At 37.1% G+C, this 72,089-nt stretch overlaps 3 long non-coding RNA genes across 4 annotated transcripts in view; 2 read left to right on the top strand and 1 right to left on the bottom strand.

Moving 5' to 3' along the window:
* Nucleotides 1-31,554, top strand: part of LOC149918950 (uncharacterized) — a 35,249-nt gene extending 3,695 nt beyond the window's left edge. Inside the window, exons 2-4 of the long non-coding RNA XR_016464674.1 lie at nt 29,655-29,741; nt 29,961-30,074; nt 31,208-31,554. This is a non-coding gene — a long non-coding RNA (uncharacterized LOC149918950). The remainder of the gene's footprint in view (nt 1-29,654; nt 29,742-29,960; nt 30,075-31,207) is intronic.
* Nucleotides 31,555-54,523: 22,969 nt separating this feature from the next.
* Nucleotides 54,524-57,961, top strand: LOC149918949 (uncharacterized). 2 transcript variants are annotated; one of them, XR_016464671.1, is made up of 3 exons: nt 54,524-54,599; nt 56,263-56,333; nt 56,897-57,961. It is a non-coding gene; the product is annotated as an uncharacterized LOC149918949 (long non-coding RNA). The 2 variants fall into 2 exon arrangements; XR_016464672.1 differs by lacking the exon at nt 56,897-57,961 and adding an exon at nt 56,399-56,727 and having other exon boundaries at nt 56,263-56,315.
* Nucleotides 57,962-62,194: 4,233 nt separating this feature from the next.
* On the bottom strand, nt 62,195-68,711 carry LOC149918948 (uncharacterized). The gene is made up of 4 exons (XR_016464673.1): nt 68,159-68,711; nt 67,468-67,569; nt 63,017-63,212; nt 62,195-62,252 (listed from the first exon to the last, which is right to left on the bottom strand). It is a non-coding gene; the product is annotated as an uncharacterized LOC149918948 (long non-coding RNA).
* Between the last annotated feature and the right edge of the window lie 3,378 nt (nt 68,712-72,089).

Genomic DNA, 72,089 nt, shown 5'->3' with positions numbered 1-72,089 from the left:
CAATAATTTGCAAGCTAGAAACTGTTGGGAAAGCTGTAAGATATATTGCTTGGTATGTGAAAGTGGTCAAGAGGGAAGAAGATGGGCAGAAAGAGTGGATCATAATTGCTGGGGACTGTGTTCACAGAGAAACAAACCTGTGCCAGATTGTCTTGCCAGTCTGAGATGTGAGGTAGAATTAATTTTATTACAGTTCGTTGTGAATAGAGATCCAGGTGAAAGCCAAACAAGGAGACATAGGGTTGGTGAGAGACTGTCATATATTTGAAAGTTAATGAACCTGCAGGAATGCACTTAGGGCTAGTTACTGTTGCTGGGGGGCAGCCAAGGAAGAGGACTGAGGAAGCTGGGCTAACCCAGTCTTGTGGTAAGAATGTGGCCATTCTGGCCACCCACTCAGCTCTCCATACTTCCTGTGTGCTGTCTGGTGCACAGATCAGCATATGGAAAGGGTATTGTCAAAGCTATGTCTTGTGACAGCTCCTGCAGGCATGTTCTCTGATGGGAGAGAAAATGAGCAAAGAATTAAGGATGTTTGTGCTTTCTTGTTATTTAGTGAGACAGTGTGGTTGGTATTGATTGAGTGTGCCAAGAACTGTCATCATAACCTTCACAGTACTCACTATTTCCATGTACCCCCTTTCGCCCTGTGAGCTGCATTTCTGTACATTTAAATCCGTAGTGTTAAGTTCAGGGGGCTCAGTAGCATCTCCTCTGTTCCTCTTTTCAGGATATGTAGAGACAATGACTGAGGTTTCTCATGACATGATGTATAACTAGTCTTAGAATGTGGCCAGTAAGACACCCTGTATGCCCAAGTATATGAGCTGGCTACTCCTTCCTCAGAAGGTGGACTAGATATTATGGCTGAAAGACCTACTTGGAGCTTGAGCACCTCTGGGATAATTCTTTCATGAAATCCTGAATGACTTCTTTATCTTTGTAATATGACTCTGATTTCCATGAGATTACTTGATGAAAGGTACTTCATGTCACCTAGTTTGCTGTTCCTTGCTTATGGCTATAGTTCATGCTAATTTGAAGCGTTATGGAAAGAGCTTAGTTCTGCTAGCAATCAGCAACACAATGGATACCACATTTAGTTTGCTGACTAATTGTCTGTAGTTCTACATATAGCATCGTATATAACACCAGCAGTTCAAGCACTGCCTTTACAGGGCTGCCCATTAAAACATCTTCATATTATGTGACTCCATCCTGATTTGTGTATTGTACAAGACAGAGCCAGAAAGCCTGGGAATATGACTTTGTGAAGTAGCTTTATCCAAGTCCCTATTAACAGATGTATTCATATAGTAGCAGATCAGGTGATTGGCTGCTTATCACCTTAGACTTTGCTGTCCGGCATGACCTAATAAATGATTGATGATTTTGCTTTATTTACTGAGACAAAAATTATCAGACTCAACTTTAAACAGGATAGGGTGGAGACCATCTAAAGTTCGCAAAACCAATTTTGATGGGATTCCAAAGAAAAGAAAAGCTCTTTTGAATCTTTTGGAAAAAATAATGTTCTTCACATCTGGTACACTAATTACTTAGCATCAAATTCTGGTTCCAAAAGGTATGTCTGGAGGAACAGACAGGGGCTGCTGCAGGCAGAATTTAGGAGACAGGACTTTGCTATACTCTCTAAGTTGGGAAGTGATTCACTACAGTAGCACTTTACTGCTCTAGGTTTACCCCCAAAACGAGGGCACATTTAAGCATTTTCTTCATTCACCAAATTTTTTACTCATTTATTATATAAGAAAATAAAACCAAAATTAAAATGAAAACATCATCAGTTGTAATGCTTGTAAAGTACTGGACAAGGCAGAGAAGGATAAGAAAGAGGAAGAGTTAAAACCCATCGTGGGGTTACATGTTTTACCTAGGCTTTGAGGTACAACTCTGCAATAATTAAATGCGATAGTTGTAGACAGCATCCTGAGCATACAGAGCACCTGTGTGACAGTAAGAAGGTTGGATTGTATTTCCAGGAAGGAATCTGTCTTACACAAGTATCCTTCTCTGAAAGTAATGTCTTCTAATTATTTCCAGGGGAACTATAACAGATACAAAGAGCACAATAACACTTTGATAGAGCAAATTCTCAGCTATAAGCTCTATTTTTCAACATAGTTACCACTGTTAGCTATGCATATTCTCCAGAAATAAACAAGAGCCTGAATAGTATGCTCATAAAAATCTTCCTGGCAGTCTGGGATATGGTTTGTCTTCCATGTCACTGTTGTCACTACTGAAACACCCCACCCATTGCTTCACTGTGCTCACATCCATTGTTTGATCTCCATAAACATTTAGCGAGTGTTGACGAATGTCAGTGAGTGCCATTTTTTACTGTAGGGGGGAATTAAATCCTACACCATTGCTAAAGACATGCTTCCATGTAAGATGCCTTTTTGTCAAACTGCCCCTCTGTTGCCATCTGTCACAAAGCAGCAAAATGTAACAGAATATTGGTGAGAAGGTTCTACCTCTTCTGCCATACCACCATTATCTACCTCTGACTTCATGGGCCAACATAATAAAATAAGAGGCATTACTTTCAGAGCAGCCCTCATAATTCCACTAAATATCTATTAATAGACATAGTCAGAAGTGGAATATCAGCCCAAACTGGCTTCTCTGACCCAGACTGACAGTTCTTCAGGTATGTAAACAGCTTAGAGGAGAACTTACAGTGCTAAATTCAAAATTGCCCAGTCTGCACACAAACGAAATGATTTAACAATAATGTTCCATACACACCAGCACACCTGCAGGATAATAACACAGGCAGTGCCTGTCATGTATCCTTTCAAATAAAATGCATTGCATATCAGAGAGGTGTTTAAGAATCTGCTCTGCATGTTTACTGGCAAGAGAATCTTTCTGTCCTATCCAACTTTTTACATGGAACTATTTTTCAGTAATGCTTTCTTAAAACAGTCTTAGAAAATTTAACTTTACTTTGTACTCCTCACAGGTTTTTGCATGTATTTTTGAGAAAATAAAAGATATTTATAATTCAGGAAAAATGAGTTCTTTACAAAGGACAAAAAGATACTACCATCAGAAGCTTAGCTCTCGTTTATGGTGTCAAGAAGAAGCCAACATGTACATCTGTCTCTCTGTGATGTATGTTGTGCAAGGTACTGTGATTCAAGAGTGCCCCTGTCTTGCAGTGGGTAATACTCTCAGGCATGTTGTTGAAAGCACAGATGTTCAGAGAGTCAAGTAGATGATTAAGTTTGATTCCAGAGCTTTTATATTTTTAACACAAAGATCTCTAGCATCTGTTTTAAGCCTGCTGTTGAGTGGCTACAGACTGTCACAACTCCAGCTCTGACATTTACACCTCTGACTTTTTTCTCACAAAGGGAGATGACCACACCTCCATTATCTCATCCTATGTTGTCCAATTAACTCTAAGCAAGCCTTTGCAAGTACCAGAAATCGTCCAACTACAGCTTTCTTCTGCTTCTTAGCAACTTTTGTGACAACCACAACTAAATCACATGGTGCTCTGCTCTTCAGAAGAGCTGAGCTGGATGGCCAGAAGTAAGCGTGGGTCTTCACAATGTGCTGCAGAACAGACAATGCAAAAGGAACACATCCCTGAGGTAAAGATGGCCAGCAGCATGCTGAATGGGGAGCTCACCAAAAGGGGCACCAAGGTGGTTGGGGCTGGAGTGCTTGGCTTGTGAAGAGAGACTAGGGAAGCTGATCTTGATCTTTTTCCAGAAGAGAAAGCTTTGGTGGGAGTACTAATGGCAGCCATTTAGTCCCTATGAGGAGGTTATGGAGGAGGTAAAGCCAGGCTCTTCACGGTGGTATGTGGCAGGAGAACAAAGATTAATGGACATAAGCTGAAATGGGAGAGGTTCAAATGGATGTAAAGAAAAGCTTTTTCATCCTGTGGACAATTATGAGGTTGGAAACAGCTGCCAGAGGAGGTTGTTTCATCTCATTCTTCGGAGGGTTTCACAAACCAGTTACCACAGAATCATACATAGAATGGCATAGATTGGAGGAAACTTTAAAGATCACCTAGTTCCAACCCCCCTGCCATGAGCAGGATTGCCAGCCACTAGATCAGGCTGCCCAGGATCATATCCAACCTGGCCTTGTATGTCTCCAGAGATGGGACATCCATAGCCCCTCTGGGCAACCTATTCAGTACTTTACCACCCTCTAAGTAAAGAATGTCTTCCTTACATCTAACCTAGATCTCTACTCTTAGTTTAAAGCCATTCCCCCTCATCCTATCACTATTGGATCATGTTTTGCTTGTAAGATCCTTTCAAGTACTGGAAAGCCACAATGGGGTGTCCCTGGAGCCTTCTCCAAGCTAAATAAACCCAATGCTCTCAACCTTTCTTCACAGGAGAGATGCTCCAGCATCCTAATAATTTCACAGCCATCCTCTGGACCCACACCAATAGTTCCACATCCCTCCTGTAGTACGCTACACAGTACTCCAGATGAGGCCTCACAAGGGCAGAGCAGTTGGTGAGAATCACATCTCTCTCCCTGCTGGCCTTCCCTCTTTTGATGCAGGATACTGTGATATCCTAGGATACTGTTGACCTTCCAGGCTGCAAGGGAACTGACTCATATCCAACTTTTTGTCCAGCAGAACCCCATGTCCTTCTTGGCAGAGCTGCTGTCAATGAGTTCTCCCAGTCTGTAACTGGGATTATCTCAACCCAGCTGCAACACACCCAGCTCTGGCCCCAGATCTAACCATGGTTTCAGAAAGGGGCTGAACTGGAAACCTCCTGAGGTCCTTCTCAGCCTGTATTCTTTAAAATAGATCATGTACTCATGAATGGAGTCCACTCAAAGGTCACATAAGTGGGATTAACTGTGCTGGATGTGGTTAACAAGATGAAGAGTCTGCCAGCACCTCAAGTAAATCTGTGTATCATACTATCATACAGCTAGTGTATGATAGACCGGTCTTACTAGGCCCTGCTAACAACAATTTCTCTTTATTAAAACAATAAATATATTAAAATCAGGCATTTTAACCATTTTAATTTCCCTTTCTTTATTGCCTTGTCTAAAATTAAAATAATTTAGCTTTTAGTTGGGAGTATGATCTGCCAGAAGACTGAATGGCAACTCAGGAGACCTACTTTTCCTCTGAGCCCTTTTGCATTCTGTTGATGAAAATGGACGGAAATGAACAGTATTATGTAATTATCCAACCGAAAAAATGATCTCTCTTTCTGTCTGTGAATAAGCTAATGCTGGCTGGTGAAGAGGAGAAAGTTGCAACATTACTACTGGGAATTTGTATGGAAAGCAGTGTTGAACAGTAGCAATTTAAAACTTTTTTTTTAGGAGCTCTATGTGGTTTCAGCAGAGAAATATGCTTGAGGAATCTGACACCTTTTTTTCTATCAAGATCAGAATTGGTATTACATAGACATTTGGAAGCAAAATCCAAAATAAAATGAAACCACAAAACAAAACAAAAAAACCCTAACCTGTACTATCTTTCCTAACTTTTCATTTTTTTGATAGGTTATTACTGTAACTGTGACTAACAACAATACCAATTACAGATATAACTATAGCTGTTGCTATTACTACTGCTTCTGCTATTACAGTAATTATTGCTATTACTGTTACTATTACTATTAGCATTACTATTGCTTCCCTGGCTGTAATGACTTCAGTTTGTGCACATTAGGATGATTTTTAAAATGAACACAATTTCTGTTTCAGTAAATAAAGACTTTAGGTGATCACAACAGCTCCTTCTGAGCTTGATACAATAAGTGCTAACTTTATTATAGAATCATGATCTTTTAACTTCAATAGATACTGTGCATGTTGATCAGCTGTCACCTGAAAGTGAATAAAATACTTATATTGTTTTAGGAATAAACCAATTTTTAGGAAGATATAAGAATATAGAGATGCAAATATTAGTGACAGAGTTGGAGTAGTCACTTTCTGTGGGCAGATGTTTCCTACACAAAGTGGAGTGTCTACTGAAGTTATCTCCTTTCTCCAGTTTCTCTTCTTGTTACTTCCCTTCAGCAGCTCCCAGCAGAATCTGCATCATCAGTTTAAAAAGTCCACAAAGGGGGTTAATATCAACTCATCTGACTTTATCTGTAGAGGAATAAGATGTGCAAGGCTTCCTACCCACAGAGCTGTGGACCTAGCAGCTCCCACTTCTGTGTGGCAATGGGCAATGCAGGAGTGGTGATCTTTTCAGCCAGCACTGCTAAACTCATGTAAGACATTGGTTCATGAGTACAGGAAGGGAAGTGCCTGGTAGCTTTTGAATTCTACAGCAGGCATATATTGACATATTAACATGCAAACACAGTGAATCTGTGTTTCAGGCTGTTCTGTTGCTCATTTACTTTTGCTTTATATCTGAGCTATCAGTTTGTGGTGTAAATTTGGTTAGCAGATTAAATAGACTTTTCTCTTTAATACCATTACTATATTTTGTACTGAATGTTTATGAAATTACAGTAGAATGGCTGCTGTGTAGATGCTGATGAAGACAATATGTATTACTTATGAAAATACTTGGAGCAGGAATGACTCATACTGGCCCACTCAGTGAATAAAATCACAGACTTCTGAGTAATGTATACTATCAATAGCACCCATTCATCACTTTAAGTACAGACAGACACACTTAATTGGCTTTGGCACTAAAACAGAACTCCAGTATGAACCAAAATCAGTCTGCAAGAAGGCTCTGAAAACAAAGCGTAAGGTGGGACTCATCTTTTCACAGGATACACCAGCTATAATAATTTTCTCATCTTTCCACAGTGAAGATCATCATCTTCCAGCTACTTGCCAGTTTATTTTTTATTCTTTTGTCACATTTTTTGCACACAATTTTATTTCATTCCATTATTGATTACTTGCAGCTTGGGATTTCTTTTCCTGCAACCAGTTTAGATACATATTTGTAACTCTTTGCTATCTCTTTGATTATTAGCCGCTAAGCACCCTGTGTATCTGACTCACAAATGCTCTCATAATGATCTTTAGAAAGAAGTGCTCAAATTATCAGGAACTACAAGGAGAATTCATATGAAGGATACTAATATTTGCAAATGAATCTGAATAAACAGCTCTAGCTTAGAGATACATATCAAGATGTTTCCTTCTTGTATTCTGGTCTGGTATACTCTGCTGAGGCAAATAATCTCTTCAGCAGCATAACACACAGGTTATACTGCCGTTGGTGTTACATAGATTTGTATGTTATATACATATATAGACTGGACTGAACTGGAATAGTTCTGTTGGAAAATGCCTACAAAGATCATCAAGTCGAAATACCTGACCACTTCAGGGATAAGGAAAATTTAAAACATATTATTGAAGACATTCTGCAAATAACTTCTGAACACTGAAAGGCATAGCACATCAACCACCTTGCTAGGAACCCTGTTCCAGTGTTCTGGAATAGGAAAATGTATCATAATCATGGTAAATAATATTTTCCTAATGCCTTGTCTGAACCTCCACTGCTTGGCTTTTGCCATTCCTATATGATCTGTTGTCAGTTACTAGGAGCAGGGACCAACACTTTCCTCTCCATTTCCCAAGTTCAGGAGGGAGGAATCTGGCCACCTCTCAGCCTTCTTTTCTTCAGACTAGACAAGAAGCCACCCACAGGATATGCCTTCCAACTCTGCCAGATTTGTTGCCCTCTTCTGGACACTTAGAAGGACTTTAACATCTTTTTAACATCGTGGGAGCCAGAAATTCACACACTATTCAAGGTGAGGCTGCATCAATGCTAAATATGGTGGAAGAATCACCTCTCTTGACTGGCTGGCTGTGCTGTGTTTAATGCATTCCCAAATGCTCTTTAGCCTCTTTGCTGCCAAAGCATGCTGATGGCTCATGTTGAGTCTGCAGTTGGCCAGCATCCTCGGGTCTCTTTCTGCATAGCTGTATATATGTATATAACATATATGTGTTATTTATAATATATAGAACAGTGTAGGTACACACTATGATGCAGATTAATGGCAGTATAAAATCTCTGGGTAGGTAGCTGGACTGATTTGACAGAGTAACTTATTAATTGAGTCTTACAATGTATCACTTAGCCACTTGAAATCTGTAATATTTCAATAAATTTGAAGGGTGCTGGATTGACATAAAATAGAATGGAGCATTTCTGTTGTTATTCCCTCCATACAGCTTCTGTCTCAGCCTAAGACTATAGGTACAAAAGATCTTCAGAGGCGGACAAGGTCCTTTCCATTTGGTGTCAGCTGAAGATCTCTTAGCAACTGCTGGCTATGCAGATTCAGGAATTGTCTTTCTATTATTTTCTCTGCATAAAGAGATACTACTGGAGAAGCCTTGGCTTGTGTAAGAAGCTTATCTATCTCCAGTTTTAGCTTTTACAACAGTATGGTTATCCATCAGAATCAAACAGGTCAGTGGGATAATTGCAAGATGCTCCATCAGTATAGGCCTCCCATTTGCATGGCCAGTGTGGTTCTGAGAATAACACTTGTCTGTGAAGTGGAATACTTCCTTTTAAAATATTTGATCCACTGTGCATTTTCTATCCTTAAAATTTAGTTGTGTGGCATAGCACTATCCTTCTGTCCTTCTCTGTGCGTAGTCCAGAGTCTTGTAGTTTATTACTGACTGCATTTTATAACAACTCACTTGAGAGAGGACCCTGGCCACTGTGAAGTGAGTAGTGTTTGAGTATATTTAACACTAGACATACCAACACTCAGTGATTTAGTATAAAGCTTGGCAGTAATAAAGGCAGTAAGAATGCAGATAATTTGATTTAGATGTGGCTTTGGCTTTATAGCCGTGTAATAGTTTTGCTAAAATCTGCTGTTGATAAGATGATATCCCTTTTGCTAGGATCTAAAGACATATTGTTTTTCTGAAACATTAAGGGAATGAATGGCTAAAACTCTCTAAATGTTCTGTGGCTACATGAGTCATATTTAGGATTTTTTCCTGGGACTCTGTGATATTCAGTCAGTGTTGACCTAAACAAAACAAAACAGAACAAAAAAGCAAAATACCATTTTAATGTCATAGAAATCACAGAAAATAATGAATGAGAGAAGCCATTCACTTCATGCAGGATGGGTACCTTGAAGTAGACAATCCATGAATCTCTTTCATTGTATTTGTCAGCAGTCATTTTAAGGGCCTGTTTCTCAATTCACAGGTTGTGGTTATTAGTAACTTCATACCTGTGCTGCAGATGTCATTGAGGCTTATTCCTTGGAGCCATATCATCAATCATGGTTTTCTCATGGTTTTCACATACTAGAGCAGAATAATCCAAAGTATTTTTCCCCCAGTAATCTCTACTTCAATAACTGAAATGGAAAATGTAAGATATAATCATCATACACAAGCATAAACCACACTGGCTATTTAAGCTGATGCAAGGCAGTGACATTTTTGATAATGCTATATAGATCTTCTGGGACTTAGCTTGTGTGCATGCAAAAGAAATGCAACCACAGTTCTGAACTATGCACCAGAAATGCTAATAATGTAGCTGATGTTAGAATTGCTGTAAACTTATTCCAGATACCATTTTTCACATAGAAGGCTGCAGTGTCACTCCCCCAAGAAATGTTAAGTTGTTAAAACACCACAAAAGATCAGCGTTGTCTGAAGGCACTTATAGAAACCTATGCTGAGTGTTTGTAACCACAAGGCTTTGTTTTCTTGCAAGAAGGCTTGCAGCAGCTTCTGGATGTGGGATATTTGCTCGAGGAGTAAGAATTGTTGGAAAAGCGTATTATTAATGACAGCATATAAAGGTTTTTTTTTCATAAATTTCAGCAAGAAAATGCCTATAATCTCACTATGGAAAAAGTCTAAGTTAGTATGAAATTCTGAAATGTAAATGGCAAGGGGAGGTTTTTAAAGTTTTATCCAAGATATGGAGTAAGTGTAGTAAAATCTAACATCCCTTCTCACATGATACCTGCTTACAACTTTAGCTCTGTATATATGTGTATGTGTATCTTCTAGTGATTATATTTATAATCCAGGAAGCTTTATGTGTGCTCTGCAAATTTGGCAAACAGTCAGCTTCTTCCAAGGAATGAGATGTGCTTTAACAGTGAATTTCATAAATTTAATCGGTAGGCACATGCATCAGTGGTGATTTATACCTTGACTGTTGATCAATGACACCTTACATTTGGTGCTTGTTTGCAGAGTAAATGGAGTGTTTTGGAACTGTGCAAGTGCATACTGAGCTCACCACTTTACACTCTCTGCCAACTATTCTTTTTCAGCCCTAACATATTTCTTCTGTACTTCAATTATGGATTTAGTGGCAAAGTACAGTTCAAATGAGCTCTTTCTAAAATTGCTGCTGCAGCTCTTCACATCTGCCTAAACCCTCCCCACAGACTTCGTCAAAAGACAGGCAGAATCTATGCTGATGTGTAAGCTCAGGTAGTGAACTTATGCTTGGATCTAGGATAATTTAATCCACTTATCAACTTCTGGTGCTCTCTGGTTTAATCTAGAGTGGGTCATCTGTCTTCAAAGGCAGGAAAACAGCTGTGCAGGAGAATGTGTTGGTTTTTTACATCTGTTCTTCTGAGCATTGTGGAGGAAATGGATTCAAACCACTTGGTTTGGAGAAGCTAAACACAGTCACAAGCTTAAGCATAAAAATTGAGTGCAAACTCATCTGCAGTTGGTCACCATTTTTTTAGGAAGCAGGTACCTGTCAGATCGTCTTACCTCAACTGTTTCTCTGCATCAGAAAATATCTTCTTCTACTGGTATGCTATCGACAGGAACTGATCTAACAAATGTGGTGAGAATCTGTTCCAAGTATACTGTAGGAGTTCAGTGTAAAACAGGACTCTCTCTACTGACTAAGTAACATTGTAAGCAGCAATATACTATATATTCTGGTCCTATCTGCCTGGACTGTAATACTGTCAACTTTCTGCTTCTGCTTGTAGGTGGGCATTAGCTTCAAATTAGCTCTGAACACTCAGGTTGCCCTTTAATAACTTTCTGGCTGCTCAAAGTTATTTGTTCTCTCTAACACATGAGCCCAAACAGGCTCATTTTCTGCATCTGATCCTTTTCTTTGGCAAGTCTGATTTCCTCCTATTATTCTGTGCACCAGGAAAGCATGCATCACATTCCATCCCTATTTTCCTGTACAGAGGTGCCATCCATTATTGTGTTTGTACTGTTGTGTCCCTACTGAAACTCACCTATTTTCAATACAGCAAATGTGTCAAAAACATCAGCTCCCAAATGGGACCACAAACATGGGACAAAAAGTAGAAACTGAAATGTAGGACAAAAAGTTTGTCTATCCACCTGGGTCAAAATGACTGTGTTCTCAGCTGTACTAAGGACTTCGAGCTCTCATTGGTAATAGAACTAGGAGCTTTTAGAATGGCCTTAATACTCTTAGAATGGTTTTAATACTCTTACTACTCTTACAGTTTGCCAGATTGAGTATGCCTAAGTATGTGACACTCCCTGATGTTTAAGTGTAACAAAAAAGCATGAGCTTCTGAACAATATTACCAAACATGAGAAGCATAAATCTTTCATGTCATTACCTTGTTCAGGCACATAAAGCCAGTGATAATACTTCCTTTGTCACTATTTTTTTTTCTTCTACCACAGGGAAATTCTCATTCATCATCTGAGAATTGTCCTTTAAAATGCTAACAGATTTTATTCTGATGATGCATTCATTCACTTGCAGAAACATTATAGAAGGCCTCTAAGTGATGTGGCAGCACAATGGGGAGCAACATTCATTTCAAGTTCAGTACAAATCGACTTATGCTAAAACAAGCCAATATCCACAGAAATGGCTGGTTTTACTGCATCTGCTCAGTACATTATGCCCATCAGATGATTCATATATACTTCATATAATATTATGCTGATGGCATTAGAAAAATATGAAATATCAGAAGTGATATACTAAAGCATTTGTCAAAAGACAGAAGCTTCATAGGATAATTTAAAGATTCTGAGATTATTTGCTAATACTTCACCATTCAGAATTTCTGTTCTAAAAACATCAGAATGTTTTTGCCACTAAAACTTTGTTGTGTGTATAATCCCTTTGGTTTCATCTAGCAGTGAAGCAGCCTGGCACTAAGTGAAAAAAGCAAAGCTGGCAGAACCTGTCCATATGTTTCTCAGCTTCTCTGCACTGTAGCTGCTTTGTGGTAGCATGTCACTGCAAAGCAGTACTTGCACTTCAAGCTGAAAACTTTATTTGGCATAATATACCGAGTAGATGAAATCCCACAAGTAGCTCACTCATGTTAACAGTGTCTTTTGTGCTTTTCTTTATGGAAGAAGTGAACATATTTCTCTGCTCCTAGATGATCAAAGGCATCCTCCCTTCTCCAAAATTCTTCTGTGGAACATGACTCTGTAATAGGGAACTCACATTTGGTTAAAAAATAGTAAATAGATGGAGCAAGTAAAGAAAGGCCTCTGAATGTTTAAGGACAAATTCTTTAATAGCTCCTGCTTAGCACACAGTATCTTAATTACTGCTTGTAAAAAGTTCCTGAAACTTTTTTTTTTTTACTTTATTGCTTGTAAAAAGCACCTCTTCAGGTCATTTCTTCATAGACTATGATCTAAGATCAATACGTGCAGCTCAGCAGACCACTGTTAATATCTGTTCTGAGGAATGATATGGATTCAATTAATTATACCTCATTAATGAATTAGAGTAGAACATGATGTTGCTTAGATGTTCATTGTCTCCTACAGAAAACATTTTTTTTTTTCTAATGCTATTTGCTAATTCATCTTGAAATATTTTCATTTAATATACAGTATGTGAAATGTGCAGATGAAGCTGTTCAAATTATTTGATCCAAATTTTGTTTGCAATGCTGTATTTAACGGCACAATCAGTCTTTAGGAAAGCATGACCTGTGCCTAAGAAGAAGAGAGGACAAAATAAAGAATATTAGTTTTAATTTGTTCTCTGAAACTGACTTGATGTTTCTCATCTTATTTCTTCTCCTTTCTCTTCATGGGTCTTTTGGGTGCTACATTTTTAAACAACTGTTTTGTGTTAAAAACACATACCTATTCTAAGTCATTTGTATAGAGGATAATCTGAGTAACTGAGGTTTCTGGGTTTGGTTTTCCTTTTTATTTATTTATTTTTTCAACGTCCATATGTACCACAGTTAATTTACTTTATTTATTAAATTTTAAATGAAATTAAATAATGTGTAATCCTCGGTGTATCTATCATTACAGAAAGCTTATTATTCATTATTTAAGCTGAAATGTCAAAGCTAATGACAACTTCTTGACTAACTCAGTTTTGGATGCCTGATTTTAATGTGTCTTAGCAATGAAAGGTTTTCTGAGCAAAGCTATTTAGGAACATTTGGAAATTCAGGAAATGTTAAGATCTGAAATTAAATATACAAGATTAAGGTAGACAGTTCCACTAGGTGATAGTTGTCCAGCTTCTATTTGAAGAAATATGAGTGTTAATATTATTGGCCTCTGTCTATCATAACTTCTGTGTGAGGAAAGCCCTCTTAGTTTTTATCTGTTTAGCATTCTGTAGATCTTTTAATTAATCCAACAAGTAAAATACTCAAATTAGTGAGACAGTGACTCAAGATTGCTTCTTTTTTTTCACCTATTTTTCTTTATTACTTTGTTCTTTTTTATATTTAGAATAAGGTACTGAAATGTTATTGATGCCTTGACTAGTTCACTCTGGGTAAGGGGAATAGTTTGTAAGGCAGTAAACCATTAAGCCACTATCTAATGGAGATCACAATTGTTAACTGTGAAAAATGAGTGATGATTGTACAATCAGTTGATCAAAAGGTATCTTTGGGAAAACAGATAAGAAAACACAAAAAAGCCCTACTGCTTCCTGTGATAATTATTGGTGTTGAATGACTTTAACAAAGTTTTTGTGTTTGCTTTTCACAAAAATCATTCCAACTGATTATCTAACATCTACTTTTTTTTCAAACTTATTATCTAATATCTTTTTGGTTTTTTTTTTTTACCTTAAAAAGAAACTTCTTGTGATGCCATCACATAGAAATAATCAGAATTCATCCAATAGGTAACAAGTGCTGTGTGAAGAGCAAGCATTTGATGTTGTCAGAAGGGAGAAGCATAATGTTAGAAGGGAGAACTGTAAGTCATGAGTCCTTCAGTTGAGATAGATGTAGTACATAGATATCTTTGCAGACAGATCTGGAAGAGCGAGAAGCATACAGAGAAATACGTTGTTGTGTCTCTAAGCATATAAAATTTTCATTAACGGTAACACTGTTTTCTATACAAAGGTTTTGCCAATTCTTCATATTACTGTTGCTTAGAGTGGCACTGATACAGCTTATTTTACTGTGATGTTTTGGGTATTAAAACAATTGCTTTTTAAAAAATGTCCTCGAATGAAAGTATTACAGCCTGTAAGTGTAAAGTCTGTCATTATTAATAACAAACCTACAAAATAAGATCTTTGGTACATAGTACACTGGATATTGCAATTTTTGAATGTTTTTTTTCGAGGTTTACAATGTCTGTTAATTCTCTTTCATCATTTAATTTGATGAATGTCTTACAATAGTCACAAAACTTATCCTTTTCAATTATTTCTTAATCACAGTATCAATATAAATACACTTCTAGTCATTGGTTTTGTAGTGACTTATGGGAACTGAATTCTGAAAATAAGAAATACGTAACTTTCTCCATCCTTATATAATGCAGTTAACAACTATAAATCGAACAGACAAATGTAAATGTACAAGTTCCAACTTGATCTTTGTAATATCCTTTTCTTTACCTCTATCTCCTCGTAAAATAATGTAAAAATATTAATCTGGAAGCAAACACAGTATGCAAAGCAAGTTTATATTCCTATGCTGACTGTCCTATCAAATGCCTTGTGGTACCTTGTCGTATCTAATCAAAACTTCTTGATGTTGTGCCTTCTGGATGAGTGATTTGATTTTACATAAATTGGATATTCATATTTATACTTTAAACTCGATGTGGCATTTAATGTTCATGTTTTGATCGCTGCTCCAGTGAACACAAAGTTTATTATTTTACAAGTAAGTCATCCAGTTGCAAGACTGTACTTGAGTTGCAAAACAATAAAATAAATCTTTCAAAAAATGTCAGCATTCAATAAATTATGTACCTTACATTGAGCTGCAACAACACATAAAATGATGTATGGCTTAAAGATAAGGTGTTAAAAGGGAAAATTATGGATATACGGTTAGTTTCTTTAAAACTATCACTTATCCCCATTCCATCACTCTAGCTGTCATTTTGTCTTTTAGCATTTTTTTTTCCCTATTTTTGGACTAATGTGTCTGAATTGTGACAGAAACTGCCATATTATGAATAATTCTTGATAAATGTAAAGGGAGATGAAATTTCTACAAACTCAATGGATATTTAAGGTCACATATATATTATAAAATCTGACATTAAAAGCCAAGGGCTTTTCTTGAACTGAGAGAATTTTCACTGAAATCTGGAATCATATTTAGGTATGCACTGTGTGTCACTTGTGCATATTACAGGATGAATGTTGGATGCAGTTCTTTTTTACTGTCAATTGTGTGGAACTTTGCTTATTTTTCTTTACAAAGGCAAAAAATAAGAGCAGACATTCAGGCATTCTTGATACTTGCTCTGGTACTAGGTAGTCTCAGAGGAGTCAGTAACTTACTTTATAGTTCTTGTTGGCAGATAAGTGTATCTTACTACATTAGCACGTGATGTTTCATGAGCCACAGCCAAGATCAAATGATGCTGTAGACTGTGTTAATAGTTCATTTCCTTTTTAACTCTTCTTGCTTGATAGTAGAGAAAACTGAGGATTTAGGATGTTAAGGTGCTTGCCATGTTGGGGAGCCTGAATTGCACATGAAAATGTAATAGAAAGAAAGATCTTAAGGTCTTGAGAACCTTGGCTATAATTGTTTTGAAATTAGAAAAGCCTTGGGTTATTAAATATCCTAGAAGCCTGTGAAGTGGTCTATGTCTTTGGTAAATACATACATACAACGGTATCTACATTTAAATTTACTTCATTAGTAGGCAAAAAAATTGTTAATGCTGTATTTTTTACCTGCTAATTCTTATTAAAAGTATAAAGATGTCATATAGTAAAGTGCAAGACAATCATAAAACTTCAGTCAAATTTTCTACTAGATGAGTTTAAGTTGTGTAGCTCATTTGACAAATTCTGCTTGCTTCACTGACTTTCATTATATCCTGTATTGTCATAAGGGAACACTGAAGTTCTACAGTCTGTGATTCGCTATCCCCTGAGAGGTCTAAGAATCTTTCCACTGACTGACATAAAGAGTGTTTCAGGGACACAGAATCCACCCATTTTTTGGCTGGGTATATAAACTTTGCAGCTACTTGATTAAGTTCTCAAAGATGCAGATAGTTTTGGAGAAATGAGTAAAAATTAGACGCTGAATCTTTGTGATATTACTCTTACACATAATTGAGTACTATGACAGAAAAAGGAAAGATGCCTAAGAAGCGTTTTAGATGACTCATCATCACTTGATATCTCCTGCATATACTTAACAAAATCCAAACTCCATCTGTTAATCTTCCTGGAAGAGAGCTCTTCTTTTTGTCTTTTTCATTGATTTAGACATAGCTTCAAAGTTATCCTGTTATAGTGGCATTGCTTCTTTTGCTCATTGTCTTCACTAATATAATACAGCAGCATAAAATGTGCTAGGTCCGTAAGACGCGTATTTATTCAATGTCTTAGAAACTCTTAAATAATGATTATTTTCTAGGAACATAAAAAATATTTTGTTACGTAAAAGGCAAGTTTTGCTATGTACCTATTTACAGCTCATATACAGTTATGGGAACTTTTAAGGAACAGTTTCTGAAATATAGAGTGTGAAGAAAGTATACTCTAAATATTTCATGCAAGTTCAGTGAATGTTTACTGAATATCACAACATGTGAAGAAAAAAATGTATTTATTACTGCATAAATTGAGATACATAAGAGAATTAACTCCTTTTTATTCATTAACATTTTAGAAGTGAGAACATGGTTCTCAATTTCTGTGTAAAATTGCAATTTTATTAAACTATGTTAGTCAAAAACTTAAAATATTTTTTGACAGGAAGTATTTTTTGTTGATTCCAGTTACTTTGTTCAGGTTCTTTCCTTCTAGTCAAACTAGCTATTCCATCATGAGCTGGTATTCGTCAGTTAAATCAAAATCAGACTTCCTTCTCAGACACATTTGTGTCCTTCAAAACTCTTCCTTGTTCATAGAAAATACTAGCACTTCCTAAGAGAATATACTTTTCATTAATGAGGGAAAAAATAATGACGGTTGTTGTGTGTTTCTCCTCTGTTTCCATTTTCTGATACTGTACTCAAGTGCCTTCTTTGGAAGACAGTTTACAGGCCTGTAACCTGCCTGACCAGTAATTATTTGGTTTTGTCCAGTTCCACTTCTTATTGCCCTGTTTAACCCAAACTTGCTTTTCCAATACCTACAGGTATACCTCTAGTATGTTTGGACTTGATGGTCTTTCAAGGTCCCTTCCAACTTCAACTGCAGCATAATTCTATGATGTCACATTTATTCCAGTTATTTCTTTTATACTTACCCATATTTTTGCAGTCCTTCAGAGAACAGCTTTTGACAAGTCATGCTGAAAGCTTTATGTAGTTGCATAACAATAGCACATAGATATTGGAGAAACAGGTGAGACAGGAGAAAATTCATTTTTTTGGCACATAGGAGAAAAAAAAGATTATAAGGGATGTGATTTTTCTAATTTGAAGCCTTTTCTTCATTTAGCCTATCTTAGATTTGTTCTCAAGATAGTTTATGTAGTGCAATGGATCTTTTCCTTCTATTAGAAACATCTTTCTATTAGAACTTAATTCCTGTATCTGAAAGGGTGAACCAGACCTTAAGGAGATTCCTTCCTCAAATCCCTCGTTTAATGTATGTGTATGAAGTAAAAAATGTAATTAAAGCTAATAAAAATTTAAAAAATAAGCTAATTCCATCTATCCCAAGTGGAAGACATCCCTGTCTGTGACAGGAGGCTTGGAACTACATCTTTAAAGTCCCTTTCAATTGAAACCTGTCTGTGATTCAATGTGAAGCAGTGTGTGAACTGCTCTAGAGTTTGTGTGGTGAACATTTTTACTCCCAAATCAAGGTGTTAACTCAGGTTAAGTCATACAATGCCACTTCCCATCTGACTCCTGAGTGATGCAGAGAGAGCTAAAAACGCTGGATTTTTAAAGGACTGTCTCTTCATTTTCATAGCTCCTATTGTGAAACTTAAGTGAGAAATCTGCTGCAGCACACATTTTCCATTTTAAACAAGTTAAAATTGTTCAACCTTTCCCATACTGCCCTATGTCCCTACTTTGACTGCAGTCAGTGGAAGTGGTGGTGTAGCTTTCTGTGCCCTCCTGTTTGCATTCTGCCTGGTGGCTGGAGAGATTGCTGAGCAGAAGCATGTTGCTCTCTGTCCCTTGCGCCCCTCCCCATCTTCTGTATTTGTAAGGATGGAAAACAATGTACTTACTATAAAAAATCTTATTTCTTTACCGTGCTGTGCTTGACTTTTCCTTACACTATAAAAGTGCTGAGTTCTGAAAATTATTATCTTCTAAGCAATTACACTGCAAGCTATCAGTTCACATGAAGGGAAGCTGACATTGTGTAAGCTAGAGCTATTTTGGTGATAATGAGTGAGGCTGCAGTGAAGTCAATTACATTAGACTGGAAGAGCTCAGAGACTCAATTCATTAGAGTTCTTCTAACCTCCAGATCACCATTTCAAGTCTATCCCTAGGGGCTGTACTATGTATGAGAGACTTTAAAGACAATGCCTCCGGATCTCTGATATCCTTGGCAGCAGGGTTTTTCACTCATTCCTCTTGGCTTCACTCCTTCTTTTTCTGGCACCCTTTCTGTGGCAGTGTCCTGCCCCAGACCTTGAGCTTTGCAATAGAAAATACAGTTTATCCTATATTGTTTAAGAAATGCTGAATAAGGAACTGCTTGTGTATTGGATAAAGAAGGGCAAACTTGAGGTGCCCCTAATAAGGACATTATTCTCTCAATGAAAAATTTTAAAAATGAAATTGTTATATAATTTTTACAGAGTCACAGAATGGTTTAGTTGGAAAGGACCTCTGGAAGTCATGTGGTCCAAACATGGCCACCCAGCAGGCTACCCAGGATAACTTCCAAAATATATACTCTTATATTTGAATGTTCAATAAGGAAATTTCAAGTGAATAAAACTCAGTATCATGGTCCAAACTTCCTCCATGTATAATTATATTTAAACATACTGATTTTACCAGACACAAATATGATCATGTCTCAAATGGAAAACTGCAAAACATTTAATAGCACAGTGATCTGATAGCACTTTCCTTAAAGCTAACAAAAATTGTAAATATTTTGCAATAGAAACACTGCATGAGCTCATTATTTACCTCATTATTTTTACAAGGATTTGCACCTGCTGGGGATGGAGAGTAAGATATAGTGGCAAAGCTCTGTGAATGCTGAAGGAAAATAACTGCAGTCTAAATACATGAGGGTAGAAGGACTCACAGTGGTAAGAAAACAGTAACTATATGGCTTAGACCACAAATGGTAGTGATGCTATACTATTGTGGAAATGGTGTGGAAAGTTCACTTTGATGGATTAATGCAATTAACAACTATTTGAAAGGCCAAGACAGGCATGGATGAGTAGAGAAGCCAACTCCTGCTGGCAGTCAGATGATTATTTTTGGTGGTGTTAGGGCATCACTAGTTTACCTGAATTAAGTTCTTGTCTAAGTTTGTGCTTTGGAAGTATAAATAAGATATTTTAAATGGACTTCATTTCTGTTTATTCCATGATCATTCTGGTTTTAGCAAAAAGATGTAATTTTTAAGAGCAGGACTTGGATGAATAAGATTCTTTTGTCCAAAAAGAAATTTTGATTTTTTTCTTAGGAAGAGTACTGAAGTCTGGATAGCTTGCTCCCCTTTAACTCTTAGAAGTTATGCACGTTTGGAGTTGTATGGCAACTACTTGCAATACAGCAGCTAATGTCAGAAGACAAAACTGCATGGAAGTATTGATTGCCATAGATACAGACATTTGGCCATGTGCATTTTCACACTAGTTGAACAAGATCTTTTACCTAAAACTGTTCTGGTGCTCCACATAAGCTAAAAGCACAGGCACTTTAGACCCAGCTGTGACATTACCAAATGAAATGGGGCATGTGATTGTGGGAGTGATTCTCGTCTGCCTCTGTGCAAAGAAAAACAGGTCACTAATACTTGTCAAAGGTAATGAACAGAGCTTTTGGATATGTGGATGTGTGACTGTGTCCTTACATATACCTCTTTTTTGACTGAGTTAACTCAAGTACTGCACTAATGTACCTACTTCTGGTAGTTGATATAGCTTGAAGAAACTTGCCCAGGTATTCTGTCTAATACTATGCAGAGACACAGCCAAGGTTTAGCTCATATGCCTGAACATATGAGAAAAATACTAATATGATAACATATACTCACATTAAACTCATAACAACCCTTGTGAGTCAGCTCATGTACTGATTTAGAATGTTTCCTGTATGAATACATATAATATGATCATACTGAAATAGAAAAAAAAACATGTTTTTATTGCATATCAAAAACATAACGTACTCAGATAGTTTAATATATATATATATATATATATATATATAAGAGGTGTTTCCTTACATAGGAAATTCAATATGAATGCAATGTAGTGCTGTATTATTGATTTATGGCAGAATCAAAGCATCCAGTATCACATAATGGATTAGAAACTCTTTGATGGAGAGCTGAGGTTAATGCATAGAGCAGTCTTAAGACCCCTAGTATTTAAGCTCTCATGATTATTTTGAAAGAATGATTACATTTGACACTGATTGAATTTGTCAGTTACATCAACCAAGAAGTATCAGCAAACTAGCAGAAGAAAGTTACACTACAAAGAGACTTAAAAAGGTCACAACAGCAGAATGCAAGAACATGACATATAGTTGTGAAAAATACTGAGGAGGGAAAAAATAGCCATCTTCTAATTTTGATAGTATGGCTATCCTGAAATCAACAAGGCTGGGAAACTGCTGGTGATGACAGGAAAAAAACTACCACACCCTAAATAGAAGACAGATGTGCTGGATCATTTGTAGAATATGGAAGGAAATAGCGTAGCTTTCATAGCACTGGTGAGTCAGTATGTGGAATAAATCATGAGATTTTGGTCCCATCACATAGGCAAGACTGTAGAAACTAGAGGAAAGAGAAAAATCTTAGGCAAAATCCTTTAAAATGCAATAAATCAGACTTCTGAGGTAACCTATTTGAAAAAAAGAGATTGGAGGCTTACTTCCCAATGGCTTTAGAACAGAGGCAGGGGTCAAGTGTAGATCTTGATTCAATGAAACACCGTAGAGCAAACTTTAATTTTCAGTGTCTGCTTAGACATATCTGTTTCCTTTGAGCATTGATCTATTCTCCAACATACTGGGGAAACAGAATTTAAGCATACAGGTCAATTTTCATTTCGAAAGACCTTGATAAATTACAGCCATTTATAAGGTAGAAACAGAGTAACGTAAAGGAAGTGATCATGCAATAGAGTTTCATGGAATAACTGGCATGTGAGAAATGCTAATTGCCCTGTACATTGCTTTGATCTAAATTATGACTCAAAATGAAAAGCCTTTTCAGTGCATCTTAAGCTGTATTGCAAAGATAGATATCACTAGGTGAGAGCTGAATAAATGAGACAATTTCTCTTTCTTGGGTCCCTTCACTTGCATTTGGCACTGATTCATTGAAATAACTCAAGAAATAGAGAATTTTACTTCTGATTCTATTAAAAAAGATTGTCATCAACAACTTCTTTCTTCTGATTTTTTTTTTTTTTTTTTTTTTTTTTTTTTTTTAATGCAGTAGGAACATCCAGAATGACTGATGAGTTGGGAACATTTGGTTTCTGTGGTAGAATTCTGAGGGGGAGTTGCTAACTATGTACAGAGTTTCAATTTTTGCTACTGTGTTTGCACAGCCCTGAGGGCTATCTAACAGGAAGGGAAATGCAGTTTGTGCAATGAAAATCATGTAACCATTTCCTCGTATACACAGAATTAGCAGCAATAAAATATTTGCTATAGGGTGAATTGTAAACAAATCTTTTCTCGGTGCTGGAATTTATGAAAACATTCAGGTGTGGAGGTGAAATCAAGAGCAAATAATTAATGACCTCCGCTAAATACAGTAGCTGAGATTATTGGCAGCTCTTGACTGCGTAGCACAGCTCAGAGGGGACTGCTTAAAATTAACTCCTCTGCCTTGCTTTTCCTTCTGGCTGCCTGAATTACTGTTAGATGCATTTCTGAAAGCTTCTCTAACCTATGCTGTGAGCTTCCCAAAGGGGTCTTCTGACACAGCCTATTATTCCAGACTGCATCCCTTATTTGTTGCCTCAGCATTCTTACCCTGTCTATATTCATCTATATGTAACTGCAGTCTTTTCTCTGTGATTTCTTTATGGGGACTCAAATCTGGTGATGGCTACTTTATCACTGTGGAGGCATGCTTCAAGGCCAACGTTTTCAACTCATAATTGTGAAAAATGAGGTGTATTGACTGGGTCCTTGAGAGACCTACTGTTTGTTAAGATCATGGGAATTTAATGGAGAAATCTGCAAAGGTAAGTCTCTTGAATAGTCTTTTTGCTTTTGTAGATGGAAAAAAAAGGGAAAAATCAACTCAAATATTAAGTGCAGTATGAGAGGTGCAAAAGAAATTTGATGTAAAACTTACAGATTTTTGGATGATTGCTTTTGCAGTCACAAAATAACTGTTTTCTGCTTCATGTCATATTTTAACAAAAAGTTTTTGTCTTTTTTTTTTTTTTTTTATCAGACTTAAGTAATTTTCTTCTTGAGTAAGCTTTAGCTCACGCAGTGTCAGCCACCCTTCATATCATACCATGAACTGATAGCTTGCCGTGTAATTTCACAGATTATGACAACATTTTGTGATCATGGGTAGGTCTAAGATTTTTTAAGCCTTAGACATAGTTTATTCTTGGGTGAATTAGACATTTAAAATCAGATTTGTAAATTCTGCAAGAATTCAAACTCGGTCCCTCAGAAAGGCTTTCATGTCTAACTCCTACTGAAATTCACAGAAGTTAGATGGTAATGTTGGATGCTAAGATGTGAGAACACAGTTTTTCCAACCTTACCAACCCTAGCTTTCCTATGGATTGCAATGACGTTCAAACTTCCAAGTTATTTAATGCAATATTCAAGCTATCTTTTACACATCTACCTTCAAAGGCGCAACTACTGTGTGGAGTCATAGTACTAAATACAGAAATAATAAAATAACCAAGACTTTCTGCCCCTCAGGGCTGACAGCTGCTGCCTCTTTCTGAAGTCAACACGATGCCATAGCAGCTAGGCCTAACAGGAAATGTTCTGAATAGAGTACTTAGGTGCCTTGGAGATGTTTTGCAAATATCAACAAGCAGATCTCAAGAATAAACAAACATTCTCATCGGGAAATGATCAACTTTATAAACTGGCTTGAGTGCATTCATTATGGGAAGCTGTTGAGCTTTGTTTGCCTCCTTCTATTTCTTATTTTGCCAAGAGTTCAAACATTAAATAGGAACACCTTATTCTGGGTGCTGCTTTCCAAAATGCTCATTGGAGAGCACACAATAAAAATATTATACTGTAGGAGAAAAAAAAAAAATCTCTGAATAGCAATTACAACCTGTTACTTAGCTTTTCAAAATATTTGGGTTGTATGTTTGTTTTGCTTCATTTCTCTTTTTAGATAGTCAGTAAAAATTAGTTATACTCAATCTAATTATTTTAGAAAACATAATAAACATTAAGCATTTATCAAAGCCATCTGGAAATGCTATGAGCTGCACTCAGAAAAAGTGGGTTTCATATGTATTCAGCACAGGAGTTTGTTCTCTTTCTGAGTTTTACATTAGCAACTCTCAGGTCAAGAGTGTGCTTAATAAAAATATTCAGTCAGGTACCCAGTTCTTAGATTCAGGACATTTTGGAAACCTCCTGAAACATCCCTATCATTGTTGGCATTTAAATCCCAGTTAACATGTTGCTTAGCTATTCCCAGGGGTGTATGGGCTGTTGACAGGAGGAATTAACTGGTTTCAGTTCTGGCTTAGGCCAGTACTGATGACACTGTAGGACAACCTGAATCACAGCAAGAATTTACTTAGTGTATTATCTGTGAAGAATACAATTACCAGACAGGCACATTAAGACCAAAGGAAAATGAGTGCTCAACATAGAAAAGGGAAATTCTTGTGGGAAAATATGGCTTAGCCTCTTGAAAGAAGCAAGTACTGCCAGTACTGCTTGGATTAAGCACTGCTGATCCTTATGGTTCATTTTTGGCACTGAAAAAATAGTATTCTCCCTCTTTGTTTTCATGATTTTGTCATGCATATACGTGTAACACCAAGCTTGAAGGAGTCCTAGAACTAGCTGCCTCCATACTGATCTTATTCCTTAACCCCTTCTTACATCAATCAGGCAATAACATTACACCTCCTTTCCTGAATCTTATTTCTACTCCTAGTAGCTAAACTCTTCATCCTAACTTGAGTGGGCAACCAGCCAGTAGAAAATTCATTCACCATCACTGGGCAACTAACCTCTTTCTCCCACTTTACCTTCTTACTTTCTTCTTAATAAGTACATCAAGCTAACATCTAAGCACGTAGAACATCAAGACTATAGCTATAGCCATGAAGAAATCAGCTTATGCCTGAAAGATATCTGCCGCACAAATGTCTTGTTACTTAGCTTTTATGATTTAGACTCGTATCCTCGTTTAGGAAATATAACAAAGGTAATTAATAAGATCATCTTGATAGACTCTTTCAGCCCAAACAATACTCACCAATCAATATAGCTAAGGGCTTACTATTTCACTAACCTAAATCATTCTGCCTTAAACCTAGCATAAGTGATAGAAACTATAATGACAAAAAATCTGTTAACATGTCCTGAGGGCTGGAAGGGTTCATGCTTCTCCTGGGAGAATGGGATTTTACAGACATAAAAAAATGTTTTCCACAGTATTTGTTTCAGTTTCTTCACACTGAAATCAATCTACCAGTATTTACATTTTATCTGAGTAATTGTGGATGTATTTGGGTTTTTCTGTCTATGAACCCCTGGATAATTCAGTTGCTGCCTCCAAACACTTCTCTGCCACAGTCCAAAGAATGTAGCCTGTTTTGTGCTACAGAAACATGCAGTAAGAAAAAATGAACTACAGTTGAGCACAGTTCACGCCATAGACCCTCACAGGCACTAATATTTTGTTGATGTCATAATATTAAAATGCAAGGAAAATATCCTTTTACTTCTTAAGTGGTAAAGATTACAGTAGCTTGAATACAAAAAGCTCCACTTGCAAGACCCAAAATTAGGAGCACAGTTATTCCATTACAGATCATATGTTACGTACATAGTGAAAACATTGCTTATCTAACAAGCTTTCATGAATGCAACCTTTCATCATGCTTAACTGTACTGTACCATCACCAAAAGCTGGGGAGCAGAAGGAAGATATTAGCAGTCAGAGCAGCTTCTGCAATTTGTCATGCATGTCAATGCAGTGAGAGACATGCTTGAGCTGGCAGCGACAGTGCAGTTGAATAGATAGCATGAGACATGCCCTTCACTTTGCTGACATGCACTCAGCATACGTCAGAGTACCGCTTGGCAGAAGTAATTTCCATCCGTCAGCATTCCCAGAGTGGGGATGCTTCTCGTCCCACACCTGTGCCACTCTCTGGGTTCCAGCTCCTGATGAGCACAGCATCAGCCACAGCTCTGAACTTTGCTGTGTTGGAGCTCCAGTCTGAGATGAAACATTTTCAGTTCATAAGAGTAATAAGCATTACAAATTAGTTTCAGATCAATTATTAACTGAAGATTATTACGAAATATTAAACTATTATACATAATGTATTTGTCAGGTTAAAAATCAGCATTTGTGTATTATTCTTTTTGTCTGATAATGCATTTGGATATTTAACTTGTTTAAAAGGAGTGTAAAAATTAAAGATAATTGGGTGTGAAATGCGTCTATAAAAATAAAAACTGGACTTACTAGCAGCTTCTGCAGGAGGGAGTTTTCTTATGTTTTGAGCACAGCTTCCCTCTGGTCTGTGGTGAGTCCTGTGGCACTCAGGATGCATTGTCCCAGGCCTGGGTACTGCTTTAATCATCACTATATTTGATGACATTAATTTATTGTGCACATTCAGGGAGAAGAAGGATTTTTATTTAAGGTGTAGTCCAGCTAATTTGGCAGAAATCCTGGTGGCTGCAGAATGTTTTTGCAGTAACAAAGTTGCTGGCTGTCCCAAAGCCTGTCAGGACAGAAGGTGTAAGCAGGAGAGTCCCTTGTTCTCTTGGCTTTTTTCTAAAGCTATGCTGTGATATTTTGCATAGCATCTCATAAATCAGTGGAGCCTCTTGGGGCTTGATACAGTGAGGATGTGATGCTGCTACAGAGCCTACAGGGTTAGAGATGGTTAGAAAAAAGAGGAATCACTGACAGAGCAGCTCTCACATCAAAAACCCTGGTTTCATGGACATGAGACATACTAGAGAGGTTTGTTGGTCATTTTGAGTTTTATAGGGGGAACTTGTCCAAAATGCAAGATGCCTGGTAGCCCTTGTGTCCCCATGCTTACTGATTTCCCAGTGGGGAGACAGCATCAGCCTTACCTCATGGGCACCTGCTGCCCATGCTGGTGTGTCCAGTCGTCAAAGCTGGGGTACGTTTATCCCTGCTCTAGATTTAGTAGCTTTTGTAATTTGTTTTGTATTCCCTTTTTTTTTTTTTTTCCCCATTATTATTTTGGAGGCCTCTATTCTAATAACCTTTGCTGGCCAAGAAGCCATCACCTCTAGCTGTTAACACGTGCAAGTATTTTGATGCTCCAAAAGGTCAGACTGCATTTGACACAGTTGTCCTTTCAGAAAGGAAACTTGAGGCATTTTTTTCTTTTCTTTTTGTGATTTATTTTTATCTTTTCTAGGAGGAATGTCACCTTGAATTCTGAGATTTTATTGGTTGAAAAAAGAAACTTAAGTGATTTGAAGAACTCTATCATATAGAGCTAGACATTACATAATATTCCGTTTATATATTTGTAAGTGTAAGGTCATAGATTTTTGGGTTATAGTTGAGTATGACTCAACTTGTTTTGGAAAAAAGAAGACTTTCCTGGAGGTTGGAAAATCTCCTCTGAAGCCTTTTCTCTCTTGAGTAAATATGTGCAGTTATAATTAGACAGTTTTGTTAAACATGCATTATGTAACCAAAAGCCTGGAACAGCTCCAATGCCATTTCTCTCTATTGTGTAAATATGTAATTAGGGAAGATTTTTTCCAGTGCTGCTGCTGATTACATTTTCCTCAGTCATGCAAGAATGGGATTTTTCTGCTCTCAGATGTACTGCAGTCTGAGCTCTACAGCAAGCCCTGATGCAACGTATTACTCTCACTTTCCCAATGGTGAATTCCTTGACCCCTATTAATTTGTTTGGGTCTCACCTTGTTTCAAATGGGGCAGAACCCATGTGAAATCTGACATATCAGTCTAAGTGAACAGTAGGAGCTAACAATGGCACTGAGCATAGTGATGACAGTAAAGTTTCCATCTTGTGGGACCAATCAGAGGAGCATAACTTAGAGGACCAGATCCTTCAGTGTCCCATGTGTATCAGAGCACGTCCCTGGTGCAGAGCTGTGCAGAGCCACTGCCGTTGTTACCTCTGCTGAGAAGATTAAGGCTTAATAGGTGCTGTGGCTGCACTTTACTTGTGCTTGAGGAAGGCAGTGCAGATCTTCTATCTCCTGCCTCTAGCAGCCTTTATTTGTGAAGATGTGAGCCCTGAATTCTGGCAGCTCTGGTTGCTCACAAGAGGAGCTAGTTGTGAACTTTGAGGGTATAGGAGGAAAACTCACCTTCGCGACCTACATCTGGCCCATTTGAGTAGAGATACCTTATACCTTTAGACAGAACATGCTTTTGAGAAAGCCTTTTTTTTGGCATAGTGCATAGAAATATAGATATTTTTGTGTAAGCTTTGTGACACTGCTGATAGAATGTCCTAGAGTATGAAAATACAGCAAAGATGATCAATATGGAGGATGTCAGCACAGGACAGACACCAGCTTGATTCAGTATTAGTATGAATTAGTTGTGATTTTGCAAAGAGCTTTCTAATGGTGAATTTTCATGTTTAGTTGTACTTTTGAAGAAGAGTGAGTAATTTTGAGGATTCACAATGCTTTTGTGAATCCTCATCTTTTTTATTATTTCTGGCTTGGATTGTGTTTCCCCAAGATGTTGTTCCTGTTAATGATCACTTTGAAAGACCTTTATGATTCAGGAGGCAGCTAAAGTTTTTTAAAAATGTAATTAACATTTTAGTGAACTTCTGAAATAATTCATGCAGAGATGAGCTATGAGGAGCTCAGTGGACTGGAATCTGTTGTGATCACCACTGATACAGAGCAGTATCACACTCCTGCTGATAATTACAAATCGGTGTTCTCAGACTGCTTGCCAGGTTTGTTTCTGTTGTCCCATAAATAAACTGCATCAGTGTATTGTTATCATGTGTATCAGTATTGAAATCATCTCACCTCCTCAAATGGAAGACATTAAAAAGCATTATATGTGTGTTTTGAACAAATGGAGCTGTTGCTCCTGATAACTGCAGAGCACTACGGCTTATCTCAGTAATAAAATTGATTTTTAAAAACAGAATGATTGAACTTTTAGAGATAATGTGTTACTTCAGAGTTAAAGCAGAATTGTTTATTTAAAATAAAACCATCCATCTTTAATCTATTGTAATTTTTTGAACATATGAAAATAGTAGGTGCTAGTAGAATAAAGGTTCATGCAAATTAAGAATTAAAGCCAATGACAAAGTTCATCAAAAGACTCTATAAAGTGATCCCATGATGAGAAATGTACCCTCAGTGCCTGGAAATTGTCTCAGATATGAAAGGACGTATGTCCTGTCCACTTTCAATAATGATACAGTGTGGCAATGTGTTCTACAGGATCAGTAGCTTAATATGTTTTTAAATATAAATTATAAGTAAGTAGACTGTATATCTATTACTTTAGTTGCTACGGTAGTGAACTAAAACAGTAGTGAGCTGGAGATACTAACATTTTCCTGGAACACAAAATTACTTCAAATACTCAGTGCTAGAGAGGACTGAAATTTAATCACATTAAAAAGGAAGAGACCAAAAATTTCCAGTTCTGATTCATTGTTGATGTATATCCATTGTCAATACAATATAATATATATAATATTATAATATATAATAATATAATATAAAACATATACAATAGTAGCAGAAATTTGAGTTATTCATGCATTTCATTGCCTCCCAATTTAACTGTGTGAATTGTGGTTGTTACTGTGAGAGCTCAGTGGTATCCTTGCTCATTGCAGAAGCAGTCCAGCAGCAGATGGAAAATTAAGTGCAGGACACAAAATGTGCAGGAGGTGTGCCATTATACAAGTCTATATGTCTCTAAGGTAATCTTACTTCCATTTCTTTCTCTTTAGCATGTGATAAACAAACAAACTGTCCAGCAGCAGCTTTTGGTAATCGCTGCTTTCCAAATTTCAAGCATGATTATTTACCTGGAGATTTGGAAAACCACAATTAAACAATTTTTTTTTTTTTTTTTTTTTTTTTTTTTTTTTAATTCTCCAACTCTATGTTCTGGGTTTGCTTTTTGGGTGTGCTTTTAGGTGTATGTGTAACACAAGGAGGAATCAAAGCCAGGACTGAAACATCACGAGCTTTGAGGACTGTCCAGGTTTGTTGAGCTGCACTGTAGCAGCTGGATGCCTAAGCAAGCGCAGGTAAATGGTATTAAAACTAAGAAAAACAAAGCTAAAAGAAAGAGAATAAGACAAAGTGACTAACTTGTCTGAAAGGGTTTTGGAGATCAGAGACACAGCACACCCTCACATCTGTACCAGCCCTTTTGGACTGAAACACTGGGAGGATCCTTGTCCATTCCATCCTTCCTATTCTGCTTCCTTCATAATCGATACATTTCTAGTGCCAGAGAAAATGTGAAACTATTTGACGGAAAAAGCTGCCCTCTGTTAAGTGTCTTGAGAGCTTAAGGCAGTTCTGTTACTTGAACTGAGCAATTCACCTTAAAATAACAGCGTGACGTTTCCCTAGAGAAATGAAATCCAAAGCCTGATCTGTCATAACTAATAAAAGCAGAACTTCGTCAGTCAAACAGTCAGCAAAGACCTCAGGGAGAAAGGAATTAATGGGTTTTCTTAATGTGTTGCTGTTGTCTGAACATGTGCTATACTGTTGTTGATCTAAGAATGAATAGTGGCACAGCATTCTTGCAGTGACGCTTTTTGTTGTTTTTAGTTATCAACTAGTGCAATCTTCAAAAGAAAAAAGTCATTAATTGCACTGGAAATAAATTTCCTCATTTAGAAAGGCTCAAACAATGTACATTATGTGAATTATTCATAATTGACATCTCAATGTATTTCTCATTCAAGAAACTGGAGATGATTCAATTATTTTGGATTTGTTGCGATACATATTAGTCCACAGTTAAGGAAAAAAAAAAAAAAAAGCTATTTTATTTTATTTTATTTAAAATAGTAAGTAGAGTTTAGCATAGAAATTGTTTACACACTGATACCTCTGCATCTGAATCATTTACAAATGCTTCAAGGTGCTGAAAACCACCAGAAGTGCATATCTTCTGTGACCAAAATTCAAAAGTCAAAAGTTTTTTTCTAATCCTGTGCTGTGACTTTATTTTTCTGTATTACTCAGGGTATATTTACTAATAAAAATACATTTTCTCACAAGATGAAATGAGTTCATAAATGTATCTAATCACTAACAACTATTAAATGGAATTCACAACATTCTACGTTACAGACATTTTAGCACATCTCAGAGAATACATTTTTGTGTTCAATATCCTTCAGACTTCTTTTTTTTTTCCCAGGCTTAAGAAGAGTTCTGTGACAAAGACGTAGTTCAGCACTTTTCCAGTTACAGAGGAAACATGAGCAGTACACACATATGAGACACTTCGGTCTCGTGAGAAGCAGATCTCGCAGGGTTTCCTGGAGAGGATCAAGAACCACTGGAAATATTCAGATAATTAACTGGAAATCATGAAAGCAGACTGTCTGGCAGGTTCTGTTTTGAATAAACTTTGGATTGAAAGTGAACTTTTCGGGTAAGTATGTGAACAGGCTTATTATCTCTATCCATACTTCACAATTAGACAGGTCTATAAACAGTTTCATTAAATACTGAGATGCAAAAAGTCATGTCCTGTTCCTAAGAGATACAGATCACACAGCTAGTCTTTGTTCAGGCACTGTTGCACTGGAATTAATTTTCAGGACAGCCATTCAGTCTGTGTATGAAACAGTGAAGTAGAGAAAATAAGTTCTACGTGTGCTTAGTGAATCACCTCTATCTGCAGGAGGTGATATGCTCTTCTGACAACCTCATTTGTGAGCACTGTTATATTCCACCAGGACACTGAAACTGAGTCACTGTGAGGCGGTAAAATTCCCAGAAGTTGGCATGCAGTGTTGGATCTCACAAGAGATAAAAAATAGTCCTGACTTTTGCCATTAGGTGTGAACATGGTACAAGACACATATTTTTCAACTGGTCTTTCTTTCAGTGCCATGATAAATTCTGTATGCACCACATGATGTGGTCAATCACCCACAGAAACCTTAACAGGGACAGATTGTCACCTGTAACAAACCATAAATTAACTGAGATACCACTCAAACAAACTGGGGAAGGAGACAGAGGTACAGATCTTGTTTCTGTTGTGAAGGAGTGATCTCCAAGTAAAATGCTGTTGATTAGAATTATGGAAAACATATCACATCAGAATACACTGGAAAATGATTAAAACTATTACCAAAAATGCAAAGTCCAGGTAAAACTACATTTGTAATTAAATGTCAGCAGTGAGAGAAAACCCAAAAAGTTCATGTTCTTTGTGAGATCTTTATAAAGATTATCTGAAAGTTGATGAGTGTACAGAAATATCACTTCAGAGGCTGTGGCAAAGACAAATAAAAGAATAGTGTATTTTTAACTGGAACAAAATATTTAGGATAGAAGCAGAACATATCTTTCTCTGTAACAGAAAAAAATTGTGTAGCATGAATAAAGTATAATTACATATTCACAAGGAAATGTTTTTACCACAGGTGGGAAGATATCACTTCAGGCTCTTGTAATGCAAACATAAGTGTAATATCAGATATTCATTAACACATTACTTGATCAGTTTAAATCTATGCTTGTGTTTAGTTCTAACAATTATTTAAAATACATTTAATAATGTCAAGTTATATGTACATGTTTATACTAAACAGATGGAAAACATATGAAAAGATTCTAAGAAGTAGTTTTTTTAAGACTGCAGACAGTTTGAGGCTCCATTTCCAAACTCAGCATCAGATGGGTTTCTGCTCTCTTATTTTAATAGATCTTTTTTGTGTTGAAAAACCTAGCACAACCTAGATTTGAACAGGGGCATGTGTTTAGGCTGTAGCATGTTCCCATTTGTTTTGCTGTCTTTTTTGTCATTCTGGGATGAGATATCTGCTCTTTCATTCCACAGACTTATCCTCAACACAAGACAGCATCTCCTATCTTCTCTGCCTCCTCCATGTAGGACCAATGTAATATATTTCAGTTTCATCTGTAATCTTCAGAGACAGTTTAATTTAAAGTAAAATTAGGCAAGTATCAACAAAGTATTTGCATGCGATAATAAAATTACTCCAGAAATCTGCCAGAAGTCCATAACAGCCTAATTGTCAGTTATAATTTCACTGTGTCTCCTACAGAGATTAAGGTGTTCTATTTTTTCAGGGCTATGTCAATTCAGAAACCTGGGCATTGCAAAGAAAGGCATGTAAAATGCTTGCTAATATACTTTTCATATTGATTTTTATATAAATTATAAGAACTTTCTGAAGACATTGTCTAAGAATAGATGAAAAACAAGACCCCTCAGCATGGTCTTACCCACCTTCAGTGCTGTGGGCCCTAAGGCTGAGGAGATGCAGGGAGCGAGGAAGCAATAGAGAGGAGCACGGTGTCAGTGAGACTGCTAGGACAAGTGGGGTTATTCATTGTTGTAAGAACTAGTGAACAGCAAGTGGTTTTCATACAGTCTATAAAGGGGGTAGGTTTGTGTGTGTGTTTTATTACTGTGAGACTTTTTGTAATTCAAAGGAGAAAGTGTGAGACATGGGAATAGTCTTCTAAGGACTTTATGACCTCCGTCTATTACAATGTCAGCATAGAATTCATACCATCTTTATGGTACTTGTGACTTTTATATTGAACTATAATTCTGTACCCACTTTGAGGTATTCTATTCACAGTGGTGAATTTTATTCCCAAGTGCTAGGAAGAAATAACAATGTGCTCTGAGATTAACCAACTACTTCAGTGTAATACTGGTAGACAAATTATTATCATCTTTTCCATGCAACATTCCTTACACCTTGTACATAAGCTGCATGCATTTTGTTCCCATAATGCAGAATCCTAGGAAATAGCTTATGCTTTGAGGGAAAAAAAAATGCCATCGAGTGCCTTGAAGCCAGATCAGTGCAGACTTGTGGTCCTGCTACCTGCCACTTCCAGAATAGCTTTTTGGATCAGTTCTCCATGGAAAGAGCCATCCTCATGCCTGCTGAAAGGTAAAAATATATCTTAGAATGATGTTTGCTTTGTAGAAAGAATGAATATATTTTGTTGTTGTTTGGTGCCACCTGTTAAACAAACTTCTCAGCACCCCTTAAAGCTCCACAGACTATTGCCATGAGCAGTATGGCTTAATATATTTTAGGAATAAAGCCTGATGCAAAAACACAGCTCCATTTAGATTATACTTTCATGCATCTGAAGAATTATTTTAAAAGCTTTTTGAACCTCTTATGAGAATCAACTTGATTTCCTCAGGATTTTACTCAGAACTGCAATCAAAATCTCTTAAGAACGGGGCTCATTCTAATTGGCATACTTAATTCTTAATTGTGACTCAGAGGTGGTAATGTATTTTAAGAATAATGTTTCAAAGAAGGAATGTTTTTTTTTTTTTTTTTTTGTTTTTTGTTTTTTGTTTTTGTTTGTTTTTGTTTTTTTTTTCCCTCAAGAACTGTTATGATGGTTAGTTGGTTAGTTATTTCTTCAAAATCACTCTGTTGCCCCAGAATGTATCCATTACTAATACTTGCAAAATCTGAAACCCTTGCTGGTCTTTGTGTTCTTCAAAGTTTCAGTGAGCCCAGCACACAGTCAGGTTTCAGAAAAGGATTTGGGCTCTTGTTTTCCACTAATAATAATCCTGCAAATGGGACTGAAATCCTCAAACAAACACTTATACTTGCAAAAGAAGTGATCCATGGATCATTTCATGCAGGTACTTGAAGCATTTCTTTGTCTCTAAAGTCAGATCTTTGTGCAATAGGTGCTTTATAGCTTCATATGTAGCTGCTGCAAACACCTACATGACTGTTGTTTTTCCTCCCCACCCTTTTTTTTAAGTTCAGTTCATCATGGAAGTATTGTTTTTAAATGTACTGTTTTGACTCAGGCTGAAATATGGATCATTGGAAAAGGAGTTTCCCAACCATCTTCTGACATAAACCAAAATTTCTAGTATAAAATTAGGCATTCACCTAGTCATCATCTATGTTGCAAGGTAATTTCTCATCCATCTTCCCCAGCATACTGGTGTCTCATGATTGGTCTTCTCCTGTTCAGTTATGAGATGCTGTGAGGTGTTAAATTCTAGTGGAACTCACACTGAAATGTTCACACAGAAAATTTAAAGTTGCAGATATATTACCTTAGGGTAAAAAACTTCAAACTCTAAAACACTTATCCTCTAGGGATTTGAAATCTACTGTCTAAGGATGTTTATTTGTTTTTATTGTCTTTCACAAATCACTTAACAGTACAGAAACTTGTCCAGAGGCCCACAAATGGATGGTTGAAAATACCTCACTAGAGTAAAATAGAAATGTTGTGACCTCAGTTTTGCTGTTAGACTGGGTGCTATTTTTGATGCAAGTAATTCTGAACAGCATGAATGAAGGGAAGACATACTTCTGTGGAATGCAAGCACAAATGAGGAAATGTGTGTGGTAAGTTCTAAGAGAGAATGAGCTTGGCTCACACAGAAATGCAGTTTTTACATATGTTATCATGGATGGAGATTTGATGAATTATAAACTTTTATACACGTAACACTCATTTCAGTATCTGAGAAGTTTGAGATGTTTGTTGGAAGAAGTCAACAAGTGACAAATATAGGTAGAATGCAAGACACACATTAAAGCTTGTAATACAATAGTAGTTTACTATGGAATAAACATCATAAATCATAACATCAGAAGGAACATTTCTCAACCAGGCAGATTCAATATTCCTTTCTTACATTCCAACTTTTCTAAAAACCTAGAATAATCTTTTCAATTTTCTGCACATGCTATTATGATTTTTTTGCCACTTATCCAGTTTAATTTGTCCATATGCTATGTATCTTCTTAAATAACAGACTCATTTTATTTTCTTCTTTCTCCATTAAATAAAACTTATCACCCCTTTTCTAACCACAGTTGACTTTTGACCCAGACAAACCTCCTAAATACTGAAAAATATCCAAAATCCTTCTCTACTTCTTATAAAAGTGATATTTCATTAATTCACAGGATTTTTCTAACTTTTAATGAGGACTTGGCTTTCATCAGTTCTGTTTCAGTGAAAGCAACATTTTGCTCAAAGATGAGTAGCCCCCAAAAAGGGGAAGAAATAAATTTAAAGCTTTAATTTATGAAGAAAATGTATAAAATAGAACATTAGTTGGATTTAGGTATCTTTTCAGAATTTTAATAAGAAAAGTCATGAAGCTTATGAAAGAGAAGAAGTCATATAATATACAGTGATTCTTCAGGGGTATAACCTCCTCTCCCCCTTTGCATGTAACTTTAATACGAGTCAAGCACAAACCAGGATAAGGAAATAGTCTTTTAAAAGCCATTTTCCTGGATGATAAATGTTTTTCCAGTATTTTCAATTATCATAATATATTAAATATATTAGTCCCTACTTGAGGACTACATAATAAATTTACAGGCATTTATTTATTTTCTTTGTCTTTAGCATAGAATATATTTGCCATATGAAACAAGAAGGATATACTGTATCATGGATGTCCTGGTTAGTTATAGTAAGAAAGCTTTACTAACCGAGTAGCTCTTGGAAACATGTCCAGAATTATCAATAACAACTGAAAAAATAAGCAGGAGTAAAAACAGAGTTGTCTTGCAATGACTTACGCGAAGATACTGTCAGTCTTTATAGAATGAAACTAAATGTAGACAAACATACATAGCACACTAAGGGTTTGTCCATCATTTTTTCCTGCTGTTTAGTAGAAAGATAGATAAATAGAAAGAAAAAAATATGTCTAGAAAAAATATGTTTCGCTTTTCACATCACTTATGTTTGTAAAGTTCTTACAGGTTTTCTAATTTTTCAAATACTGTTGTTTATCTGATCATTAAAAAAATAAAGAAGGATTTCAGGCTTTTTATATTAATATGAAAACAAATAACTGATGTATGAGTAAACAGTAATTATATTTTTTAATATGGTTGAGCAGAGCTGGTAGCAATTCAGTGCAATTCTGTGAAACAGAAGTGATTTTTATTTTTTTTTTTATGAGAGTCATTATATGATATTTTAATTCTCTTTCACAAAACCTCTGTTTTTCTTTTCCTTATTTCTTGACTGAGCAAAAATTAAGTGATTTCTATGAAGCTCCCATGTAGTAGCAATTTTTCGAGTCAAAAGGACGTTACAATTTTTCTTTTAGCTGCTCAGTGTGCTATAAGAAATACTCTTATATCAAGCTGGAAACACAGCTGATCAATGACTGTGTAAAACAAGGGTATGAAAAATGTTTGGCATCTTCCATGACTTGTCTTGAAGAACCAAACATCTTTTGCCATAGATTTATGAGATTTATTTGTTGTACATATTTTACTTCACATTGCTTTGAGAAACGTTAACAGTGTTCAGGCCTCTGGAACAAAGATAAAACCTAGATATGACATTGGAAGGCTTCTCATTGTTTTGGATTGTGATTTGATGACCTCTGGAAGAAATTTAAGAGAAAGTTCATTAGTAAATAAACTTTGTTGCCATGAAGTGTTAAGAAGAAATATCTTCAAAAAAGGGATAGATGTGGCACAGAAAGACATCATTTAGTGGTCATGGTGGTAATAGGGTGACGATTGGACAAGATGATCTTAGTGGTCTTTTACAACCTTAATGATTCTATGATTCTGTGATTCAGTGATTAAATGATTCTGTTAGTTTTTGAAGCATCTTTCCATTGAAAAATGTTAATGTTGCAGAAAGAAAATATAAATATTTTTACTTTGGGCATTCAGTTTTTAAAGAAAAGATAAAATATTTCATTGAATGCTTCATTTGGAGGGACCAAATCTCAGCTGAGGGCTTTGGAATGCTGCTGTGCAGAAAAGTGGTGTTCCACTTTCTGTAGTGGATGAAAAGCATACTTATGTTTTCTTTTTAGACAAGAGTAAGATTTCTGAGCATTTGTATGAACTCTATATGAGTTCTCAGGAGCTGACTGATTTATACAATCTATTGCTCTGGATAGTATATGACAGACTTCTTGCCTAGTGGTGGTAGCATTTAATTATATTTAATAGACTGGAGAATGTTTTCAAGTCTGTGGATGTCATGGCATTGAATGGTTTATGTAGGAAATAAATCCCATGAGATCCAGAGACACAGAAACTTGAAAATGCAGAAACTTGAAATAAACTATAAATTTAAATGTATTTAAATAAGTTATTGTGTTGAATACACAGAAGAAAAGCTGGTTTTCATAGAACGATATATGCACCAATGTCACAAACATTAAATATTAGAAAGAAAAACTGTGAATGTAGGAATTTCTAAAGTGCTTGGCATTGACCCAGGTCTGCAGGCATTGAAGTTATTGGAAAATTCTTCCATTGTATTCTGTAGATAGGCCAGCTCTGAAGGCTTTTAAATATATCCTCTGTAGTTGATTTGATAGAGGCAAGATTTATGCATCATAATGCATCAATGAACAAATGGCACACTTTGAGTAAAAACCTGAGTCTGAAGAAAGAGCCCTTCCAATTTTCCTATTTAACTCTTCTGGTAACAACTGGAGAATTGCAAGAATTTAAACAATTAACAGACTCAATTAACTCACTCAAAATTTAATAAAAGCAAAACCCTTTTTCTTTTAAATATGAAAATAGTCTATTACAGTTTTGCTATTAATTTCTTCATCATTTCACATAATCTTATAAAAGCCTTGGTCTGGGTGCTTGATAGAAATACAGAAATACAGAAATACAGAAATACAGAAATATATAATAGTATCCAATAGCTCTGTAGATCCAAGAGCTGTGAGAAACAGAGAAACATCTACAAGTTTTAGGTTACCCTTTCTTAGCTTTTCCTTTACATACATACTAGTGTAAGTAAGTTGTTATAAGTTTTGTAAGGGAATGCTCAAACCATGTGGATTGAGTTGATACATGAAATGTATCAAAATCTTCAGGATTTGTTTGGATACTTGTTAGTGTCTCAAGGGCCTGTATATTTTTCCATTGCATTAGGAAGCAGTTTTCCATTGCATTAGTCAAACTCCTTAAGTGCTGTATTGTATTGAGTGTTGCTATATTGAAAATAATATTTCTAACATATAAAGAATTACATTTGAATGTTAAAAATTGTTTAATCGAGCTTATCTTAGAGCTTTTTTCCTCTCCACCTTAGAGAATAAGTTAGTATCTAAGATTTTTAAATGATAGCATTTTCAGGGCCCTGAAAATATGGCTTAAACTCTACTTAGTAAAATAAAAAGTTTAAAAGATAACCAGGAGAACAAATAGACAGTAAACATTTTCTGAAATGTATGAGATTGCCACTACTTGTAAAATGTACACACTAATTGGCTATACTAATTCAACTGGATAGCTCCCCAAGTTTTATTTTTAATAGCAAATAAATAATTATTAGGAATTTTCCAAACAAAAACTATCCACAAAAGCAAGAAGCAGAAAACTAGTAACGAAGCCTGAGCAGTGATCAGCATCAACACTTCAATTTTTCTTAATGCTTACTATCAAAACAAAACGAGCAAACAAAAAAAAGATATCACAGGAACATCAAGTTTCATGAGATGTAACAGGTTTGTGATGTGGATGGGATAATACTCTCATATCCCTTATTTGGTAAGATCTGACCTCATTTGGCCTGGAGATCTGGCCTTTCCAGAGGCTGTCTCAGCACAGTGCTGAGCAGGGCTTTGGGAAGGAGGACCACCACCAGCAAAGGCAATAGGAAATTCCTGTTCCTGCCACAGAGAGAAGCACAGGTCCTGTGGTTCCCATGTCCCAGTGGTCAGCAGAGGAAGGTGAAGGTGGAGACAAGTAAAGTGAGGCAATGTGCTGCAGAAAAGGTACAGAGCTTGGTGCTCAGATGCCATCAGTGCATTTTCTCTTTTCTGAGATGCCAGTTTGGCTGCATCTGATCATCAGTAATGAAGTCTGGGAATGAAATTGCTTTTGATATTTGCTGATGTGAACATTACTAAAACAGCATTTAAAGATAAGGCAAGGTAATTTTAGAGATGTCTCCTGTAGATACCCAGAATTGCAAAGATCATTAATCTTTCTTCACTTCCCAGTTCTTCCTAAAGGGACTCTCCATTTTCTCATGAAGTGATCAAAAAATTCCCTAAGGAAGTCTGTCAGAAAGAGCTATTTCAGAATCTCATGTTTTTCTCAGAACAATTCTAGCCCAAGGATGGCAGCTTGCACAGTGGGACCAGGATTCCAGCTAGATCATGTCACCTCATGTCATGTTGTAGGTCCTGCTTGGACATCTTAAGGCATGCACTGCTCTGCCTCCTTTATGACCAGTCAAGCTCATAAGTAGGTATCCAAGGTCCTCTGTGCCTCAAGTAACCCTCTCTTTTCATTTCCTCACTTCTTTATAAAATTAGTATTGTTTGACTTACTGCCTAGAAATTTTAGAATATGGATAGGAAGTTAAAAGAAATTACAGATTAAATTGCCTGAAATTATAACTGCAAACATGACATAAAATGTCTTTAATTTAAGGTATGGCCCTACTAGTTTTACTCAGTGAATTTCTGCCAGTGAAATGGTATCTAAGCAGAAAAGTTCAGTTCTGTGGCTTCCTTATGTCTCCTTCTATAGAATCTCAGAAAAACCTTGAAATACAACTGGATTTGGTTCAGCCAAAGTTACCAGTTACTTTGCTTGTTTCCTTGAGCTTTCCCGACCTTGGGCTTGCTCTGCCAGCACAGGAGGACCAGGGCTTCAGCCAGCCAGGATGAGGAGAGAAGAAGGTGAGAAGGGGAGACCAAGTGGGAAATGTCCCACCCATCTCTGCTTTTACAGAGACAAATCCGTAGTCAGGCTCCATCAGGGCTAAGTCAGAAAGCAGAAACAACTCTGTCAGAAACTTCTGAGATAGCAAAGATTCTGTTTCTCAAACAAGCTATTTTGGATATAGCTCTACTTTCTTTTCTTCTTCTTTTCATTTTGTCTTTGTTTTGTCCCTTACATCTCCCTCCCCAATCCATCCCTCAAAACATGTTTGAAGAGCTGTCTTGTTCTTTATTCAATTCTGAATGCACTACTAACATCTTGGTAAAATACTCAGTTCTTCCTGAACAAGCTTTTGTGCCACCCCAAGATCCTTTCCTTGCCATCCACATTGGCTGCTGAGAAATTTCCTCTTACTATGCACTGAGTAGATGTAAATCTATTTAGCATAATAGCAGTAGATTTTCCTGCTGTGTATTACAGTATTGGAAACCTTTTAAATATCCACAAAGCTGAACCATTTTATAATCATCTCTTCTGTTCTCCTTAGTACCTTAAAATAATTTCTGAGTTGAGCCAGCTAATATCCTCCTGCTTAAGTGTTTCTGAATCCACTTCAATTGTGTGTGCACGGAGGGAGGGTTTCCTCCACACTTTCGTCTTCCATCCCTGTCATTCAATGTTCCAGTCCAATGATTTTTCCATTTCTGTTTCCAGTGAGCTCATTTTAAAGTTCCAAATGGCTCTTTACATTTATATCCTCTGTTCATTTCTTTCATTTCCATTTCTTTTCTTTCTTTTTTTCATGTCATTATTCATATTAGGATGTGTCACTATCTTTCATCTAACACATTACATCCCCCTTTTTTTTTTCTCCTCTATGTAACTGAAAGCTTTTAAACACACATTTTGACTTCTGCAATCAATTTGCTATCTTTTTTCTTTTTCCAGAAAAGAATCTTTTTTGTCCTTTTACTTATAAAAAATCAAGAATTCCCAAACACAAAATTGCTCACAGGGTAGCAATCTCAACTTAATCTTGTAAAGTTTTAAGATAAACATATTCTGTGTCTAAAAAAAACCTGAGATACACTCAGCCCATCTTTTCTTAAAGGTCATCTTCCAGCCTGATCTTGATATAAAAATTCATTTTTAATGTTTTTTTTTCAGTGTTTATTCTGTATCTTGAATGAATACAGATAAGTACTTCTAATAAATTAGTACCGAGAGATTCTTTTCCAGCCCAAATGGAATGGAATGTGACAGCCTTCCTAGGAGAATAGGGGAAAATGGGTACTACGTTACAATGGATTTGCAAAGTCTGCTTTTCAATGAGATGTCCTGAAAGTACAACAAATATTTCAGACTCGAAGGATCCATGGCATGAACTGCTCTAAGAATGGATTTTAGCAATTAAGATTTTCAAACTCAGAAAAAAATGTTAAGCAAATGCTGAAGTTTGTGAGCCAAGCACACAAAACAGTGTTGCGAGATTTCAAAATTAGAGAACCTCAAAGGAGTAGGACAGATAGGAGGATAATGGATTCCCCACCAGTGATAATAAATCATACGTAAGTGTTCCATCTGTGTGAAAAGACTAATAGATATTTCACTACCCAAAGGCCAAAGGAAATGTTGCCTCAGATTCTACTTTATTGTATATTTATTTCTATGCCTGTTTGGAAATTATCATCTATGTCTTCTCTTCTTGGTCCAGAAATTAGCTCTGAAAGAATTGAGATAACTTGTTTCCAAAAATGTTCCAGTTCAGAAAATTGGGCCTGGGTTGTAGTTCTCTTCTGGGAGAATTGAAGTGCTGCAAATTGGAAGAAAATGCCAGATACTGTTGTTAATGCAGGCTCACAGCTTCTGAAGCCTTGTTTGCATTCAAGTACTTCCCTTCTATGATATGGTAATATGATCAGGTTTTAAAACAGGTAACATAGGAGTTGCAGGAGTTACTTGTTATGAATATTTTATCTTGTGTATTTAACTTGTTTGTTTGTGAACTGAGCATGAAGCATATGAAGGTAGTTGCTATTCATAACTATTCACTAAATAATGACTAAATCACTGAATAAAAATCTTCAGTCTGTGAGCATTTCACTGCAGCTTGCCTGTTTGCAATAGGTGATTGGTCACTTGAAACATAAATCCTTGTTAAGCTTCACTATTTGACAGAAACATTTCTGTAGCAGAGCAAGTGATAAACAGTCAAAATTTTGCCTCACAGATTACTTCTAAAATTAGTATTTGTTCACAGTGTTGGCAGGAGTACTCTCATGTCCTTTGAAAGGTAATATCATCTTAATGAGACTTTTCCTGGATTTTGCTAAAAAGAGGTTCAGTCCTGGCACAAAGCTATGGTAAAGGTGAATTCTGACCTTTAGGCCTCTCCTGCCTCCTGGAGACAGTGTTATTTCCAAGATCAGATGCTAAAGAAAGGTAGAATGAATAATTTCTTCACCACTACAATGCCCTAGATCTATTTTCTCCTTCTGGAACCCTTATCCTCAGCAATCCTACTGACTCATTGCTCTGCATGGCTGGTAGGAAGAGATTATGATGCTTTTGTGCTTCCTACATGTCACTGCTCCTCCTTCCAGTCCATTGGCTGGCAAGTGGGAGAACACAGCATTGTCCCTGAAGCTTGGAGAGGAGCTGGGCAGGGATGCTTGTCCTACTTGCAAGGATTGAGGGCTATTAGCCAGTGGAATAGCTCTGTAGAGTTATACTTCACTGAAAGTGTGCAGCGGAGCATACGTAACACATGGAAAAAAGTTTTTATAGTCTGAAAATCAATTCTCAAAAATATGCAGTTCTACAGCAAATATTTATGTGAGTTGTTCATTTTGAGTATAGTACATGTTTCTCTTTTTCTTATGTCAGTCACTGACTGAAATTTCCCCTGAGAAAGAAATGCAATTTTTTTGGCCAGATTGACTTTGTATAAATATATATCACTATGCAATGAGCTTTTTTTTTTTTTTTTGTGTGTGTGTGTGTGTGTGCCTGGTATAACAGCAGCAATGCAGCAATGTTTTACAGTTGAGAATCACCTCATATTCACAGCCCCAGCCACGAGAGACAAGGGCAGCTGTCTCACACAAGGCTGGGAGCTGCTGGTCCGCCAGGCAGTGGTTCACTGAGGCACTAGCAGGATGGCTGGTCCCTGAGGTTGCCGTACCTGGCCACATGCTACGGTATGTATTAGAGCATCTAATAGATGGTGGTTTCTGTTTATTTAGAAAATAATGATGGATTATATTCTAGTACAGTTTTCTCATCTTGCTGTGTATGGACATATACTGTGGGGGAAAGTGATGCTGAAAAGTGGTCCCACAGATCACATTTACTACTCAGGCGTGAGGCCTGCTGAAGTGGATGATTTGGTAAGTTAAGTATTCTTCCATCAGTAACTGACCAGATGTTAGTGAAAAAGTTTGAGTAACTCCTCAGTATTTCCTATTGGCTGAGCCATCAGGCTGACACAGCCTGTGTACTTTAGAATGTAATTTTGTGCCAAAATATCCATATTAAAATGGGATTCTAGAACAAAAGTGTATACACAGAAAAGATCACTGAGCACAAATTTCCCATCTCCATTTTTTTCCTTCTTTTTTGCTTTTTTTTTTTTTTTTTTCCAAATCGGAAGTCATCAGAGTTGTATTTTTCCCGATTAACACATTCCTTCATCAACTATAATTGCAACCATTAAATTAGATTGCCTCCTGTTAATCTTCCACTGCTTCAATCCTATTATGCAGGGAAATAATGTAAAGTGTCAGAATTAGAAGATGCAAGTGCCAATCTTGAGACTAGAGAAAAATATTGTTTTAATAAAAAGCAATTTAATCATAGTGAACTTTAAAGCAGTGCATAGATGGCATTTTCTTAGATCACCAGAACATGCATAAAATAAATGGAAATCTTTTCATTAACAAGAAGAAATAAACATCATATCAAAGCTGATGGCATTCTCACATGCATCATTTGTATAGCTCAACAGACAGCTTAGAATTAAAAGGAGCCTGAGGCAGAGTTGGAGAAGCAAATAGGAGCACTTGAAGTCTTAATTTATATCTCAATATAAAGTTTATAAGGCTAGATAAAAAAGTATGTAGTGGAAACATTAAGTCCCAGCAGATGAACCAGCCTGATTAATATCTCTTTGAACAGAACTTACATTAAGACAGTTCAGAGGAGACACAGCTGGATTTAAAAGGCAAAAAGCCTGGCACAGCTGCCAGCCTTGACATGAAATGATGGTGGAAGACTTTCTTTAGACCTATCTTATGTTAAAATATGGTATTAATCTTGCAGTGAGTTTTAAAGATCTCATGGTCTGAGTGAATGTATTAGTGTTTGAAGCACTGAAACATTTACAGATCTTCCTACGATTTTTTGAAGACTATCAAAGATTAATTAGCTCTGTGGCACCTTTAGGAAAATGCTGCTTTTTTAAATGCTAAAATAAATTATGAACTGTCCCTAGATTTTTTTTTAGTGTATAGATAAAACTAGTGACCTCTGGACTGAATAATTGATTTCCAGTGCTTCATTCCAGTATCAATCAAATATTTTTTGATGTTTCACATAGTAGGAAGAAAATGGCTTATTTCCAGCATGAGCAGAATTATGTTAACTTTGCTATGAAGTATAAAACATGCATAATTAGAGAAATGACAGAATCATAGAATCCTTAGAGTTGGAAGAGCCCTCTGAAGGCCATCAAGTCCAACTTCCCTGCAATGAACAGGGACAGCACGGCTAGATCAGTTAGCTGAGGGCTTGATCCAGCCTCTCCTTGAAAGTCTCCAGGGACTGGGCATGAACTGGGCAACCTGTTCCAGTGACTCACCATCCTCACTGTAAAAAACTTTTTCCTTATATCTAACCTAAATCTACCCTCTTGGAGCTTGAAACCCCTTGTTCTGTCACCACAGACTCTGCTAAAGAGACTGTCCTTTTCTTTCCTGTAGCTCCCCTTTAGATACTGAAAGGCTGCTATTAGGTCACCTCGGAGCCTTCTCTTCTCCAGGCTGAACAGCCCCAGCTCTCTCAGGTTGTAGGAGAAGTGTTCCATTCCATGGATAATTTTTGTGGCTCTCCTTTGGACATGCTCCAGCAGGTCTATGTCTCTCCTGTACTGAGGACTCCACATCTGGATGCAGAGCGAGGCCTCATGAGCACTGAGCAGAGGGGCAGGATCACCTCCCTCAACCTGCTGGCCATGCTTCTTTTGATCCAGCCCAGGATACAGTTGACTTTCTGGGCTGCAAGGGCACACTGCTGGCTCATGTCCATCTTGCCATCCACCAGTACTCCCAAGTTCTTTTTTTGGCAGGGCTGCACTCAGTCCTTTCATCCCCCACAGCTTGGTGTCATCAGCAAACTCGCTGAGGGTGCATTCAACCCCACTGTCAATGTCATTGATGAAGATATTAAAGAGTATCGGTCCCAGCACTGACCCATGGGGGACACCACTTGTCACTGATCTCCATCCAGACACTGAGCCACTGACCACCACTCTCTGCTGTTTGTTTATTGTATGATTTCTAAGATGGCTTGGGAAAATTTTCATTGGTGGAATCTTAAGAACTGATGTTCACTAAGCAAACAAGCAAATAAACAAGCAAAAAGGAAAGCAAAAGAATTAAGAGCAGGCTATTTATGTCAGTTCACAGCCCAAACATTTTTATTCCAAGGTTTCTCCATCAGTATTTTCACAGTATGATTTTTTCTCCTATAGGTTACCACAAAGTTGTTCTTGGAATTCATTTAGGCTCCCTTTTTAAGCTATTATTATTACAATAGTCACTTTCTCTGCAACAGCAAACGTTCCCTTGACTTTTTTTTCAGATTTGTTGAGGCTATTTCAACCCCTGCAATCCTCCTGTCCTTAGTGCAGCAACCTGGCTGTCCTCCAGCTGTAGCCTGTAGGGACTATTTGATGTCCTCTGCCAGGACAGTTACTTCAGTTGCCAAAGTTGAGGGATGTTTAAATGTACACTATGTTTTTATGACCTTGCTTTTGTGTGTATGTAATTGCAGTTAATGTCCTCAGAATTTTGTGCAGTTTAGGGCAGATGTGGACATGAACTCAGTGATCCTGACTGTGGGAGAGGTGTAGAGCATCTTCTACTCAGATGTGGACATGTTTCAAAGCTGCAGACCCCCGGGTCTTGGACAGGGACTGCTGGGACACCAGTCTCAACTTGCCTCTGGTGCTGCTGGCAACCACTGGCTGACCAGGGGTGCAACCATCCCCTTTGTCCTTTCATGCACGTTGCTGTGAGCTGCTATGAGGAAGATGGGGAGGCTCATATGCATGCCTCTGATCTGCAGTCTGATGCTTTGGTTGTAGACAAATTTGGCTGGTTGTGTACAAAACTTAGGTCATGTAAAATATTACTGACAGCATTTGAAAAGAATAGTCACTGGGTTGTCAGCCAGAGCAGGAATGACCTTAACAGCTAAGGATGAAAAGTAGCTTCTCTGTGGACTGTTCTCTGTTGCAGCATGTATTATTATTTCCATCAGAGTGGCATGCTATTTTATTACCAGTGTCTTGTATTACTACCATAAACTGTCAAATGTAAAAGTACGTCAAATGTTTCATTCGTTTTTTTAATGTTAAACATAGAATCACTTTCTAATGTGGCTCTCACGAAAGAGGTCTCTGGGGATGAATGTAGACATGTATCACTTATGTGGGAAGACCGTTCTTGAAATGATTTGGTTCTTTGGCTCTTGGTGTCAAAAGAGAAAGTAAATCCATTATTATGGGATTTCATAGTCTGAATGGGGTCACTGCTGTTTAGTTATGCATCTTATTTTAGCTTCTTTCCTCTAGAAAGTGGCCATTCAAATAAGCTATCCAAAGTTCCACGTCTTCAAATGTAATAGGACAGAAAACAGGAAAATGGGAAGGATGTCAAAGAGGAATAGTATGAAACAAGAGAAGGAGGCAAGAAAAGAGATGCAGAAAAGCAAATAGGAATGCACATATGTAGAAGAAAGGATACAAAGATATAGAAGAAAACTTCACAGAAAATGCTGAAAGAAAGTGAAATTAGAATAATTAAAGTCATTTGGAAACAGAGAAAGTTAGAAAGAGTCAATGATTTGGAACAGACACTGGAAAGAGACATACAAGAGCTGCCTGACTTTATGCAGGAATCGGTGTTGAAGGAATTCAGACTGTGGCAATCAGCACCCAACAACCCTGTAAATCAGGTGTGGCAGCAGAATCCTTTCTTCTTCAAGGCACATCCTTGGCCTTCAATCCTTCCTCCCTATGCTGACATCTGAAAAAAGCAAAGGTGCTCTCTGAAATACAGGAACAAGTCAGTCCGTACTCTGCTGGTAAATAGCATGTCAGAGAGGAAAAGGTCTGTTGTCACTGGTGGGGTGAGACATCACTAAGGTGCAAGGATACCACAACCTGCATGGTGCAGCCCACAGGCAGCTTAACATTTTACTCATTTTTCATTGTGATTCTGGCAGCGGCAATATCTGTACAGTATGTAAGTTTTCAACTGATGAGAAAAGGCTTGTCATTTTTGTTAAAGATATTCACATTTCTGTGTCACAGAATCATAGAATCATGAAATCACAGAACATCCTAAGTTGGAAGGGAGCCACAAGGATCACGGAATCCATAGTGGAAATGCTAAGTTAGGGCTTGAACCAGTAATTGAGCACCTGGTGAGAAGGCAGGGCCAACCCAGGGGAGCTCAGGTGCATGCAATGTATCTGAGTGATGGAAGGGGTGGATCCCGGCTCCACCCTTTCCCAGACCTCATTTAAGAGTTGGCAGTGAAGGTGAGGATATTTTTCTGGAGATCTCTGCATACTTGAGGTCTTCTGAAGGTAAGCAGCTTATTTTTCTTTATTTCTGTACCTGCTGCTGTTGTGTTTGAGTAAATCCTCTCTCACTGCAGCATGGGATCTTGCTGCTTTGCTGTCATTGTTGTGTTTACCATTGCATTACAGATTCCAACTTCTGGCTCTGCCCAGGATGACCCAAAATTCAAATCTGATGTTCAAAAGCATCATGCAAATGCTTCTTGAACTCCAGCAGTTTGGGGCTGCTATTGTTGCTGTGGGAAATCTGTTTAGGGGCTCTAACACCCTCTGATGAAGAACCTTAAGAACCTTTTCCTAACACCCTGCTTGAACCATTCATGATACAGCTCCATGCTAGGCCTCTCTACCCTCAGGGGAGTTAAATGCTCCTCCTAGTTTGAAGTTGTCCATGAACTTGCTTATTAGATCTTCTAGTTTTGTGTTCAATTAATTTGGGTAAATTTTAAAGAGGACTAATCAGGGGCTAGTGTCTTTTTCCCTGTCACATCTATTTCTAAGCTTTCTACTTCCAAATTTGAGCACAAAGTGTATTATCACTTAATCCCCAAAAATATGAGATTAATTTATGTATCTATAAGAATGTGGAGTCTAAATTATAATAATGTGTCAGCTTTCATTGCAGAAGTTATGTATTTGCAATGCAATTACAGAGCAGTTTCATGATAATTAAAAAGTTATTTGTGGAATGTGGAGTGAGATATTAAATGAAGTTTCTATATTGTCCTATTACCCATAATTATTTGTCTAAAAATATAAAGGTGGACTTCCATGTTTTGTGCTCTCAGAGAGATGTTTTATGAGAAGGAGATAATTGTTTAGATTTGAATAAGTATTTAGTGTTTAAATGGTTTTCTCCACTCATCCCCAAAACTTTGCATTCAATCTTTCCTCTACAAAACATGAAAATACTTCAGACAGGCAGATCTTCAGCATGTCCTCAGGTGCTTTTTGAGATAAGATAGAGATGAAAAGTAGAAAAGCATCTGTATACTGGATGATAAGGGTGAAAACATAAAGTTGCAGTGATTTATAGTATCTCTGTGATGTATGCAGAGAACCTTTATTTTTGGTCCTTTAAAAGAAATGGAAACTTGTACTTGAGGCTAAGGTTGGGGCCATTAATTGGGAATTGTCAGAGTGAATTGCAAGTGCAGCGAGGTCTCGCTAAGATTACAAAGCTGAAGCACAATAAAACTATTCTAGTACATGGAAACTGCATAAATTATCTACTGGGGTGTGTGTTATGTTTCAAAATGCTTTGAATAACAGTGATCTTCATGGTCATGATATTCATGAGAGAACTACTATCTACTGGAGAAAAACTTCAGGTAAACTTTAGACTGCAACTCTGCTATTTATTCACATGGTAGGTCTTTAGGAACTGAGTTGTATTATTTAATCCTATCCAGCTTCAGAGTATGGACATAAGCCTGGTTCTCATTTTGAGAAAGATGGAGATAGTCCAGAAGGTATTAGGATTTTGTGGTAAACCATAAAGCGAGGATTTTTGAGCCATTATTTTGCACTTGTAAATGAAGGCAAAGACCTCAAAGGGCCCCTTTTTCCTCAGTAAGAGGGGAGATGCTCTGGATGCTCTGGATAAGACTGAGAACGGGCCAATTTACTACAGCTGGTTGTTGAAAAACAAAGCTCAGAGCATCACTAATGCCTTTATTGGACCAAGCCAGATCTCTGCTAGGTATGAGTGCTGCACCTCCAAAACATCACTTATGCTATGCTTGCTCTTTTTTTCTTTCTCCCCTCTACTTGCTCCCTCTGAGGTGCCAACATGTTTCAGAAAATGAATCTGATGGTGAATGGACTGTAGCATGTTGTTCTCTCCCAATTCCTACTGGCAAACTATACACAGCATCTATATCAATTGCTTTGCACAGATCTCTCTTCCAAAGTCTCGCCCTTCAAGGGAGGACTAATGAAGCTATTGCTTTTGCTGGCACTGTCAGACTTTGCACTGACTTTTGGGAAACACGTAGGAAGGAGTTTCATGGCCCTTTATCCCTTTATCTTATTCCGAAGAAAAACTGCACTTCTCAAACCACAGTAACTGTTACTTTTAGGCAGGAAAAATAGAAGCATCTGAACCACACAACATGAAGTATTTCCTAGAGTGTAAGTATATGTGTGTTTTTTTTTTTTTTAAAAAAAAAGCAAGTCTCTTGTTCCTCCTGCTGAAGTTTCTTCTATGGAGAAGAAGAGACTGTACAAAGAAATACTGACAAATCACTTATTTCAAAACTGGAAGGAAACTTTTTTAAAGTACTCAGAAAAGTTGCACGTGGAGCTATTTTAAAACTAACAACAGAGTGATGACATCTTGGAATGAATTCCTATGGAATTTGAAAGCATAAGGTAAATTAATTTCAGATGCACAACAGATAATTTTTTTTTTAAATGCCTAAGTGATTTAGAAACCTAAATCTTCATTTCAGAAATGACTAAAGGCATTTAGAGACAGCTTTCTTGAAAATATGACTTGATTTCCTGAGTGATGGGCACACCTGGGAAGCTGTCTAAATTTAAGGTAGTTTTTTTGTTAAGTACAAGACTTTTTAGATACTTTTATTAGGGGAGGATTATAAGGAGTATTACTGAGTATTGTCAAGATGAGATTTGAAGAAAAAAGGTTTCTTGGAAGTCTCAAGATTTGGCCTAAAGGATCTCAGGTTATTTACTGATGCTCTTGTTTCTTGCTTCCTTAGATGAGCAGCACTAGAGATAGCAGAGAATGAAGGGGATAAGTGAAAGCAAATTATGTGTAGATATTTTTAACAGTAAGCAATAAGGAAGAAAAGTCAGTTTTCCCAGAAATTCAAGTAAAAGGTACATGTGTGTAGTAATTTATCCTATAGTGGTCTCAAAGAGAAGAATATGTATAGAGAAGTGTATTGCTGTCTCTGAGATGTTTGTGGTCATCTTGCAACACAGAGAAATTTTGCGTAGGATGTGCTTGTCCTGTCTGTTCTCTTATCAGTCCTTGTGCGTTATGTGCTTTGAAACCCACTGTGAAGAGTAAGTTAACTTATTTCAATATTTTAGCAGTTAAAATGTGAATTATTCTTAATGCTCAAAAAGGATTACTGAATTTTCTCATTTTACAGCCTAAAACCATTTGCACACAAATAACAAACTGTATTATTACCACTCAGTTAGCTAATACCTTAGGTCCCAAGTCTATATGTTTTATGATAAAATTTTAATTCAAACTTTTGGATAAGGATTGCTCTTATTATGTTTTAATGTCAGAATTTGGGTGGTCTTAGAATTATGTATCAGAAGTGTATGTACTGTTTGACCTAAGTGAGGGATGTTATAACATCAACTTTTCCTTATGAAGGCTTAATTTCTATATACAGCTATACTTTTTTATAGAATCACAAGGTTGTAAATGACCTGTAAGATCATCTAGTCCAACTGTCTTCTCATTACCATTGCTATCACAAGCAATAAACCATATCTCGTAGCTCCTCATCCAGGTGCCTCTTGAACACTGCCAGGGATGGCAACTCCACCACCTCCCTGGGCAGCCATTCCAGTGCCTGACCACTCTCTGAGAGAAAAAGTTCTTCCTCATGTCGAACCTAAACCTCCCCTGATACAACTTGCGGCCATTTCCCTGGGTCCTGTTCGTTGCCTGGGAGAAGAGGCCAAACCCCTCATCACCACAACCTCCCTTCAGGAAGTTGCAGAGTGCAATGAGGTCTCCCCTGAGCCTCCTTTTCTCCAGACTAAAATGATATGGTTATGATACTATTTACAGTTAGCTCACTATGCTGGAACCTATATTGAAACAAATCTTTGTAATTAATTTTGGTTTAAGGAGTGGAACAACGTGGCACAAGAAACAATCATACTTCCAGTGTTTATGAGGTGATAATTCTATATGGCAAACCATTATTTGTATGCTTGAAGAAAGTCCACTTTTTTCTTTGTCAGTTTGTCCTGAACACCTAAATGACTTTCTGTATGCATCAAGGTCATGATACTTTTTCATGTTATAACAGGTAGATTATCATATAACAGTACTTTTAAACAGAGACTATCAGAACCTCTACAAGTGTTTTACCTTTGGGAGGGGAGGGGTGTCTCTTTCAAATGTTAATTACTTATTAGTTAGTATTTGATGGAACAGGTTATTTTCATTAAGTCCTGTTATGGCCAGGAAAATTGCAAGACCATTTTGTATAAACAAATCAGAATAACCTGGTTACATCGAATACAGATTGTAGCAAAATAACCTTCATTGATTCCAAGGCAGACACTTCCAGTAAAGCCACCAACAGTTGTGTTTAATCACTCTTAAGATTTTATTTTCCGTAGCAGCTGAACATCTGTCAGATCCAGTGACTTCCTAGAGACTTCAGTGTCTTGTTCAAAATGGATGTTCACACTGCTTTGCATGTGAATATTTGAAGTTCCATCTGGTCTAGGTGTGTATTCCTGCCACTCTTTGTCTTGCCTCAAGTTTTTATGAAGCAAGTTTGTAAGCAGGGTGGTCTAGTTTTCAATGCTTAAGCCCCATCAGCTTCACTGAACTTAAAGCACCTACTTGCATTAAGAGTGAAGTACACCTGCTGTTATGGGTATACTGCTTTCTCAGTCAAAATGTGTGCTAGTAGTGGTTATATTTTACATACTGGTTAGGAAATCTGTTAGATTTATGATATGATTTATGATATATCTTGATACATGAACAGATACAGTATGATTTGTAAGAGATGATAATTCTAAACAAATCTGCAGTTTATTAACACTGAATTTTCAGTTTGTGGTGCGCTGCTTCTGTGTAACTCAAATTCTGTAAAAAGAGATGCATATTTATATACCAAGAGTCTATGCTGACTAAATCAGGAATGACTGTTGTTAAGCTTTGTTGAAAAGTCAGTGTTATTCTAAAACTTATCTACCTTTCACTGGATTCAATGCTGAAGTCTCATTTCTACAAATTGGAGAAGAGCCAATAGTGCTGCTTTTAATTTTTGCAGCAAAATGTTAATATATCTTTCCATCTCAGAATCTATAAGTCTTCTACCAGAAGTGTGTACTAATTGGATGTTTTAATTAAATTGATACTATTACAAATTCTGTCCTTGGGTATGTATTTTCCTGTTTGTACATCAGACAAGAATATGACTCATAACCTACAATTAAAGAAGAAAGGACAAAACCTGCAATTAAGCAAGGACAAGAAAAACTTCTAAGTTTATGTAAAAAAACATTAAACATGTCAAATCAGAAATCTGATGTCTTTTCAAGACCAGAAAGTGAAAGTCTAGATTTTGGAGACATTTATGTTTTTTTATGACATAGCTTTGTACCTTTGTACCTTTTGTTGGAAAACCAGGTGTAGTTACTTTCTTTTTGAGAGAGGTTTAAAGATTATTCTAAGGATACAAAGTCTTTATGGGTGGATTAAGATATCCAATAGTGAGTGGTTCAGTTTCTCCTGGTGACATTTTCTCATTTCTGTGGTCTTTAGTATCCATGAACTCATGTTTCACCCATGAATTGAGCTCCAAAGCTTCTGGGTCAGTGAGCTCTTTATATGTGACTTAACATATTTTGCAGTATACCTTGAGTTCTATTTACATTCATTTCACATCACCAGAGGCAGAAAACATTTCCCAGGAGGTGATAACATCTAGGACCTGAAACGAGGCAGGATTTTTGGGGAATATATTGTACTTATGCATGTTTTGAAAAATACATTGTTATGAGTTTTAAGATCGACATGTAAATACTCAAAAGAGGATGAATTGGGATTTCAGCCTTACTTTTGAACATCAGGGCCAACTAATAGAAAGTGAACAGAATGCATGCAAACACTCAAAGATTGTGTTGGTGTAGTGGTACGCTGATATGTAGCTGGGAGACTGTAAACAGTTGCATCACTTTGGAGTTTATTGTAAGAAAAATGAGCTGTTCTTGTACATGACTTACAAAATCTGCAGATGAACAATCTATGCGAATTTAACTCGAAGAATCCAGTGATGTTTTCCTGTTCCCTCAGAATGAAAGGTATTTCTTTAATTAGTAACTGTATCCTTACATAATATGTTAAAACTTACTTTGTCAACAATTCTGCAAATTATAAAAGCAATATATCATCTCCCTGTTTTTAAATCATGAGTGAGATGTGATCTACCTGCCAGAGATCAATATTCCAAATTGTTTCTATGACATACAGCCGTTCTTTCAGTGACAAATTTAGCACAGTATGGCTTGGTTATTTAAGTGAGGTATGGATTTTTCTTGGTCATCAGTTTCAACAGTTTCAAATTGCTAGACTGCTTGGTTCTGTAGTATTCTCTACTTTATAAGATTATCAGATTTCTTATATCTGTAACTTCATTCAAGTATTTAATTTACGATTCTGTAATACCTTGTAGGACTGTCTGATCAGATAATTCTACTGAATAGTAGCTTTTCTAGCAGTTTTCTAGCATTTTTTTCAACAATTTGAATTGTATATAGAAATCTCTGCAGATTTAGTTTATTAATAATTGTGCTAGTTTAAATGTGATCTTCCATATTAATTGCATCTTATGGTCTATTCTGTTAGCTAGGAGGCTTTGCCACATATGAGGCTGATGATCTGTTTCTGAACAAAGCATTCCTATTTAAGCAGCAAGAGCTTTTATATTGACAAAAGTATTTGTTGTATTTGCCTGAATTCACAAATTTATGACCTATGTTTTTCAACAAATAAAAAGCTTCAAGCTTATGTCTCGTTTTCATCACTTTTATATATTCAGAGATGAGCTTTACAGTTATGAGGAAATGAATTACCTGTCTCAGCTTTGCATTGTGAAGAAGGGTAAACTAAATTTTAGGTCAACTTAAGACAACAGGTTGGTATTTAAATAGACATTTAAGGATTTTTGTCGAATAAAAAGAGACATACGAGGGGCTTACAAATCTGCTCAAAAATGCTTTACTGAATCAAGACTTCAGCGAATTAAAAACCTTATAATAGCCTTGTTCCATAATACAAATTCAGCTATGTGTATCTGATAGCTAGACTTACTCAATTTTAACAAACAGTTTAATTATTCAAAAGAAATAAATTCAATTTTTGGAGTGAAGAAGGAAGATCTTTCCAGATTAAGAATAGAAAGTAATCAGAATAGACATAATTTTAAAAAAATGAAAGCTAATGAGAACAGATTAGCATAATTCTATCAGTGATAACAGTGCCCTCTGATTCTTTTGGGTTTCCCTTTAACAATATTACTGTTTCCATCTCTATCAGTTGAATCTCTAGTAATTGCTTACCTTTGAAATGTGAATGTTAGTGATGAGTTGTGATTGACCTTGATGATGTTTTAGTGGGTGATCTTTGTGGCTGGTAGAAAAGCATTGCTTGAGACATGTGAACAGTTGGAATGCTAAATAGAGGACAGTTTTCCCCAGTGGGTCAGGGTACAGGGTCTGGGGGTCCATATGTTCTGTTCTCACTGTCATGAGAAACTGCTTTCTAGGCAAAGGGGCACTTTGGTGTTGAAGAGGCTGCTTGTGAGCGAAGCAAAGGGGGAGGTGATGGAGGTCATCCTGAAGTCTCTGAGAGATTAAAGTATTTTTTTCTCCTCAGTGACCCATTCTACTCCATCTCTGTTGTATGAGAAGCACAAAACATTTTACTACAATGGGAATTCATATGCAGATGTGTTTTCCATTGCAGTCACAAGGAGATTCAAATTCCTGGAGTGCTTGGGAGCCAAACCTCCAGATCAGGTCCTCAATGGTTTTTTGGTAAGTGAAATTCTTTACTGCCCAGCTGATGTTGCTATTGCTGTGATCCTCCCTTCCCTATCCAGGAATGGGTTAATATTTACCACAGATGTATAGCTGCTGCATCAGAAATGGCAACTTGAGTCAACACTGCTCAGATGTGATGAACAGACTCTGTGCATTCATGTGTTGTATGAGATGTGGCATTGTCCTAGTACTACTTCTTAGCACTACAGCAGCCCAGCAAAAAGACTTGACAATGAATATTCCATTGAAAATGGTTTTGGTCATTGACTCAAAGTCAACTGCATGATGGCTGCTGGCTTACAACATGACAACAGCATCTTTCCAAATTAATTAAGAAAAACCTACAAAGAATATAAGTATTTCTAAAATACAGGAAGTCCTTTGCCAACAGAGGCAGTGACTACAAAATTACTGATATATCTCCCAAGCCATGTGTAAATATCCCATGTCTAGATTACTTGGGGGGCGTGGGGAGGAAATCACTCTTCAGCTTGACTGTTTGCATGTGTACAAGTGCGTGGATTTGTGACTTTCAGAGTGCCTGTACTCTGTTTCAGTGATCCTGTTGCGGTTTGTGTAACTTCTGTAGAAAGCCTTGAAAAGGTAAAGATATCACAAAGCATATCACAACTAGAGGATTGATTGGACTCACTATGAACAAGAATCAGGGCTTATAAAATTGAAAAGGTCACTGCATTACTCTGTCGCAGTGAAAAAGGAAAAACAATGTGAGGAATTATTTAGGAGAGGAAGAACAAAACAGAAAACATCAGCAAGCTACTCTATAATACTTTCGTGCACTGTGTCTTGAAAATTGTGTGTAATTCCAGTGCAATGCTCTCAGAAGATTGTAGTGGGATTGAAAGTAGCACAGAGGAGAATGACAGGGATGATCACAGATTTGGGACAGACTGCACAATGAATGACTAACTAGACTTCTCTCTCTTAATAGAGAGAGAGAGGAGTGTGGGAAAGCAGAGGTCTATGAAATTATATGTGGTATAAAGAAGATAAAGAACAAAAGAAGGTACCTGGTGCCTGACACACCTTCAGATCTCAGCATCTGTAATGCTACAGGTCAGCTGTTTTCAGCTCTGCAACCTTTCACTTGAGTTGCCTGGGGTGCCAGAGCCCTGTCAGCAGATCTTCCTTGCATTCCTATGCTTTTATGACAGTGCTGAGGATCTGCATGGCCCTGCAGTTGCAGACCCTTGTGCTCAGTTTGAGAAGCAAACTGCCACTGGATCCTTCCATCTTGCCCATGGTTAGAGGTGCTGAGGAAGACATCAAAGACAGCAGGGTGCAAAGGATTTGATATAGCCATGAGTGATCCGAGTCACCTGGAAAGTGCACAGTGTTTTGTGGTAAGTATAGGGGATAGGTTAATTAGAGTATTCCTAGTCACTTGATAAATCCAGGGCTGAAAGAGAAAGGAGATACTGTAGTGATGTAGCTGTGAGATGTCACTGCATCTCCTGTATCCAGCATGTAACGTGTGCTTAACTGTGCAACATCCTTTGTTTTTGTCCTTAGTAATAAGTGCACAATAAAAGGACCACAACCAATATTTTAAGTCCAGATTCTTGAGTATGTTCAGGTTGAATTATGAATTTTCTGACATTTTTAAGTTAATGGCACATTTCCTTGTGGCTTTTGGTTTTTGTCAGGCTTATTTTTTCTTGGATGCTTATTGAAAACAGATTGTGCTTGTCACCACTCCTTAGCCTGTCAAAAGTAGCCAGATTAACAGCATGGGCAGCGCTGGGACAGACCCACCAGGGACTGTTCACTCTATTTTAATCTCCTTCAGAGCACACAGAAGCTTAGCATGCAGCTAACACTTGGTAAGAAAGCAGTAATAATTTTCCAGCCTGTTCTTCTCCTGACAAACTCACAAACTTTCTAGGGAATTTAAAGGTTAACAATTTTGTTTTAGGCAGATACTGCTATGGGAAAGAGTTGGGCATCTTTAATGAGAGGCTGCCTTCTCTTCCTTGGTTGCAGTGTTTAAGTAATAGGGAGCCATATCACATCCGACACCTTGAGTATTACAGAGTGTGTCACAGGGAGCTCAGCAATACCCACGCATTAACACTCCATTAACAGGCTTTTTATGTTCAGTGGTCTCTCTGGAAAGACAGAGTGTAAGATTTTCTTAGATGTGAGATGCTTAAGAGTGATAATTCACATTGTTCTTGCTGGCTTTTCTCCTGTTGTTTTGTGTTTGATGAGATTGTTACTAGAAAGAATGATCTGAAGTTGTATATTCAGACTTATCAGTACAGCAAGGGTCACCCAACTGAGTGATGCTGCAACACGCAGTGCATGCCCCACTATGGTGTGCCTTCCTTAAAACTCTTCCTTAAAACTCCAGCTTGAGGCAGGAGTAGAACTCAGCAGCAGTAACACCTGCAGTTCTGGATGGCTGGTAGAATAAAGCTGGTGGGAGAGGCAAGCAGAGCTCACGTTAAGTTTTTCGTCTAACAAACACACTAGGAAAAACAGGAGCAAGGGCTTTGGAATCTATGTATGTTTTTAGTTATTCCCGTATAAAGCTTCCTCCATTTTTAATACTAAGATGTATACACTTCTACATCCATATCCATTAAGATTGGGATATACTTAAAGCATTTCCACTGAATTTGTAAATTTGTTGATGGAAGAGCAATTTTAGTGATGATGCAAAGACAAAAAGGAGAGAAATTGAAATGAGGGTATATGCTGTACAGCTTGGAGGTAACAGCAGAAAGGAATGTAGCAGCAGAAAAGACTAAATTATGTTTAGGTTAGAAACACTACTGAAAGTCAAAATGGTATATAAATCAAGCAGTCAAAGGTAACAAGGAACTTTGCTGACATCTCCAATAGAAACTCCAAAGGACAATGTGTTAGAAACACATTGTTTTAGGAGAAACAATAAGTTGCAGCAGAAGGAAGTGAAGTGAAATTAATAGAAACTAAAGCTGTTTCAAAAATCTGCACAGAGAACATGCATAGGTGGTCATAGAGTGGGTGATATGGAAAAAAAAAATAGAATGTAGGGCTTCTGGAATAACTAGCTCAAACAAATGAATAAAAAAAGCCCAAACAAACAGAAAATAGATGATATAGAAAGTGCACCAGGCAGAATGATGCATATTAAGGCATTCTCAGAAAGTTCAAGAGGCAAAGAATTACATTAGTTCTGCTGCAGTTGGATATATTTGGCTCAAAGGTCAGTCATCAAGGTCACTTACTGTCTTATTTTCCTAGACTCCAAGGCAAAAAAATGATACTTATAGTATTTTTCTTCATGTTGACTTCATTTATAATCTGAAGCTTGTATTACTAGGTAATGCTGGGATTATTTGGAAGTATGATGTCATTTTGATAAAGTGAACTAACATCTCAAGGATAAGAGTTTCAATTTGTATTTTACCTGAAATTCAAGTAAAATGAAGCATAGTATATGCTTGTCCACAAAGGCAACACTTGAAGTCTGAACTTTAGTCAGAACAAAAGCTAGAAAAAGTTAGCAGGTTCCCAGAGCACAGCTGCTCACAGAGCATCTAAGATAACACATCTTCATTCCAATTATTTTTTAACTAGTCTTTATTTTTTACGTGAGTAGTTCTTTGTCCTATCACAGCTGTGGTACCTCAAGAAAGCACAGTTTTCTTTTGTTACTTTGGCTTTCTTTTAAAAACAATCTGTCATGAAACCCCTCAATTGTCAAAAGCATTTCTGTAGGTTTCAGGAATTTATGAAATAAACATCATGCTCAAAACATAGCTTGAGCTTAAAGAGCTCTCCTGTAGCAGCTACCAGTGCTTAATAAAGCATTTTCTTCTGTTGGGAACACAGCAGTATTAAAGAAAGCCATGACTGATTATTCACTTAAGTTGCCTGAAGTCATTGTATACAGTAGAACTGATTGCATAGTTCACCCATCAGATCCTACAGCAACTCCTGCTATATCCTTTAGCCTAACTGGACATAAACAAGACCCATCATAAAACACAATTCCCAACATCCTACCAGTGACTCCCTGACCAGTTATCTTAAGCATTATTTCAGGGTATTTCTGCAGAGTTCTTCTTTGAGATTTGTTCTTGTCTTATATCTTTGCTGTAGAAGGAACAAACCCTCTCATTATCGATTTCTCTTCTAAATAAAGTGAAGAAAGCAACCCTTAAGTCAGGTGTAGAGGCCTCATTTTATTAACAGTCATTATTTATATTTCACTATTTCTGTGGCTTCACTGAGAGACAGATGTTGACGCTTGGCCATGAAGATCAGCTAATTCAGCCACAGAATAAGTTTGAAGTCAAACTGCTTCTATCCATTCAATAAATGACCCCTGTACTTCAAAGTTCTTGTCTTTAGAATTCTTGAGGCACTGCAGGGCAGACATTAGCAGAATCATATTGTTAACCTAAACTGGTTTTAATATTGAACTCATTGCAATTTCCTTGATGGCCATGGATCAGATAATTCAAAAGATCTGATTCTCTCTGAGTGTTAGCATGGCAGGAAGCATCTACTTATGTCACCCAGCTGCCTCAATAATGTAACAACATTTTTCATATACTCAATCTTCGTATGCTTGTCTTAAGTAGGAAAAATTAGTCTGGGTAGTCAAAGATATTTAGCTATTGTGCAGTTCATTCACCAAACCAGACTCCAAATTCAGACTTAGGGCAATCATACAGTACTTAAGTTGAGGTACGCAAATAGTTCTTCAGAAAGACTTTATTTAACATCTGTCTTTAGTTCTGGGAAAAAGTGAAGAACAAATTCACATCATCTGTAAGTCTTCCTAACTATTTCAAAAAGGTTATTTGATGCTCTATAGCTGAAGACAGATAAGCGTGTAGAAATGTTTGGAAGGGTTGAAAAATGTAAAGTTTTCTTCTACATACCTAAATCTCTTTGCATTCTGAAGTTCCTTATTTCTTTTTGCCTGGTGTTTTCAAGTTACTTCACAAATAGTGAGATAAGTATTGTGGACTTTCATTAGTACCATTATTAACTTTTCCACTGCATTACAAATCACTGAAGTAAGTTTAAGTATTGTCTGAAGCTTCAGTTTTTGCACACAGTTATAACTCTGACAAATAATTCATATGAAACCTATGAAACATTGCTTTTTTAGATTCCTACGCCAAGATACAATCAAGTAAAACACTTCGGTTAACATAGCAAATAAATCTAAACACTGTAATTACTGGAAATTCTGGTCCACTAGCTATCCAAATTTAATACAAATACATCACTGCATCCTACTAGGGAGAGAATCTATATAGAGAGAAATATTAAACCAGTGTGTCTCTGCATATGACAAAAGACTGGGGAAAAAAATTCAATATCAATGACAGCTAAACAATTTTAGGAGTTTCTGAAATAATTATACTTTTTCTTTTCTGCTTCTCTACAACATTCCCCAACCATGTTGCAACTTTGAGTTTGCACCAACCTTTAGGAATACAAGGGCAAAGAAGACATCAGGATCTTGGCTTATATCCACGGATTGGAAAAATGTCCCATGTAATCCTATTGACCTTCAACTAACAAAATATTCTGGTTAGCGCTGTTATTATAAATTTATATTTATGATAAGTGACAGTACACTGGATGGTATAATTATGACCCTTTGTGACATGAATGCTTGAACACTTTGCAGTGCTAGAATGAAAACATTTTCACTAGTATCTTAGAATATTAACTAAATGCTGAGTTTGACCACGTAGGTATTTTAAGAAGAATTCCTCTTGCAGTTGGAGAATACATAAAAACTGATATATGAGACAAGCAAATAAAGTCTTTGGAGAGAGAAGGAAGCAGAATTCACTTACCAACCAGCCAAAAATATCACTGTCAGAAATCCTCTCTTTTATTGAATGCAATGGGAGATTAAAGAAAATTCCACCATGTCTGGAAGCAGACAAGTTGAATACAGCAGTGTAAATTTGGGCATCAGTGATGCACATGATAAAAGACTACCCAAATTAAAATTGATAAAAGATTTGACTTGCATTTCATTATACTTTTATTCTTAAACTACATTGTCTCACTTTCAATTTTAGTCACAAAATGTCTGATTTCATTACCTAATATTAATTTTGAAATAACATTAAGTGAAGCAATTCTTTTTTCTTAACCTGAAACACCAAACTACTGGGATTGGAATAGCTACTGTACAGCAGCTTCAGTTGTTGAGCCTCACAATTTCTCTTTGATCTTTCAAGTACTGTATATCTCATATGCCTTCACCATTTTAATTTTCCAGACTAAGTTAGACATACTTTATAGTCAATGGAGAGAGAAAAGATTTTTCCAGAAGGAAACTTATTTCACCTATCTCTAGGATCTTGGCTACTTCTACTGGTGGGAAAACTTGTTGTGCTTGAGAATATGGATAATTGATACAGGCTAGATATCTAGATTTTAGATGGTTTACATTATATTATTTTGAATCCCATCCTGAGTTAATAAGCTTGTGCATTTCCTCTGAAAGTTGCAAAACCAACTGGAACACAATTTACATAAATAATTCTGATAAACCTGTTGTGATGCTATAATGTAATGGAAAGTATAGCAATAGTAGCAAGGTGGCACAATCTCAGGCTGCAGCAAGTGAGAACAAGCCCAAGTGCAGCAGCCAGGGACACAGAAACAGAGGAAGAAAAACTGTTTACCTTTGAAAGGCCTCTGGGAGGCAGGGATCTGCAGAAAGATACCCTCACCTCCACTGCCGGCCCTTAAATGAGGTCTGGGAAAGGTGGGTTGGCACTGCCTTCCCACCAGGTGCTCAATCATCGCTGTTTCAGGCTGTGAGTTAGCATCTCTGCTACACCTGCCCTTAGTGGGCATCAGAAGGAATAACTTTGAGTACTAAAATGAGAAACATAAGTGTTTAGATAGAGGCAAGCATTTAAACTTTTAACAAGAGAACAACAAAGAAAAACTCATGAGGAACACAGTTTGTTAACTGTTTTGCTTATCTAACATTATTGTATATACCATATCCGATATTTTCCCCCTTTGTCACAAATGAATTTGGTAGTTAATTTATTTTTAGAGTGGATGTAGAGTTATTACTATCTGTTTGTTCTGATTTTACAAAAATATTAGGATCAGATAATATTTTTCAGTCCCCAAAAATCTGTATTTTGGCCTAAATATTGTCTTACAGGAAAAGATACAATATCATAGCTAGAGCCTATTTTGTTCAAATACCAGTTTTTGGTCAGTAAAATGTTAAGCAGAGTTATGTTACTAATGTTAAAGAATCACTTAAGAATGATTAGTAACAGGTTGTAGAAATTCAATGTTTTTGATGAATCCAAGTAATAAATGAATATTCTTTGTCATTCCACCCCATTCTTCATTTAGTGAACGTTATTAATACTTGCATTTGACAGTCTACTATATCCTCTTCCTTTCTCATCTCCTTGTCCATCTTTGAGATTACACACATTAGCATGCTTTGGAAAGCAAAAGCAGCAGCTCTATTTGTAGTTATTTCCTACTCTTGTTGAACTGAATTCAAAGTAGTGCAACTGCTTCCCAAACTTTATGTTTTACCTGGGTCTTTGTCAGAGAGGCATAGGAACAGCCTGCCCAGAAAAGCTGCTGATATCCCATCTTTGGAGGTACTCAAGGCCAGGCTTGAAGGGTTCCTGGGCAGTATGACCTAGAGTCTGACAGCCCTGCCCACAGCAGAGGGGTTGGAACTAGATGATCTTTGAGGTCCCATCCAAACCAATTCATTCTATGATTTATAGCACACTTCATTGATTAAAACAAAGGTTGAAACATTTGAGTCCAAGGGTCCGTCCTATTCCTGTGGTACACATGTTAAGGCACTGACCTTACATAATGGTGTCCTTTGAAAACATCCCATCTTAGATACAGAATCACTGACAATTTGTCAGCAGCAGGGACGCTTTAGTCACAAAGGCATTTCACAAAATCATACCTATTGCCTCAGGTGCAATAGGTTGCTTCTAGGTTGCAGTAGCACCTACCATAAGCCAGGGTTGTGTATGACCTGTTTGATCCTCACCCATGCTGGGGAGTAGGCAGTCTGTATTTTGTGACTACTAAAAGTACTGATGCAATGCTTCTGAGATTGGACAGGAAGGCCGGATGCTACTAAAGGATCTTCAGTGAAAACATTATACATTGGGGTCTTACTGAAAAGACCATTGACACAGTTCAGAAACTCACAGGAGAAGTGAGGGAACAGGTGAGACAGACTGGTGCCAGGAATGGTAACACAGGTGTGCACTGCTGTACTTTAAAAAGGCATAACTTCACTTAAACAGAAGAAGGTAAGATGATTTGTTACAGCTGGAAGTCCACTGCTGGCTATACTATTATTAGAAGGCTCACTTTGCAGAAGTAAACCTATACTTCTCAGGGGTGTTAGGGCAACCTGGCAAATGCAAAATAGATTTCATACTGTGAGGATGAACATTTCCAGCCCTGAGCTCAAACAATGTCTCTTTCATAGCACTGCAGCATGACAAGGGGGAGCTTTATGTTTTCATGATTTTGACAGTATACATTAAATATATTCTTCTTACTTCACCTGCTGATCCTGTGAGAGATGAGGGGTCATAGGAAACTGTTCTTCAAAGTGATGCTTTGCACAGAAAGATTTAAGGTCATAAAAATTGGGCGTGAGGATTTCCCTGCCTCTGTAACTAGCCTGATTAGATTGCTAAGCTGTCATGAGCACTCAGAAAATTCAGAGCTTAAAACAATTTGTGACCAGGACCTGATACCCACACTACACAGATTTGGGAAGTTTTATTCTGTGCTAACTGCAGTTCTGTACTCAGACTATTTCACAAGGCAAAACAAAATTTGGTAAATGGGAGATACTTGGGAGTATCTGAACAAAGCCAGAAATATTAATTAGCAAAAAAAAAAAGCCTCCTGATTTATCAGTCAATTGAAGCTTTGGAGAGATCAAATAAAACTAGGAATAAGCAAGCTCCTTAAATCTTGTATCACATATTCCATAGTTGATTCTGAGATATGAAGTGCCAAGTAAACATCTTGGGCTGTTAGCATTTCTAACTATTCATGTTATGGATGCGTAACTTAAACAGTAGGTGAAATTTAGTTTAATTAATCAGCACAAGAAAAAAAAAAATAAGGCCTACATTTCCAACAGAATGAAATTGCAGAGATGTTTATCAAGCAAGATTTAAAAGTATTTGAAAAATCTGAAAAGCTTTCTGCTGTACCACATACAATATGGACTAAATAATATCTTTTGATTAATTCCACTGAGCCAAGTTCTCACTGGTGCAGTGCTGCTGACTTATACCGAGGGTGAATTTGTTCTGATACTTAAATAAAAATGCAGTGATATCTAGAGGATTCTCAAAGACATGCTTCTCTAGAACTCTGGCTTTAAAGTCCACTTATTTTTAGTTTGTGAATTTCTGAGAGAACAAGGTTCAGAATTACACTGAAATAACATAGTCTGTGACTTAGGGGGCAGCAGTTCAGTATAGAATATTTATGACAATAAAAATCACAATAGAACTTAGGTGATTTACATATGCCCAAAAATTTAAAAGGAAGAAGCATCAATTTTTTCAAGGAACCTTTCTGGTCTTATTTTCCATTTCTGTGGGTCCATGTTGTTGTGGCTCCTTGAGAACCTGTTTCCAGACTGCAGAACCACAACTTGCTTCATAGAGTTAGTAATGTAACACCTTTTCAAATATCCAAATCTACAGTCTTTCTCCAAATAAACATCTCCTAACACCTGTGAGATAAGATGCATATAGAGTCCGCAGAGTTTAGCTTACATTCTAAGATATTTGGAATAATTTTCCACCATTAAACACTGCAGGAAAAAAGGAAGTTTGGGGAGGAGGTATAGGGTGGATGAGAAAAAACATCAGAAAAGCCTGATTTGAACAGAATTGATAACACTGAATAGAGCAAAAAGCTTTTAACAACTGATAGTTCTTGGAAGTCTTCCATGAACAGTTATTTTCTTAGTGGATGGGAATGGCTGTCCCAGCATCTAGATTATTAAGGGTAGAATGATTCTGCTGACTGTAGGTCATACACACGTAAAAATCACAATAAGAAATACAAGATGTGAAACAGGGCTTAAGGGAGGATTTTACACATTCCTGGATAAGAGAACAGAGTGAAAAATGCAGTTGATGACAAGAGTTTATTATTTCTTCCACTATCCAAATTGTGAATGAATCCCTTAGTTGAAAAGCACAAAGGAAAACTATTTCCAACAAATATTCACAGTTGATATTCAGATCTCTCCAGAAATACACTCCTGACAGCTTCAAGCAGACAACAATAGAACTTATGCTTCTGACATTTGTTCTGACAGTACATAGAGGTATCATCATAAAACAGGATGACTGTTTAAAGAAAAGCAAGCTTGGGTTTGCTTTTGATAGGTTGTATCAAGAAGGCTTAAAGACATTTTAATTCACCAAACGTTCTTGGATACAATGTCCCTTTAACACAAGATCAACAGGTTCCTCAATATTTCATTTCTGAACACAATGAAACATTAGAGAGTGTTTCCGTTGATGTCTTCAATATACACTACCATTAACTCTAGCACTACATTGGCTGAAATCAAGTTGGTCCGTTGTTATGTACACTCATTTGTCATTCTCATCCTCAAGGAATGATTGTAGATTAAAGTCAATTTGCAACAGATTATAATATCTCCCACACTGTCTGGGTGTAACAGAGATCATAGAATCTTAGAATGGTTTTGGTTGGAAGGGACCTTGAAGATCAGCTGGTTCCAACAGCCCTGCTTTAGGTAGGGACACCTCCCAGTAGACCAGGTTGCTTATAGCCTGATTCATAAGAAACATTGCCTCATCCATAAGGAAGACAGAATGTGTGTAAGAATAATTTCCCTTTCTCGGCAGTTGCAAGATGACAGTTGTTTGTGAAAAATTTTCAGTAAAGGAGAAAACTTAAGAATACGTTTCTTGTATTAGTTTCAGACGAAACCAGTGCTTTTTCCTTTAAGAACCAAACTACTACTATTTTTCTTCTTTCCACATCAATTGTGCACTCCAGAATAGAAATAGACCCCAGGCATCTCCAGACAAGTGGCCCTGGTTTGATTTACCTGTTGTTAGCAGCTGTACGACATGTTAGCACATGGCTGCCAGCTTTCAGAGCGGCTCTTGACAGATACAGCTAAGTGACAATCACTTCTGTAGTTGTCCAGCTGAGAAAGATTTTAAAACAGATGAGTTTGGTTCTCATTTATACTAGAAGTGCCTTGAATCTGCCCTGGCAACAACAACAGCAAAAAAATGTCCTTTCATCCTTGCCCTACACAACTAGAGTCCTTAGTATGACTGTAAATGATAGATAGACATGAGGTATTTATGTTTTCTGCAGGGCAAGCCTTGAGACAGCCATCAGCTTGAGTTACTCTCTACAGTTCCGCGTGGCCCTGATTTGTATATGAAAGCTTATTAAATCACAGCAAATACACAGGTTGCTCCAAAAGTAATGCTTCCTTCATATTTGCATGGAAACTACAGAAATACAAAGAGAACAACAACATTATTTAATAGAGCAAATTCTCAGCTACAACACAATATTTTTCAGCACACTCACCACCAGGAGCTGTGCATTTGTGCCAGCAATAAACAAGAGCTAGCATGTCCAACTCACAAAAATCTGCACAACCAGAGATGAGCCACTGTTGCTGTTGTCACTGCTGAAATGCACCTGTTACAGTTGGTGTTACAGCTGGAAAAATTATTGTGGTAAAAATGGGAAAAGAAACAAGCAGAAGGAACACTCACCTGTAGCTGCAGATCTAGGTTCATAGGAAATACCCCAGAGGAGAGATCTCCAGAAAAAGATCCTTCCCCTGGGGCAGTCAGCCCTTAAATGGGATCTAGGAGGAGCGCAGCCAGGCCTCGCCCCTTCTGAATTGTCTTCACCTGGGCTCCCACGGCTGACTCAGTCCTTTCTTCAGGTGATCAATCAGTGGTTCAGGCCGTGACTCAACAGTTCCCATACAGCACCACTCAGCACCTCACTGTGCTCACATCCACTGTTTGGTCTCCAGAAATGTTCAGCAAACATCAGTGAATGTCAATGGGTGCAAGAAATTGTAACGGGACATTTGTGGGGAGGTTCAGCCTCTACTGCCATACCATCAACACCTACCTTAGATGTTGTGAGCAAATAATAGAACAAAAATGGAGGCATTACTTTTCACATGTTCCACAGGTATGCTGTTGTATTGATACTGAGAAGGAAATGGATCATAACTGACAAAAAATGCTGTATGTGTAGGTGTCACAAAATGAAAGGTCCATTCCTTTTCTGACTTCTCTAAGTTGCACTCCTAACATGTTAATTCAAGCAACGTTGTTTATTTACAGCAATTGTCAGAGGTCAGTTTGTTCACCAGAAAGCAATGATCCATAGTCTTGATACCATAATTCTCAAAATGATAAAAAAGCCTAAAGCAATTGCATTTGTTCCTTTTATGTTTTATTATGGAGGTTAATTTTCTCTCTGAAGATGTATACCTTTTCAAATGCTTTATTAGAAATATTTCCTCAAATAAAAAATTGTTCATATTTTTGGTTTATTATTAATGGTTATTATTTTTTCTAAATTTAATTTTAATTTTTATGAGGGTACAGAGATCTCCTTACTAATAATTTTAAAGCAATACCAAAACAGATAAATGAAAAGGTATAAACTAGATCTAATGTATCTCATGGGAACCCTCTTGCAAAAAATCCTCACTTGTATTGGTGTGTATTTTGAAGCATATTCCAGCTAAAATCTATAGAAACCATCATCTCTCCTCAATTAAATTACTTTTGTTGATGTTGCGGTGAACAAAGCTCTACGTTTATTTTGTGTGATAAACATCAAAAATTACACAGAAAACTTATAGTATTTTGAAATTAGCTCTTTTCAGATAAGTTTGCATAAACTTAGTTTTTTCTATAAGAAAAAGAAATCTTTCAATTTGTGGAAAGTCCATGGGCTGTTCATGTGGCTCAGATACTCCTGGGAGAATTAGTAGAATGCCATGGAATTATATGGAGGGACAAGAGAAAGGAGGTCACGATGAAACCACCTCATTTTGAGATTTGAATCAAGCCTAGAAGTGAAATATTCTCCATTATTTTGCATATTTTGCCCTTTCAACGTTTCAGTCCTGCTACAAGGATGTGAAATCTGCTTTCCTCTAAGGTGCTCGTGATGCAAGCATTGAAATATAAGAAACAGAAAGAAAATACTTGTTCATCTGACTATAAATTTCCACACTGGAAAAAAGTGACTTTAAACAAAATAAGAAAATACCGTGGATGGGTGTTATTTAAGCATATAGTTTTAATGCATCTCATGCATAGCTAATGTCCATTCTTCTTTAATGTTTCATCCAAAGGAAACAATGGGTAGTGCTGGGATTATTCTTCAGCTACACATCACCTGCTGGCAAGTTTATAACACTAATTTCTGGAGTCTGTAAGTCTCCCAAGCTCACCCTGATAAAATACAGCTTCCTGTTTCTCTGCAGGCTCTGTTTCATTCTAGCTCCAATATATACTTACATATTAAAGACTGAAGTCCATACAGTCCAATTTTTCTATACATCAACTACTTAAAAGTCTAGGATAGAGCAACAAGCTACCTAACTTTTTGGGAGGGAAATGTGTGCCCAGTAGAGGGACCTGAAAGAAATTTAAGTTAGAACAAAGTGAGGTTGTCTGGGATTTGTGATGGGGAGAGGAGATGATTCAAGAAGGGGTTGCCCATTCAACATTGTTAGGAGCTTTTCAGTCTGATCAGGCAGCGCAGCATTTCATATTTTATAAAGTCAAAGTGGAAGGTACCTGGTCACTGCTCTTCAGCATAGCAGGTACAACTCGGCACGACATCCCTTCACAGGGCTCCAGACATGGAACAAGGGCAGAGCGACACCTGAGAGTGACTGCTTCACACCTCACTCCTGGGGATACTGAATTTAGATATATTGTAGGACTGATATGTCCTCTCTTGAGGTTATGTTACTTAGTAGCATACTACTGAGGTGGCCATTAGCCCCTAGCTTGGGCAGTTGGTTATGTTCAGGCAGTACCTGGTCCAGACTTCCCAGCATCTCCTCCCAAAAGGAGGCAGACTTGGTGTTGCTGAAGGCACACAAGGAAAGCTCTGCAGAAAACAAAGTTAAGGTGTTTATAAATAGACAAAGAAAAGGGAATATGGGAAATTTGTAGGAGATCCTGGGCCATGGTGTCCAGCAATTTTAAAATGAATCAATCCTACTATCCTCTGCATTAATTTTTACAAGCTCTGTATCTTGCCCATTGACTTCTCTGACTGGATGTCAGGGCATCTTCATCCTGAAGAGACTGGAATGTCAAAAAGGAGTAAAAAACTGTCACGTTAATCGCTTTTCCTCATACCTTTAAGTACAAGTGTTTCCTCCAGGGTTACATCTAAATCTTTTCAAACAGTAAACTATTCAACAAAATTATTATTCTCTGCATGAAAAGTGATTTTAGTCTACTATAAATTGGCTGGTTTATAATTCACTACTTCATAATCTTTAATGGAAAGACAATGGAAAGGAAATTAACTTATGTCCATCATGTTATTTTCTTCTAAGACTCATACCTACACGAATAGAGAAAACAGATTATCTGTTCTAGTGCCTTTCAAATTCTTTTTCATTTATTCTCTTTCTGTCTTCCACTTTAAAAAAGTTGTGTCCATGAATGTGAAGGACAAATGCATTAAGCTGAGTGAAGCACAATTCATAAAGATGCCTAACACAGAGAATTAGATTTTTTGCTGAACTACATCCATGATTTGCTGTCCTCATTCCTCTCCAGAGACTGGCATATTTTTGCTATGAGGTCTCAGTCCACATAAGCTAGGACTTTGCATGTGCAGGGTCATTGTGCTGATATCAGCTGATACTTTCTAAGAGGGGAAGTAAAGACTTTGTATAGAAAATTAGATCTAAATGCGTGGTTTTGCTCAGTTGTGACTGAAAAGCTAATTTTGCATGGAGAGGCAGCTCTACTTTTTTTTTTTTTCATGGCTTCAACACCATTTTTCATGTTTGTCTCCTGGATTCTCAGGATGCTGGTTTATTTGGAATAAAGTACCTGGTAGACCCTGATGTTGAGGGGCAATAGGACACACAGCAAGAAGAAGGGTGGCTGCAGCTGCTCAACATAAGAGAGGGCAAGAATCAATGGTGTATTACCATATCATGGCTTATTGGATCTTACAATTTTTTGGAGAAGCACTTGAAAATGCAGTCATGGGTCAGGACTTAGGGGAGATATTTAAAAATCCAGAGTCCTAGATCCAAACATTTGCTCTGCAGTAGATTGCCCATATTTTATAGACATAAAATTTCTAAAAATTGCTTAGATTCCATTTGATAAATGAAAATAGAAATAAAAGTTTTTTTGCTTCCTGCATGGAGATATTGTAAAGCTAATTACATCAATGACACAGTGTGCCATTTTCGTGAATGGAGATGGTAATGGAAAACTGTGTTAGGTTTGGGTCTTACATCTGAGGAAATATTAACTCTTCCAGGATGCATAAACAAAAGTGTAATTAAGTTAACTAATTAACCATATCTAATGATACCTTTGTGGCAATTAAGAGAATACCATTACCCTCTAAAGCTTGACAAAAGCTACAAGCTCTGTCCTTGTCTAGCTGCTCTGCCTTTATGCTGGC

This window comes from Phasianus colchicus, chromosome 2, assembly GCF_987193195.1.
Source record: "Phasianus colchicus chromosome 2, bPhaCol1.hap1.1, whole genome shotgun sequence".
Taxonomy (NCBI): Eukaryota; Metazoa; Chordata; class Aves; order Galliformes; family Phasianidae; genus Phasianus; species Phasianus colchicus.
Note: the sequence above shows the minus strand (reverse complement) of the source record. Positions and strands in the feature narration are given on the sequence as shown.